The following is a 72089-nucleotide window of genomic DNA, read 5'->3' on the forward strand; positions in this document are numbered from 1 at the left end:
ACCATTTTCCAAGATTGGGTCTATTTTGTGAGTTCATCTATATTCTGCCCTCCAGCTGTTTACAACAGGTGTGCTTATCTTTTTTGAATTTGGGCCAGGTTAGGGATGTCTGCTGTTGTGGGCCTGTTATGCTCTCTGAGGCAACACAAATAACCTTGAGTCAGTTCCTTGGCTTGTAGCTACATCCACATGCAGTCACGAGCAATGTAACTACGTTAATGAACAACAGTGCAAGTCAAACCTGTATTTAGGCTAAACCGATTAAATGTAACCAATGTTTGTGAAGATAAAGTAACATGAGCTCAGCAGATTTCAAAATTAAACTCTCCTGTACAGGAAATACCCCTCTGATTAGAGGTTTACCTAATCAGAATAATCCTGTCATAGCATAGCAACATTTTGAACAGCTCTTTGCATGTATGAGTTTTGTCTTGCATCATTTTCGATACATTCGGACTTTATTGCAATGTTTTGCCCACATCATGTTGTTTTCAAACAACAATAAACATGCAGAACACAACATGTTTTGAGCCTTTTATCATCATCATCATCATCATCATCTTCCCCTCACTGCTCCATGTCACCTGGATTGCCATCCATAATCAGGATATCTTCAATGCTGTACTTTTTTGCCATTTAAAAAATACAAGCCAAACACAATTTACTGTGTATTTCTCCTCTGAACTGCTCAGTTTTTATTTAAAATCAATGACCAAAAGACAATTATTATGAAGTGGCATCCAATAGACATTTAGCATCTCGATACAGCAGGAAAACACAAGATAGGCTACAAAATCTCTCCATTTCTGCTCTAAATATACCAAATGATGCCTTTAATTAGTTTACTTAAATCATTAAAAGTGTTTGTAGCTTATACACCTGTGATGGACTGGCGACCTGTCCAGGGTGTACCCCGCCTTTTGCCCATGGTAAGCTTGGCTCCAGCCCCCCCCGACCCTGTACGCAGGATAACTGGTTGATGATGGATGGATGGATGGATGGATGGATGTAGCTTATACACCTGCAACACGTACACATACACGTTGCTGACGTACTGCAGTAAGCGTGTCGACTCATTTCCGTTTCCGGTGCTTGTGTGTTGGTACCGTGTTGTGCTGCTCTCGCTAAATACCAGTTACGTTTGTTAGATTACAGCGGCCTACTGTCCGCTAAGAACTTATTCTTACAGTAATTTTGCCTAAGCACTCACAGTTCTTTCCATCTTTTAGTGACTGCTGTTCAATCTCATAGTTGTTCTAAAGTTTTGGTAGCTGACGCTACAGTACTTTAGCTTAGCTGTTAGCGACTTTAGCTTAGCAGCTAGCGATGGCTTCTCCTTCTCCCTCTCTCTCTCCTACTTTCTCCTGCTCGGTGTGTCAGATGTTCAGTTACTCCTCTGCCTCCTTTAGCGGTAATGGTACGTGTAATAAGTGTAGTTTATTTGTAGACATGGAGGCGAGGCTCAGTGATTTAGAACCTTGGTAGATCAGTCTTTAGCTCCTGTAGCTAGCCAGTCCCTGGTAGTCGGTGCGGAACGGCCTGAGTTAGCCTCTGGTAGCCGTCCTCCGGCATCTCCTGTGCAGCCAGGAAGGGGGGGCTGGGTGACTGTCCGAAGGAGGAATAGTCGTAAGCATTCAAAGTCCACGGGGCACCATCAACCTGTTCACGTTCAACAGATTTTCCCCACTCAGCGACACACCCGCTGAGAAACCAACTCTGATCATTGGCAGCTCCATTTTGAGAAACGTGAAGTTAGCGAAGCCAGCGGCCATAGTTAAGTGCATCCCTGGGGCCAGAGCGGGCGACACTGAGTCTTATTTGAAACTGCTGGCTAAGGATAAACGTAAATACAGTAAGATTGTTATTCACGTCGGCGGTAATGACTCCCGGTTACGCCAATCGGAGGTCACTAAGATTAATGTTGAGTCGGTGTGTACATATGCAAAAACAATGTTGGACACCGTAGTTTTCTCTGGACCCCTGCCAAATCTGACCAGTGATGACATGTATAGCCGCATGTCGTCATTCCGCCGCTGGTTGTCGAGGTGGTGTCCAGCAAACAATGTGGGCTTTGTAGATCATTGGCAGACTTTCTGGGGAAGACCTGGTCTGATCCGGAGAGACGGCATCCATCCCACTTGGGAAGGAGCAGCTCTCATTTCTAGAAATCTGGCCAAGTTTATTAGTGGACCAAATCCATGACAACCCAGAGTTGAGACCAGGAGGCAGAGTCGCAGTTTAACACACTTCTCTGCCCTTCTTTTTCAGCAGTTACCCACCCAAAACCCTACGCAGAGTCGCAGTCTAACACACTTCTCTGCTCCTCCATTTCAGGAGTTACTTAGTGAAAATCCTATAGTGACGGTGTCTGCCCCCCCACCATCGAAATTATTTAAATCAAAGGTAAACAGAAGCAGAGCTGTGCATAAAAATTAAAACCACAAGAGCAATAGTGCAAACGAATAGGAAAATTAAATGTGAACTCTTAAACATCAGACCTCTCCACTCCATGAGATTCCCCACTGTGACACGTCCACCAATGCGTCCCTGAGCAAGACACTTAACCCCTAGTTGCTCCAGATGTGAATTGTAAGTCGCTTTGGATAAAAGCGTCAGCTAAATGTAAATATTAATATTGTGAATTTCCCACAAAATTTCTTTTTATCTGACCACTATTTGGTAACTTTCCACTTGCTATTGCTGAACTACACGCCATTAGGCAAAAACTTCTATACGACGTCTATCTGATAGTGCTGTAGCTAATTTTAAGGATGTGATTCAATCTTTATTCATAATCATGTCTCAATTTAACAGAGGACTCTGTGCTAATTTCAGTCCCTCCCAAATCGATCATCTTGTTGATAGTGCTGCAGGCTCGCTGCGAATGACACTCGACTCTGTAGCCCCTCTAAAAAACAAGATAATAAAACAAAGACGGTTAGCTCCATGGTATAATACTGAAACTCGCAAATTAAAGCAAATATCGCGGAAACTTGAAATCTCATTTAATTTGGCAAGATAGTCTTAAAACTTATAGGAAGGCCCTCCGTAATGCCAGAGCAGCGTACTACTCGTCATTAATAGAGGAAAATAGGAACAACCCCAGGTTTCTTTTCAGCACTGTAGCCAGGCTGACAGAGAGTCACAGCTCTATTGAGCCAAGTATTCCCATAGCTCTCAGTAGTTACGACTTCATGAGCTTCTTTAATGATAAAATTCTAACAATTAGAGACAAAATTCACCAAGACCTGCCCTCAACTGGCACCGACTTATCTCTAAACTCAGGAACCTTGGAAACGACTGTAAAACCTGATATACAGACGTGTTTGTACCCTTTTGTGAAAGAAAGAAAAACCCACAATGGTCACAAAGAAAATTATAGACAAGCATGTTAAAGGTAAAAGCTGTAAGACCATCTCCAAGCAGCTTGATGTTCCTGTGACTGCAGTTGCACATATTATTCAGAAGTTTAAAGGTCCACAGGACTGTAGCCAACCTCCCTGGACATGGCCCCAAGAGGAAAATTAATGACCAATCAAAGAGACAGATAACACGAATGGTAACCAAAGAGCCCAGAACAACTTCCACAGACATTAGAGGTCAACTCCAAGGTCAAGGTACATCTGTCATGGGCAGCTGAGTGCAGAAGCGGAGAACTGAGGTGTGGACCCAAATACAGACTGTAGGCAAGGTGTTTGCAGTAAAATAAAGATTTATTAAATCATGTTGTTTTATGTCCTTACATGGAGTCTGTGTTTTGCTGTGAGACGGTTGTTTTATGGTGTTAGTGGACTGCATGTCGTTAGCTGCCGTGTGGTCGCGCACAGGGCTGATTCCGACCCGGGGTCCCCACGTTAAAAGCAGAATAGTGGCTGATGCAAGCAACGGAGAAAACACTGAGTTTTGAGCCCATTGACAATAAGGCAATGAAAATTTGATTCATTTCTTTGACAAACTTACATATAGCCCCTTTAAAGTCAGGGCTGGGGAGAAGCTAACATCAGCTGCCAAGACCACTTCATCTGACCTGCTAGCAATAACACAAGACTGGGAGCAAAAAGTCAACTTGGGGAAGCAACTGAAGTTTTTCGAGGTCATTTTGAGGTCAGAGTGAACTTTGACCCCCCAAACTCTAATCAGTTCATCTTCGAGTCCAAGTGGACATCTGTGCTAAAGACAGAAGGACAGACAGACAAACTGAAAACACAGTCTTATATTTTATTAAACTGCTTTTTCTTTGAATACAGCAGATGATAAATTTAATTTCAAATGGCTATGAGCAGACAGTCACGTGGTGTCGTCATTTCCACGTCCGACAATGATCCACCTGGACCCGATCTCATTTTATCATAAAAGTGCCCTCATACTGTCTGTAGCCCTGTTGTAAAATATAGGGATTAAAATAAGTTAGTTCCTATCAAAAGCAGAATAAAATAATTCAGTATGGAAATTAACCCATCCTCGCTTGATCGTCGTTGCTCCATACCCGGTTCACTCACCCTCGTCCTCCGTTCAGTCGGCTGGGCTCACCCTCCGGTCCTCTCCTCTCGGGCTTCCTCCACGGCGCCCTCCCGGCTCCTCTCCGCTCCTCGCCTCACCACCTGCGCCTCGCCTGCTCCTCTGTCCTCTGTGCCCGCGTCCCCCGGCGTCCACCTCTCCTCCCTCACCTCTTCCCTAACCCCCTCCGTGAACCCTCAATAAAACCTCCTTCCCTCTGAGCGTTGCTTTGGGTTCTTTCTGTCCCGTCTCCCAACAATAAACACCCGCAGTCGAACCGGATTCTGCAGCTACAACTACACCGTTTAGTGTCGAGAGGACTCAGAGTTAACTGCTTTTATTAAATTATCGATTTACTTTAATTTTGGGGATTAAAACATTACATTATTACATTAACACTGTCTTGCTGACAGACCTGACAAAGCATCAATTCATTTGTGTAACAAGTCAGCATCATGTTGTATTTTACCAAAATTTTTATCCGTTTATTGCAACAAAATCACAGCAAAATGTTAATTTTTGGTTCATCCCGCTGTAGTAATCACGCCTCATTTATTTGCATTATCGCAGCGAGTAGTGCAGTGATCCAACATACACAGATTAAATTTGTGTTAGGTTTGAATTCACACTAAGGGGACATGGTATAATAAGTGTCAAGACCAAGAGGTCTGAACTGTAGAAACACCAGTTCAGTTTGCTGCCAGACCAAATACCAAAACTGCACTTTATCAACTGATCTTCATTTAAATCAGCTGCTCACATCAGTGGAGCCCTTTGGACTCAGGAAATTTCCAAACAACTGCAAAGCCATTTGCCAACGCAAAACATAAGAAAGATGTCTTATCAAAGCTTATAAAGTTTTCTTATCTTAAGCTCACACAATATACAGGAGGTTATTTAGGTGCAATGACTGTGAAGTTAAGTGAGTGGATGTTTGGACAACATTTGCACTGTGATAGTGTTTTTTCTTCTCTGGCACTTCAAATCACTGCCTGTTACAACAGGAGCCCTTCCAAAATTCCTCAGAACAGTAAAACAGGGGGAGGACGCTGTGGGGGAAGTCCGAGGAGGAGAGGAGGGATGAGCCCAGCCGACTGAACGGAGGACGAGGGTGAGTGAACCTGGGAGGGAAACAGACAGAGAGACAGGGTTAGGGATGACAGGGACAAAGCACAGGGAAAATGTGAGGAAACATGAAAGCCTGAACACAGAGGTGGCACCGGGTATGGAGCAACAACCATCAAGCAAGAGTGGTGTGGAGAACCGGGGTTGAAATACAGGCAGGGATGAGGTTGACTACTGAGGTGCAGGTGCGGGTCGTTGGCTGGGCTCAGGAGCAGAGGGAGAGAGAGCACACACAGGGGAGAAAACACAGGGAGGCAGGCAGGGAACAGAAAACCAAGGAAAAAGCTGAATAAGAGATAAAAAGGAGAAAAAAAACAGGACACTCACCGTCAGCCGGGCTGCCACCACAACAAACACAGTGTTATAATCTACCTGTTTGCTCATATTACCTCAGCAGGGCTGCTGTGTGTCATATTGTTTAAACCAGTCAAAGTCCGTGGTGAAGTTTAACTCAGATGATAAAACACCAGAACAATCAATTTTGCCCATTTCCACGTTTTACCAGAGTGGAGACTGAGGAGTCACTCCACAGCTGTGCCTCTGAAAATGTTCTGTCACCATGAAGTTGTGTTATGATATTTGTCTTTTCACCTTTTTGATCTTTGGAGAAAATCAAATCCCATCTGAGGCTCCCACAGGGGAAAGCCACAGTCCAAGAAACAAAGATGGAAATAAATATATAAAAGGAACTTAAAATATGGGAGAGGCTCCTCTGGAAGCTCTGTAGTGATTTGTCAAAACGCAGACAAAGGAAATGTCATGTAGTGGGCCAGGAGGTTGAGTCTTCACCAAGTGTGACTGAAATAAATGAATGTAGTAATGTAACGTTTGCTTTTGTGCTCCACCGTGTTGAAGCTGAAAACATCTGCAGTATTTTTCATTGTTAAGCTGTTAAATCCCTTAAAATATGTAAAATGAAACAAAGATTCAAAAAAATAAGCTGCCAACACTGTCCAGTAAACCTAATTTATCAGTCCAAGATCAAATATGACAGCCATAAATCAGGATGTACTGGAGAGAAAAATGGCTAATCAACTTGTCATTACAGCCCATTTTAGATATGTGCTCATGTGGATAAGATTCCTCAGAATGTGGTGGTAAACTCAGCACCTGGCTACGAGTGTGAGCTGCTGCGTAAACAGCGTTTTTTTCCCCCTCTTAGTCGTTTTCAGTCACTGCCCAAAGATTCCTTAGAACTGGCATGAAAAGCTGAGCTGAGCAGGGTGACTATGAACGTCCATCAACATGAACTGACTGAGATAAAACTGCTCATTAAACCTGTTTTGTTTTGTTTCCACCTTTTACCAGAAAGCTCTGGAAATGTCCTCTTACCATTGTTTACATTTTTGCACAAGAATCACAAATGGTCCTGAAACTAGGCTAAAATGAGAACAGCTCAGTGCCATAGATGCCTGAAGATGCAATCTTCACAGATATGGGTTTGTCATAGAGGCAATGAAAGCTGCCAGGGATTGATTGAAGTGCGCTTATTAATCTCATGTTGTCTGTTTTTATATTTGTTTGTAATGAATGAATGTAACTTGAGAACACCAGTCTTCTTCATAGGCCCAGAAATGAACACACATACACATGAAGGGAATATGAGGTCAGGTTTCCAGTTCAATTAATAATTTGTGTTTTTAGTGATTATTAGTTCCAGCACCTGATTATCTGCCTCCTCGTTCTCTGTTGTATTTGGTTTCACACGTCCTTGTGTATTGTCGCTAGCTTTACTTCCTGTTTTATTTTGTAGTGATCAGTTTTATGTGTTTTTTGTCTGGGTTTGTTTCCTGTCTGCTTGATTGCTTATGTGTCTCACCTGTGTTAATTGCCCTGCCTGCTTGTGTGTATATATTGCCCTCAGTTCTGTTTAGTCCTCGTGGTGTCGTTGTCTATTGTTGAGTGTTCTGCCTTGTACTCTATTTCCTCGGATTTATGGATCTCCCTGTGTTTGGATTTAACCCGTGTTGGACTGCATTGTTGGATTTTTCCCTTTGGTTTGGATTCTCACCACGAATCAAGATGTAAGCCTGTTTCTAGTATTCCTGTTTTGTTTCCTTAAATAAACCATTTCAACAGCATCCACCCAATCACTGTCTGCATTTTCAGTTCACACTCGTGTTTCCCGGCCTTAACACTCAGCCTGCGTGATAACATCAGCATGCTCACAATGAGTATGCTGATGTTTGCCCTATCTCCAACTGTGCATACACAAGGTAACTCCGCTTTAATCTTGAGAAGCTGCAGAGCTGCAGTCTCTTTTCATTCAACTTACACTGCAAATTTCCAGCTAAACTGAGGTGCTCTCTCTCACATGTCATTCACTGGTCTTGTGCAGTTTTACGTGCATTACTGCTGCCGACAGCTGCATGCACGCCGCAGTTCCTCGCAGGTCTATTTCAAGTAGCCGGCTATTTAAAACCGATAAAATATTCTTTGTTTCATCAACGCTGATATTATCCTAAAGTCCCGCGAGGTGCGGACAACACCAGTGAAGCTGGGGCTCCGTCTCTTCAGCAAGTGTTCCTCTTCTGCCACCACACACATACACGCTGCGCCTACACATTCACACTGACGATCCAGGGTTAGGGTTACAGTTTAGGATTTATTCATGCACTTTAAAAATATTTAAAGTTTTATTCTTTTTACATGTTTACAGCATTAAACACTGAAATGTGTCTTGTAACAGGCTGAATATTAACTTATTGGGAGAAAACCGGTAGTTCTATGTAAAATCAGACGTGGAGAAACGTGGAACTGGAGGACTCATTTTTATTTTTTCTTCAAAGTCATCACATATTTGACGCCATAAACATGCTCAAAAAATGTCATATTTTATGTATATATATTTTAATATTAGCTGATAGTCATGTGTCAGAGTGGCCAATGAAAAGAACACTGTTAAAAACATAACTCTATGAAGTTCATTAGCATAGATTTTAATTGAAGACATCTCATCATTTTATGCTTATGGATGCACCCTCGCAGTAAAACATGGTCCACATTCTACAGAGTGATGCCAAATCAGTTCTCTATGTGGCTTTTTAAAAAAATCTTTTCTCCGTCCACAACCCCTCAGCAGGAGGGAGTGTGTATGACCAGGTCTGCTCCTCTTCAGGTACTGCGGCTGCAAATAGCAAAACACAACATCACTGCTATCGATGATATTCTTTATTTTTTTCTTATTTTCAACCAATCCCATGAAAAGAGACTGAAACCAACAATGAATTAATTCTTCTAACACTCAGGCGTATTCTGTGTAGTCAAAGCATCATAAAGCTGACTGCTCGGTGCCAAAGAAAATCTAATTTATTAACTTACTGTATTAGCATCTTAATAACATCTAGTTTAATGATGCCTTTGGTAAAAGGGTAAAAACCAGTATAGCTGCAGTTGAAGTGATGATGAAACACTACTTCCTTTTTTACGTGGCGGGAAACAAGAAGGACATCTCTGCTACTTCTGCTCTGGGCCTCATGATTTAGGCCTACATACCTTTTTGTCATATGTGCGTGCTTTGTAGTCTGTTGTAGAGCGTTGCTTGTTTTCCTAAGAACATAAAACTGCTCTGATCACTGATTCTTTCCCAAAACACATTCCAGTGTTAAACATTTAGAGGAAACCTCAGCAGGCTGAATTTAATAAATCCGCTGCTTATCTTCTGAAGTTTATCCTTTTAGTTTAACCCTGTAAGTGTATCCTGTAGGATACATGAGTTTTAGAGACCTCTGCATCATTTTTTAAATTTCATTTATTAGACAGCCTTTATTAACCTCAGCACAGACCGTATCGCAGTTTAGTTGAACCCGTCTCTACTCACGGGATGTGGTTGGGCGTTTTTTCGTGTGTAACTTACAAGATTTGAGAAACGGCAGGTAAGAGTTCACGGTGTAAATGCACTTTGCAAGTAACCTTGACTTTGGTGTGTGTTGGCGGCAACATGCAGGCGATCAGCCATCAAACGTAAAAGAACACAAACTGTATTGAGGATACTGTGGTGAGGTTTTGATTTCTTACCCTTCCTTTGTTTTACAAAGTCTATCAGAGACAAGTCTGGACATTTCTGCATTTTGTGGTGTGTGCCGCGTTTTAGTTTCACTCTGCGGGTGCTGTTTTGTACATTATGTTCACAGTGGTCTCAGTAACCGCCGTTTGAAGTGTAGCCAACAGAAAAGGGTGACAAACTTTAAAGGTTCACTGTGTAATATTTAGAAGGCCAGTTTGTTTAGTTCAGTATGTTTCCAGTGGTGTATAAATGCCTTACATAATAACTATTAAAGGATTTTACTGAAGTATCTGATTTCTTCAGACTAAAAAGCAAAGCCTATAAAGTTAAATATGACAGGTCTAACGTTTCATACTGTGGTGTGAAGTTATTACAAACACATGTTTACATCTTCTGCTTCTAGATGTTAGACTTCTTCTCTGCCCTGAGAGGAGGAAGAGCAGATTATATAGTCAACCCTCTGCACCCCACAATATGCAACAGCCGACTGTGCAGTTTAGTTGAACCTGTCTCTACTCACAGGCTGTGGTTGGGCAGTTTTTCGTGTGTAACTTACAACATTTGAGAAATGGCAGGTCGTGCGACACGGGCCAACCGCCCTTCTCCCCTGGCCTGATGGTCTATATCATATGAACGTCAATGCAACCTTTAGCCCGCCCATCCATCTCTCTCACACACCACAGTGACACTGACAGCTGGAAAACCAGCTACAACAGAAAACGGAAAAGCAGAGTTTAACTGAAATGCAAGTAAACGTGAAAAAGTTCCAGATCGTTCTGTAGTAGGCCTCGTAGGGCCACAGACGCTAAGACCGGGAAGAGGAAGATGCCACAGCCCGGCTCATGGGTGAAAGATTAAACAGTGAGGACAGCAAAGCCACAGATAGTACAGCTGAACAGCACAGTGTTCCCATACATTGATTTATTTGGGGTGGCCCCAGGGGCGTAGGAGCAACTTTGAACCTGGGGGGACGCAAAAATGCTAGGGGGGTTAGGGGGCCTTTTTTAAATAAAGCACTTAAATGCTCATTTCTAATAACTTTTGAAAACAGAATGTACTTATTAGTGTGGCTGAAAGAGGGTCTTGGAAAGAGGGGGAGACTATGAAAACTCAAAGAGGGAGAGGGTCAGAGAGAGGGAGTATAATATAACTAGAACAAAACCGACTACATACCATAAAAACCATGAAACAGCTGCTAGTTCATGTAGCTGCCACAGTACAAATGTATTCAGTTATCCTGATGTTACACTTGTGAGCTGTCTGTGATATTTCCTGCGTGTCACTTGTCAATTTCTTCGATGCGAAGGGATTCGTGCGAGTTAAATTTTCAACTCAAGCGAGATAGTTGCATGACGCTGTGTTGAGATTGTCCGGACGTCACAAGATGGCTTCAGAGAGTTGTTTGGAGAGGACCATGCAGAGCGGGGGACTAATTCTCCGCTGGCCGACAGACAGCTGCTGAGCTACCGGGAGGTGTAGAGGAGAGAGCCGGGGCAGCGCTGCAGCGTTTGGACAAATAAACACCCGTAGTCGGTCTGGATTACGCTCTGACAGCTACGCTGTTCACCCGCGGGAGGAGCTCAGTTAACTGCTTTTATTAAATTAGCTTTTTACTTTAGATTTTGGGATAAAAATGTTGATTTATCTTCACTAGAGCTTCTCAGCAGCTAGCTTCTGAGCACATCCGGTGCCGCTGCTGTTGTTAGCGTTGGTTGGCACCCAGAGTTCTGGACTGCTACTTCATATTTATATAAAAACCGGACAAAACTGGACATTACTTGGAGAAAAGAAAGCGAGGAAGTTGAACTACCTGGTAGGGCTGACCCCGAAGATTCAATGCGCCAACGGGCGGAGCCTGATTCGACTGTCAATCTCACAGTCGAAGCTTCGCAGTGAAACAAGGATCATGCCATTTTGGCGATACGGGTGTGCTCAATGTCTGATTTTACATAGAACTACCGGTTTTCTCCCAATAAGTTAATATTCAGCCTGTTACAAGACACATTTCAATGTTTAATGCTGTAAACATGTAAAAAGAATAAAACTTTAAATATTTAAGTGCATAAGTGCATGAATAAATCCAAAACTGTAACCCTAACCCTGGATCGTCAGTGTGCATGTGTAGGCGCAGCGTGTATGTGTGTGGTGGCAGAAGAGGAACACTTGCTGAAGAGACGGAGCCCCAGCTTCACTGGTGTTGTCCGCACCTCGTGGGACTTTAGGATAATATCAGCGTTGATGAAACAAAGAATATTTTATCGGTTTTAAATAGCCGGCTACTTGAAATAGACCTGCGAGGAACTGCGGCGTGCATGCAGCTGTCGGCAGCAGTAATGCACGTAAAACTGCACAAGACCAGTGAATGACACGTGAGAGAGAGCACCTCAGTTTAGCTGGAAATTTGCAGTGTAAGTTGAATGAAAAGAGACTGCAGCTCTGCAGCTTCTCAAGATTAAAGCGGAGTTACCTTGTGTATGCACAGTTGGAGATAGGGTAAACATTAGCATACTCATTGTGAGCATGCTGATGTTATCAGGCAGGCTGAGTGTTAAGGCCGGGAAACACTAGTGTGAACAAATGGTTTATTTAAGGAAACAAAACAGGAATACTAGAAACAGGCTTACATCTTGATTCGTGGTGAGAGTCCAAACCAAAGGGAAAAATCCAACAATGCAGTCCAACACGGGTTAAATCCAAACACAGGGAGATCCATAAATCCGAGGAAATAGAGTACAAGGCAGAACACTCAACAATAGACAACGACACCACGAGGACTAAACAGAACTGAGGGCAATATATACACACAAGCAGGCAGGGCAATTAACACAGGTGAGACACATAAGCAATCAAGCAGACAGGAAACAAACCCAGACAAAAAACACATAAAACTGATCACTACAAAATAAAACAGGAAGTAAAGCTAGCGACAATACACAAGGACGTGTGAAACCAAATACAACAGAGAACAAGGAGGCAGATAATCAGGTGCTGGAACTAATAATCACTAAAAACACAAATTATTAATTGAACTGGAAACCTGACCTCATATTCCCTTCATGTGTATGTGTGTTCATTTCTGGGCCTATGAAGAAGACTGGTGTTCTCAAGTTACATTCATTCATTACAAACAAATATAAAAACAGACAACATGAGATTAATAAGCGCACTTTATTGAATCAATCCCTGGCAGCTTTCATTGCCTCTATGACAAACCCATATCTGTGAAGATTGCATCTTCAGGCATCTATGGCACTGAGCTGTTCTCATTTTAGCCTAGTTTCAGCACCGTTTATGATTCTTGTGTAAAAACAATGGTAAGAGGACATTTCCAGAGCTTTCTGGTAAAAGGTGGAAACAAAACAAAACAGGTTTAATGAGCAGTTTTATCTCTGTCAGTTCATGTTGATGGACGTTCATAGTCACCCTGCTCAGCTCAGCTTTTCATGCCAGTTCTAAGGAATCTTTGGGCAGTGACTGAAAACGACTAAGAGGGGGAAAAAAACGCTGTTTACACAGCAGCTCACACCCGTAGCCAGGTGCTGAGTTTACCACCACATTCTGAGGAATCTTATCCACATGAGCACATATCTAAAATGGGCTGTAATGACAAGTTGATTAGCCATTTTTCTCTCCAGTACATCCTGATTTATGGCTGTCATATTTGATCTTGGACTGATAAATTAGGTTTACTGGACAGTGTTGGCAGCTTATTTTTTTGAATCTTTGGTTTCATTTTACATATTTTAAGGGATTTAACAGCTTAACAATGAAAAATACTGCAGATGTTTTCCGGTGTATAAAAAATTCAGCTTCAACACGGTGGAGCACAAAAGCAAACGTTACATTACTACATTCATTTATTTCAGTCACACTTGGTGAAGACTCAACCTCCTGGCCCACTACATGACATTTCCTTTGTCTGCGTTTTGACAAATCACTACAGAGCTTCCAGAGGAGCCTCTCCCATATTTTAAGTTCCTTTTATATATTTATTTCCATCTTTGTTTCTTGGACTGTGGCTTTCCCCTGTGGGAGCCTCAGATGGGATTTGATTTTCTCCAAAGATCAAAAAGGTGAAAAGACAAATATCATAACACAACTTCATGGTGACAGAACATTTTCAGAGGCACAGCTGTGGAGTGACTCCTCAGTCTCCACTCTGGTAAAACGTGGAAATGGGCAAAATTGATTGTTCTGGTGTTTTATCATCTGAGTTAAACTTCACCATGGACTTTGACTGGTTTAAACAATATGACACACAGCAGCCCTGCTGAGGTAATATGAGCAAACAGGTAGATTATAACACTGTGTTTGTTGTGGTGGCAGCCCGGCTGACGGTGAGTGTCCTGTTTTTTTTCTCCTTTTTATCTCTTATTCAGCTTTTTCCTTGGTTTTCTGTTCCCTGCCTGCCTCCCTGTGTTTTCTCCCCTGTGTGTGCTCTCTCTCCCTCTGCTCCTGAGCCCAGCCAACGACCCGCACCTGCACCTCAGTAGTCAACCTCATCCCTGCCTGTATTTCAACCCCGGTTCTCCACACCACTCTTGCTTGATGGTCGTTGCTCCATACCCGGTGCCACCTCTGTGTTCAGGCTTTCATGTTTCCTCACATTTTCCCTGTGCTTTGTCCCTGTCATCCCTAACCCTGTCTCTCTGTCTGTTTCCCTCCCAGGTTCACTCACCCTCGTCCTCCGTTCAGTCGGCTGGGCTCATCCCTCCTCTCCTCCTCGGACTTCCCCCACAGCGTCCTCCCCCTGTTTTACTGTTCTGAGGAATTTTGGAAGGGCTCCTGTTGTAACAGGCAGTGATTTGAAGTGCCAGAGAAGAAAAAACACTATCACAGTGCAAATGTTGTCCAAACATCCACTCACTTAACTTCACAGTCATTGCACCTAAATAACCTCCTGTATATTGTGTGAGCTTAAGATAAGAAAACTTTATAAGCTTTGATAAGATTTGCGTTGGCAAATGGCTTTGCAGTTGTTTGGAAATTTCCTGACTCCAAAGGGCTCCACTGATGTGAGCAGCTGATTTAAATGAAGATCAGTTGATAAAGTGCAGTTTTGGTATTTGGTCTGGCAGCAAACTGAACTGGTGTTTCTACAGTTCAGACCTCTTGGTCTTGTTATGACACTTATTATACCATGTCCCCTTAGTGTGAATTCAAACCTAACACAAATTTAATCTGTGTATGTTGGATCACTGCACTACTCGCTGCGATAATGCAAATAAATGAGGCGTGATTACTACAGCGGGATGAACCAAAAATTAACATTTTGCTGTGATTTTGTTGCAATAAACGGATAAAAATTTTGGTAAAATACAACATGATGCTGACTTGTTACACAAATGAATTGATGCTTTGTCAGGTCTGTCAGCAAGACAGTGTTAGTGTAATAATGTAATGTTTTAATCCCCAAAATTAAAGTAAATCGTTAATTTAATAAAAGCAGTTAACTCTGGGTCCTCTCGACACTAAACGGTGTAGTTGTAGCTGCAGAATCCGGTTCGACTGCGGGTGTTTATTGTTGGGAGACGGGACAGAAAGAACCCAAACGCAACGCTCAGAGGGAAGGAGGTTTTATTGAGGGTTCACGGAGGGGGTTAGGGAAGAGGTGAGGGAGGAGAGGTGGACGCCGGGGGACGCGGGCACAGAGGACAGAGGAGCAGGCGAGGCGCAGGTGGTGAGGCGAGGAGCGGGGAGGAGCCGGGAGGGCGCCGTGGAGGAAGCCCGAGAGGAGAGGACCGGAGGGTGAGCCCAGCCGACTGAACGGAGGACGAGGGTGAGTGAACCGGGTATGGAGCAACGACGATCAAGCGAGGATGGGTTAATTTCCATACTGAATTATTTTATTCTGCTTTTGATAGGAACTAACTTATTTTAATCCCTATATTTTACACCAGGGCTACAGACAGTATGAGGGCACTTTTATGATAAAATGAGATCGGGTCCAGGTGGATCATTGTGGACGTGGAAATGACGACACCACGTGACTGTCTGCTCATAGCCATTTAAATTAAATTTATCATCTGCTGTATTCAAAGAAAAAGCAGTTTAATAAAATATAAGACTGTGTTTTCAGTTTGTCTGTCTGTCCTTCTGTCTTTAGCACAGATGTCCACTTGGACTCGAAGATGAACTGATTAGAGTTTGGGGGGTCAAAGTTCACTCTGACCTCAAAATGACCTCGAAAAACTTCAGTTGCTTCCCCAAGTTGACTTTTTGCTCCCAGTCTTGTGTTATTGCTAGCAGGTCAGATGAGGTGGTCTTGGCAGCTGATGTTAGCTTCTCCCCAGCCCTGACTTTAAAGGGGCTATATGTAAGTTTGTCAAAGAAATGAATCAAATTTTCATTGCCTTATTGTCAATGGGCTCAAAACTCACTTATAAATGAAGCACACGCCTGTTTTCTCCGTTGCTCGCATCAGCCACTATTCTGCTTTTAACGTGGGGACCCCGGGTCGGAATCAGCCCTGTGCGCGACCACACGGCAGCTAACGACATGCAGTCCACTAACACCATAAAACAACCGTCTCACAGCAAAACACAGACTCCATGTAAGGACATAAAACAACATGACTTAATAAATCTTTATTTTACTGCAAACACCTTGCCTACAGTCTGTATTTGGGTCCACACCTCAGTTCTCCGCTTCTGCACTCAGCTGCCCATGACAGATGTACCTTGACCTTGGAGTTGACCTCTAATGTCTGTGGAAGTTGTTCTGGGCTCTTTGGTTACCATTCGTGTTATCTGTCTCTTTGATTGGTCATTAATTTTCCTCTTGGGGCCATGTCCAGGGAGGTTGGCTACAGCCCTGTGGACCTTTAAACTTCTGAATAATATGTGCAACTGCAGTCACAGGAACATCAAGCTGCTTGGAGATGGTCTTACAGCTTTTACCTTTAACATGCTTGTCTATAATTTTCTTTGTGACCATTGTGGGTTTTTCTTTCTTTCACAAAAGGGTACAAACACGTCTGTATATCAGGTTTTACAGTCGTTTCCAAGGTTCCTGAGTTTAGAGATAAGTCGGTGCCAGTTGAGGGCAGGTCTTGGTGAATTTTGTCTCTAATTGTTAGAATTTTATCATTAAAGAAGCTCATGAAGTCGTAACTACTGAGAGCTATGGGAATACTTGGCTCAATAGAGCTGTGACTCTCTGTCAGCCTGGCTACAGTGCTGAAAAGAAACCTGGGGTTGTTCCTATTTTCCTCTATTAATGACGAGTAGTACGCTGCTCTGGCATTACGGAGGGCCTTCCTATAAGTTTTAAGACTATCTTGCCAAATTAAATGAGAATTTTCCAGATTTCAAGTTTCCGCGATATTTGCTTTAATTTGCGAGTTTCAGTATTATACCATGGAGCTAACCGTCTTTGTTTTATTATCTTGTTTTTTAGAGGGGCTACAGAGTCGAGTGTCATTCGCAGCGAGCCTGCAGCACTATCAACAAGATGATCGATTTGGGAGGGACTGAAATTAGCACAGAGTCCTCTGTTAAATTGAGACATGATTATGAATAAAGATTGAATCACATCCTTAAAATTAGCTACAGCACTATCAGATAGACGTCGTATAGAAGTTTTTGCCTAATGGCGTGTAGTTCAGCAATAGCAAGTGGAAAGTTACCAAATAGTGGTCAGATAAAAAGAAATTTTGTGGGAAATTCACAATATTAATATTTACATTTAGCTGACGCTTTTATCCAAAGCGACTTACAATTCACATCTGGAGCAACTAGGGGTTAAGTGTCTTGCTCAGGGACGCATTGGTGGACGTGTCACAGTGGGGAATCTCATGGAGTGGAGAGGTCTGATGTTTAAGAGTCCACATTTAATTTTCCTATTCGTTTGCACTATTGCTCTTGTGGTTTTAATTTTTATGCACAGCTCCTCTTCTGTTTACCTTTGATTTAAATAATTTCGATGGTGGGGGGGCAGACACCGTCACTATAGGATTTTCACTAAGTAACTCCTGAAATGGAGGAGCAGAGAAGTGTGTTAGACTGCGACTCTGCGTAGGGTTTTGGGTGGGTAACTGCTGAAAAAGAAGGGCAGAGAAGTGTGTTAAACTGCGACTCTGCCTCCTGGTCTCAACTCTGGGTTGTCATGGATTTGGTCCACTAATAAACTTGACCAGATTTCTAGAAATGAGAGCTGCTCCTTCCCAAGTGGGATGGATGCCGTCTCTCCGGATCAGACCAGGTCTTCCCCAGAAAGTCTGCCAATGATCTACAAAGCCCACATTGTTTGCTGGACACCACCTCGACAACCAGCGGCGGAATGACGACATGCGGCTATACATGTCATCACTGGTCAGATTTGGCAGGGGTCCAGAGAAAACTACGGTGTCCGACATTGTTTTTGCATATGTACACACCGACTCAACATTAATCTTAGTGACCTCCGATTGGCGTAACCGGGAGTCATTACCGCCGACGTGAATAACAATCTTACTGTATTTACGTTTATCCTTAGCCAGCAGTTTCAAATAAGACTCAGTGTCGCCCGCTCTGGCCCCAGGGATGCACTTAACTATGGCCGCTGGCTTCGCTAACTTCACTTTTCTCAAAATGGAGCTGCCAATGATCAGAGTTGGTTTCTCAGCGGGTGTGTCGCTGAGTGGGGAAAATCTGTTGAACGTGAACAGGTTGATGGTGCCCCGTGGACTTTGAATGCTTACGACTATTCCTCCTTCGGACAGTCACCCAGCCCCCCCTTCCTGGCTGCACAGGAGATGCCGGAGGACGGCTACCAGAGGCTAACTCAGGCCGTTCCACACCGACTACCAGGGACTGGCTAGCTACAGGAGCTAAAGACTGATCTACCAAGGTCCTAAATCACTGAGCCTCGCCTCCATGTCTACAAATAAACTACACTTATTACACATACCATTACCGCTAAAGGAGGCAGAGGAGTAACTGAACATCTGACACACCGAGCAGGAGAAAGTAGGAGAGAGAGAGGGAGAAGGAGAAGCCATCGCTAGCTGCTAAGCTAAAGTCGCTAACGGCTAAGCTAAAGTACTGTAGCGTCAGCTACCAAAACTTTAGAACAACTATGAGATTGAACAGCAGTCACTAAAAGATGGAAAGAACTGTGAGTGCTTAGGCAAAATTACTGTAAAGAATAAGTGTTTAGCGGACAGTTGGCCGCTGTAATCTAACAAACGTAACTGGTATTTAGCGAGAGCAGCACAACACGGTACCAACACACAAGCACCGGAAACGGAAATGAGTCGACACGCTTACCGCAGTACGTCAGCAACGTGTATGTGTACGTGTTGCAGGTGTATAAGCTACATCCATCCATCCATCCATCCATCCATCATCAACCAGTTATCCTGCTTACAGGGTCGGGGGGGGCTGGAGCCAAGCTTACCATGGGCAAAAGGCGGGGTACACCCTGGACAGGTCGCCAGTCCATCACAGGTGTATAAGCTACAAACACTTTTAATGATTTAAGTAAACTAATTAAAGGCATCATTTGGTATATTTAGAGCAGAAATGGAGAGATTTTGTAGCCTATCTTGTGTTTTCCTGCTGTATCGAGATGCTAAATGTCTATTGGATGCCACTTCATAATAATTGTCTTTTGGTCATTGATTTTAAATAAAAACTGAGCAGTAATACGAGGAGAAATACACAGTAAATTGTGTTTGGCTTGTATTTTTTAAATGGCAAAAAAGTACAGCATTGACGATATCCTGATTATGGATGGCAATCCAGGTGACATGGAGCAGTGAGGGGAAGATGATGATGATGATGATAAAAGGCTCAAAACATGTTGTGTTCTGCATGTTTATTGTTGTTTGAAAACAACATGATGTGGGCAAAACATTGCAATAAAGTCCGAATGTATCGAAAATGATGCAAGACAAAACTCATACATGCAAAGAGCTGTTCAAAATGTTGCTATGCTATGACAGGATTATTCTGATTAGGTAAACCTCTAATCAGAGGGGTATTTCCTGTACAGGAGAGTTTAATTTTGAAATCTGCTGAGCTCATGTTACTTTATCTTCACAAACATTGGTTACATTTAATCGGTTTAGCCTAAATACAGGTTTGACTTGCACTGTTGTTCATTAACGTAGTTACATTGCTCGTGACTGCATGTGGATGTAGCTACAAGCCAAGGAACTGACTCAAGGTTATTTGTGTTGCCTCAGAGAGCATAACAGGCCCACAACAGCAGACATCCCTAACCTGGCCCAAATTCAAAAAAGATAAGCACACCTGTTGTAAACAGCTGGAGGGCAGAATATAGATGAACTCACAAAATAGACCCAATCTTGGAAAGTGGTGTAGTGAAGTTTTAACGTGTGGCTCAAAGAACAGACAAAATGAAAACAAATGAGAACAAAAATAGATTCCTATTCTTCAATGTCTTAAAGAAGTTCTAAGCTTTTCACTCAAAGGACATTTTTATTACATTAATTCATTTAGCTGACGCTTTTGTCCAAAGCAACTTACAATTGCTCTATATGTCAGAGGTCGCACGCCTCTGGAGCAACGAGGGGTTAAGTGTCTTGCTCAGGGACACAATGGTGGATAGGTCACAGTGGGAACTGAACCCAGATCTCCCACGCCAAAGGCAAGCATCTTATCTATGCGCCATCACCACCCTTCAGGCTACACAAAACACATCACAGCCCCTATAATACCAGACTCTGCGACTTAAACAGCTTGTAACAGTACTTTGAACGATCTGCGCTTGCTGGGATTGGTCGATCTCTCTTACGCAAGAGGCCCTTTTGTGGTTGGATGGTTTCTGGTGTTCATTCAGTCAGAGCGTGTGTGATACATGCATGGCAGTCTTCCTGCCTCTTCACAGAACACACCATATATGGCTTCTTTTTGACATTCAACAACAGCTCACAGCTCACCCATATACCCACAATGCACTCTCTATTTAGTCCAAGCTTTACACTGAGCTCAGCAATATATCATCATAAACTGATCAAACCAAGCAGCTGAGCACAGCGGATATATATGGGCCAGTAGGGGCCTGCTGCGCCTACTGGTAGGCTCAGAAGGCTGTTATCATCCATCCACATGGTTAATCACCGACAAATACAAGAGAAGACTCCAGATCCAATACCAGAGGAATCCAGCTCGCCGGTAATCGGAGGTCTACTGAATGACGCAGCAACGTTGCAATATTTCGCGCTTGATATTTTCAGGTAAGAACATTTAAATGATAAAACCGAGCATTTTAACGGAAATTAATTAGTCAATAAGGGAAAACAATACATAAAATGTGTTTTAATGTTGCGTGACATGAGTGTTGACATGAGATAAGCGTATTGCGATTATTTTGTAAACGTTATATAGGCTAACGTTAGGCCCTATTACGTTACGTTATTAGCCTATCATTACGTTACTTACTTGCTTTATTTGAGCATTAACGTTGCTAATAAGCATGTTTTTACGTATGAAGCTAATGGGGAAATTTAGTTTCTAGTTAAACGCAAAGTTAGCCTGTAAAAATTACTTTTTCCACACTGTAAGGCTTATTGCATAATATTGTATGCTCGTTAACGCTTCAGTGAAGCCATAGGCCTAACCTTACTTTTATTGACATATCTATGGCACCAAATACATATCCCTTGTCTGCATCCCATGTTCACTGATGTGTTTCTGTCTTTTAGGCTGTGATAAGAAGTACAGGTTGCACTTTGCTTTATGTAATAATTGCCAAATATTTTGATTTCAGATATGGGAAAAACAGTTAAGACCACACGTTCCAGGAGCGTTAAGATTAAGGTGGTGAGGAGGTGTATCGTTGGCCCTGCAAAGGTTTCTTACCTTAGTCAAGGTCTTCCCCAGCCCAACTCCAAACAGACCGACCCGACTATTACATCTCAACAGGCTGAACCCGATGATGTGGCACCGAGCTGTAGTTCTTGTTCTGAGAGTGCATACAGTAAGGCAAAGAAGAGAGAGCTACATGCCTGGGATGCAGTCAAGGATGACATGCTTAAGGTGTCATTTGAATGTTCAGCACCAATCGCTACCCAGTGTGTTGTCTGTCTAGAACATGCTGATTACAGGTGCATTGAGTGCAGCAGCACTGCAGTGTTTTGTGAGGGTTGTCTGAAGAGGACTCACAGAAATTCACTGCATCTTTCTGATAAGTGGAATGTAAGAACAATACCATGCAGTCATACACACAGGCAACAAACTCACAGTAATTTCAACAGATTTATTAGATACTTCAAATTGTTCTAGCATTATGTATTATCAACTGTTAGTGTCACGAGTTTGTAGTTTTAAAAAGATTGTTAGAGCTATCAATCTTTCTTACAGAATGTCTACTATGAGCCATCCTCCCTGGGGTTATTCCTATATTTACCTGAAGGCCATAGCACCCATGCTGTGTACACAAAGGACATGAAGGTCATTGTCAGCACAGGTTTGTCATTTTACATGATCTTTTACATGACAGAATCTTAATGTATTTAATTTTCTTGACAGGTTAAGGAATTCGGTCCTATACATGTGTAGTAATGATTTCCTATAAGGAATTAATCAAATGTCTGATACAATTTTGTAAAAAAAAAAGTTGTTTGCTGATTTATGGTGTTGTAGGTGACACACTCAAGTGATTTAGTCTATGCTGATATGTTAGTCTCTATAGTAGTACTTGTTTATGTTTTTTCTAATATATATATTTCCCTCTTTTTATTTGGCAGGACGGCTCTGCACCGTCACAGTCAATATGTGTGCATGTGAACCAGAAACCTGTACTTTGCTCAGGTATGGTCTCTGGCCGGCAATAGCCGACAAGCCCCACACAGCCTTCTCCATACCTCTGCTAGAGCTTTTTGTTTGTCTGTCACTGGAGTGTCAGGTTTCTGTTGAGGGTTTTTGCAACACCCTGCGCTGGAAAAACAACCTCACACTTGCAGAGGTCAGTTTAAAGTCTTGCCTGTGAAGTGAAAATTTCAGTTATGGCGCTTTTCCACTACACAGTACCAGCTCGCCTCGGCTCGACTCGACTCAGCTCGGCTTTGTTTGGTTTTCCACTGTGTCAAAGTTGTACCTGTACCTGCTTTCGGGTACTTTTTTTCGTACCACCTCCGGCGAGGTTCTAAGCGAGCTGAGGTGATACTAAAATGTGACGTGAAAACATGGCAGACTGCTGATTGGTCAGAGAGAATCGTCACCATTCACTGCGTCATTATTGCACGCGCCAGACGGGAGTTTCCTGAATAAAAAACAGCAAAAATAAAAACATCCAAAAACAGCACACACTCGATTTCCTCCATTGTCCTGTGTGTTTGGGTAGCGGGTGCCTCGCGTAGAAGATTAAGTCATGGCATTTTCCTGCAGCGTCGCTATGACGACCAGGTACTATTGTGGAGGTACTATCTGCAATGGAAAACGGAGCGAAAAGCGAGCCGAGGTGAGTCGAGTCGAGCCGAGCCGAGGCGAGCTGGTACTGTGTAGTGGAAAAGCGCCATTACTGTACTTTCATGGAAGACCGATTCCATATGGTTGTGAAAATTACACATTCTTCCTTGATTGTACTGCATTATTAATTATCACAACTTAAAGTATGTAACCATATAGTACTGTACATTTGCATGCAAAAGTATTCTTAAAAGTTTTCTATCAAAATAACAACTTCTGAGTGAACCACCATCACCAGATGTAAGTATAGGAAACAGTAATGTTTTCACTGACTGCTGCTTATACCCTAGGTTAACACACTCTACAGAGCCCTGGTGGGAGAATCCATATCCCATTTTAGGCATCACCACAAAGAAGTTTGGTAGATATTTGCCCACAATTAGATGATGGGACCATATGCCCAGCATGCCCAAAGGTTGGTTCTAGCTCCAGCGTGGTTCTTGTTCGATTAACCTGATTGCATTTTCCATGACCTAATGGCATTGAATTGATATCTGAAAACTTACTTAATTTTTGGGTACTTTCCTGTTATCCGGATCCCACGTGTTTCTTTAATGCCGCGTTCCAGGCAACCTGTAACCCGTGTTTTTCCAACTCGTAACTGGTAGTACATCGATCTAGTACGAGTTCACGGGTTTGACTGCCGTTCCAGTACACTTTCACGGGTATAAGGTTGGAAAAACACGGGTTACAGGTTGCCTGGAACGCGGCATTAGTCCCGTATAGTCCGTATAGTCATCCCTGATTGGTCTTAACCCTAGTGACGGGTAGGTTTAGGGGCGGGGTTAGGGGTAGGCCATCGTGGGGTCCGGATAACAGGAAAGTACCAATTTTTGTATAAAGTATAAAAATATAATAAAATTGTATTCGTATAAATGTATAAACCTGATGCAGATACAGGATTACTGTAAGTGTTTGTTTTCCAGGCGGATGGGGATATGATTGTTACATTGGATGCCAACTTTGGCCTTGTGAGGAAGCACAGCTCAGGTACAAGTGCGGTTGAGCCATTACACGGAACCCGCATGTTTGTTAATGAAAAGGATGTAGAGGAATACCTGCTATCACATCTTGACAGCTCAAAGCCTCACGAGGTTAGTCTTAGTTGTAGAATTTCATGGACTGTGTCCATGAAATATTAATGAAATATTTAATTAATCATTATTCCTCCCATAAATCTATGTTTTCCTTAAATCTTTAGGACTGCAGTAACTTCAAGGCTGGCAACGTGCTGAGGTCACAAAAACAAGCAAATAAACTTGATGTTACAGGAGTGTTTGGAGCCTCTTGTCGTCATGAAATGCCCCTAATGTTTGTCAACATGAGCCAAGGAGAACGGTAAGTAAATGCCACAGTAGTGACATCTCTGACTATTGACCCTGTGTTCCAGAATGATAATTCCCCTGTTTGATTCTACCTATTCATATAATAAGCCATATTTTAATTCAAATTTTTCCAGTCACCAAATATGAACCTTATGGAATGTATATTCCAAAACATTACAAAATTTGAACTTTACCACCATTCTATAATCTTCACTATGCTGGAGAATGTATAATTAATTTTTACTTTTCCTCAGTATAAAGTGTCCTTATTCAAATTTGTGTTGAAATAGATTAGCCTATCCCCTGTATGTCATCGATGAGCTACTTCGAAGATGTGAGGACAAGAACATACACCTGCGAGTAGTCTATGACATTGCCTGTGTTGTTGCCTCACATTTGCATGTAAGTACTTTTTTGTGTAAAACTGAATTGTTGTTTTGAGAAAAGACCTTGACACATTTACTTAAAATTATGCCATACTGTGTTCAATCAGAAATCAGGAGAGGGCATACCACACAACATCTCCTTGGCCATACTGGCATTTCATGTTTATGGACACAAATTGCCCTGCCAGGTAATTAATTGGCTTTATAGAGACATCAGGACCTGTGTCACACATCATTCACTCCCTGTTTGCCCTCAATTTTCCTGTCTATCAACTGCACAGCTGAAATTAAGTAGATGTGCCTAAAAGTAATCTTTATTCTGGCATTTTTCCCAACTGGTGTTTGTCTAAACTTGTTTCAGAGATGCACTGTTGGACAATACAGTGGAAACCGCTTATCTCACATCTGTCTGGGCCAAATCACTATAAGCGGATGATTGTTATAACCAAATTTGTTTTTATGTTTTATGCAGATTACTATCTAATTTGTATAATTATTACATGCATATAAAGTAATAACATGAACAGCTTCACTATTTTTTCTGACTTAAAGGAAAAGTGGATACATACATACCTCTCTCATCTCAGTGCGTGCGCTCAATTGCTCTGGTGCGCGGCGATACTTTGAGTGTCCAGTTCATTCATTAGGATCCAAACAGAGATGAAGTTAAAAGCGACAAAAAACACCACGCCACGTTTTATTTTGTCTCACCATACTTGGTCGTGTAACTACTCGTGTAACTATATTTAAATAGGGAAAACGTGGAGGTGTTTGGTCGTTTCTAACTTCATCTCTGTTTGGATCCTAATGAATGAACTGGACTCAAAGTATCGCCGCGCGCCAGAGCGATTGAGCGTACGCACTGAGACGAGAGAGGTATGTATCAACTCGTCTTAGTTAAGGAAATTACATTGTTTAATATGAAAAAACGGTGGAGTGTTCCTTTAAAGATAAAATAAAATAAGCTACACCTACGCCCTCTCCTGATCCAAGCCCTGTCTGAATGGTCAAGGTGAAAGCATTACACTACACTCACGTAACATGCAGTAGGCCTAGCTGCTGCTGTGAGAGAGCCAGGACAATCATTATGTACCATAAAAGTCCCAAAAAAACAGCAGAGCAGGAACAGGAGGGCAAAATAACTCCATAGACCACAGCAGTGTGAGTAGAGGAAAACATCACATGGCGCGCAACTGTGCACAGCAAGCGTATGTACACACACACAATATGAAACACACTAAGCGGACTACTTGATTACTATAAACAAATTATTTACACAGCATTTCTACAGCAATGATTCTTTCCCAAGCTTTTGAATCCATATAAGTGGTTGATCACTGTAACCGTGATCACTATAAGCAGTTTACACTGAAGTACGATCATGCTCAGTGTCAGCGTCTATTCTACCACTTTGCTTTAATCACAGATCAAGTACAGCACTAGGCGGCTCGATGGGTTTGGGCTCACAGACGGGGAAGGAATGGAAAGGCTGTGGTCTTTTCTCCGAAGATTTGCCAGAGTCACAAAGGAGATGAGTCCATCTCACCGCCTCGATCTGTTGACTGATGCCCTTTTGCATTATGGACGGAGGAAATCAACTGACCTAGGTTTGTCCACTGCAGCATAACCTGTCAAAATTCTGTGCTGGTGGTTCACTGTTTATACATTTTATATTTTCTGGAGTGAAGCTGATCACTCACAAATTGGTCAGCATAAGTAAATTAAACTGTGTTTGCAGAGATGCAGCTCCTGCAAAGACTAGACAGAGCAGAGAAAATATCAATTCTCGCTCAAGAAGACATCTCATCTGTCATCAGAGACGCACCAGGTAAACAATGCACATAAGAAGCAGGAAACAATAGTTGTAAACCGGAGAATTTTAGATTCTGTTTACAAGCGCATTTTGCATGGAGTATGTAGTATTGATGTCTTGTTTTCTGTTATTTTTGTTGTCTAGTGTTGGTTTCTGAGGGAGACATGGAGAAATGGAAGAAAAGAGAGATGGAGCTAGCCCATCAGAAACAGAGACCAATAAGTAAGCAACTGAAGTGATTGGGTGAATGTCTTGAACACTGTATGAAGGTCATGCAAATTATTAGCAAAGCGTATTGCAAATATGTTATACTTACCTTTCCGTGTACAGTAATGAAATACAATCCTGCAAGCTATGTGAAGTTACATGAAATGAAACAATGTATTAGAGCAGTAGTAATGTCTTTATCTGTTCTCCAGACACTGTCTGTAAATGGAAAAGGGACTACATCATCCAGCTGATTCAGTTCTACAAGTTCAAGTAAGAGTTTAATGTGTTTATGTAAAACTATATGGTAATTACAGCTGTCTTTCAGTGCCCTGCTGATGTGCTTCAGCATGGAAGTAGGTGTGATTACAGTAACAGCATAGCTTTGAAGGAAACCGTTACAATGGTTATAAATTAAGAGTTGCTATAATACTGCAGTAATTGAATATGTTGTGATTAGTAATCAATTATCACCAAGGCCTCCCTAATAACGTATGCACTCTTTGGTCTGGGGTGAACCACAGAAATGCTTTCTGCTTGGTACCTAATGAATTTTTGTGCTGTGTTTTTTTATTTTTATGTATAGATCTGGGACTTGTGAGTCGTACATGGAGTGTGAAACAGAGTAAGCAATAATCTGTCACTGTTCTCTGAGCAAGTGTGTAAATAACTATTAATAATATTTATTTTCTGACCATTGTAGAATTGAGGACTCTCTGCTGAACATAGAGAAAAAACACCGGATTGGGAGAAGATGGCAAGAATCTGACTCAGACTTCCAATCTACCCTTAAAGATGTTGACTGTGAGCTCAGAGGACAACTAATCTTCAAAGCTAGAACCGAATCAAGGGAGAGAACAATCCTCCTCCATCTGAAAAGAAAATATCCAGGTAAAGTGCTGTGGAGACGTAGATGGGCTACATTAAGATATTAAGTTCAACTTTGAAAAGGACCACAATACACACTAATAAATGAATTTATCTGCATGCGTGTTTCCTATCTTTGCTACAGATGTGAATGATTCACATTACGATATGTTAATTTTAAGGTTAACACTTTTAACAATACTCCTTCGATTATGAGAAACACGGAAGTGCATTGTGTTGTGGGCGGGGTTTACGGGTTATCCTGTTTCGGCTAAAATAGCTTAAATAAATCAACATATTTACATTTTCTTAGCGTAGATCATCTAGATACAGTGTAATCAATAGTTTGGCTGTACTAAATGTTTGATTTATTCAGTAGATATATCTTTTTACAACCCTAATTTGCAAACCAGAAAAACTACAACTGCAGTGCTTATTCGTATCAAGCTGCATTGTGTATCTATAGGGAATTGTAGTTTTTAAAATATTAGTGTTTTTCTTAGAATTGGAGGTTGTAAATAGTTAGTTGAGAGTACAATGAGGAGTCTAGGGGGATTGTAAACACATCTATGTATTCCGATTTTAAATTAAATTAATTTTTATATTTTTAAATAGGTTAAAATTATTTTTAACCATACTTGACATTGTTCCAAATTGTTGACTATATTCACATGATAACTAAGGACAAGATCTCTCTATAACAGTTGGTCCCATGTCGATAGCCCCTTTTATTGCTTAATTATAAGCCTTCAAACATGCACCAAGGTGACGTTTCAAAGGTCAGTATTTCAAAACAGGGGCCATGTAGAATCTTAATACATACATAATATTACTCTCTAGGTCAAGACCTTTCTAACGATGTATTGGTTTAGCTCTACAACAAAGTTTTAATTTTCTCATTTCACGTACACAAGCCATCCCTGGTGTAGTTTTAGAGAGCACTTTGAAGGCTCAATAGGAGTAGCCTATATGAAGCTTTTTGTTTGTTTGTTTGTTTGTGACTCTGTAAACAGATTTACAACCCTACAACATGAGGAATATCTGGTATACACACACACTGCATTTATGTTTGGGACACACATGGCTTAAATACATAGGCTATCTATTTATGTTAATGCTGTTATGATGGTTAAATACCATTAATGACTAAGACCATCGTCTACATGATGGGTAGTCATCTCCTCTTAGGCTACTTGTAGACTATTATTAGGCCTATTGGTTGTCAAATACAAGAGTAGTCTACATTATACATAGGTCCTTCCACCCAATAGGTGACATTTGCTTGCTGTATCTCTTCAAAATTAAGCATCTTTTTTTAAACACAGAATCTAATACTACACATATTTAACTATTCAAAATGTGTATTCATTGCTCAGGCAACTTAAGTTTATAACCAAGTTTCCAAGTAGAAGATGGATGCATGTTTTCTCAGTCCATGTTACCAAAACTCATGTGCCATTTAAAAAGCATTTTTTAAAGCATGTCAATTCATTTTTTTGTATTCACCTAAAGAAAGTGTTTTTTTTTTTAAAGAAATGTTTGGTTATGTGTTCAAATAATTGATATTTATACCCTTCACATTTTATCTTAAATGTTAATCATTAAAAGAAAAGCATAACACAGTGAGTGTGAAAATACTTCTGAGGGAACTACGTCATGCGAACTAAGTGGCTTCAGTGATAACAGCATCCATAGCAACCATTATATTTAACTTGCTTAAACCCGGCCCTACTGAACCAATGACGAAACAGATTCATATATAAACAAACAAACACGTAGACTCAATTCAGTACAATAGAACTTTATTGATCCCCACATGGCCCAGTTTAAAAGGGACCACATTGATGGTGCCAACAAACGACAACAATAAATAAAAATGGGGGTGAATGAAAACAAAAAGATCAGTTTTCTTCTTACAAGTGAGGTGTAACCATTACAATAAATTTGGAGCAAGGTTCATCAAGTATATTTTAATGAAAAAGGAGAAAGGGACTTAATACATTTTAAAACGTGCATGTATGTATGTATTTATTATGTGAGTGTGTGTGTATTTGTAGGGATGGGTTGGGGGCCGTCAACACAGTAAAAACAACTCAAAGTAACAGGAGACATTTTGGAATGCAGTAAATAGCATAGGTTCAGGGTGTTTGCATGGTGTTTTGACACTGGCAGTGAAGGCACATGTTCTTTTTAAAACCACATGCAGTGTGTGACCATGATTGGCACACTGTGCACTGTGACCATGAACGCCACTTCTTTCTTGCATTCTTATTTTTGTCATCAAAATGGACGCGGCAGACACGGCACACATTGTCTCCATCTACCAAAGGAAAAACACAAATATTTTGGAAGTCAAGCCAGTTAGTTGAAATACTCATCACCATATTCAAAGCAACATATAAAAGGCAGCTTATTCATTTGTAACTGTTGCCAAATGCAAATGTTTGTATTGCACATCAATTCATCTCAGATATTGCTGATGCTCAATCATTAGATAAAAGCAGGTCAAGAAAGAAGAGTTCCTGGTTTCCATTTCAGAAAGCAGCTTTAGTATAACCTTTAAATAAGGAAAACTCTGGGTTTTCCCTTTCAGAAATGGATGTAAATCAAACCTGAGACAGAGGGGTAACTCATTTTTAATCACCACTTTGCTCTTCAGCTGCTTCCAGAGCACAACTTCACATTGATGCAGGTTTGATTACTAATTGTAAGGCCATAACTTGTACAGTCGTATGCCGGCCTGCTGTAGCCACCCGTAGGCTTGTACACGGGTACATTATCATTTAAAAAGCAATTGCTGGTGTTCTTACCTCCTTTCTCTGTGTTTGTATTGTAAAGAAATGTACTGGACAACATCCTTTGCACTCTCAAGATGTTTTTATACGAAAACGCTGTATATATTCTGCACGTTCTGCCTGGAATCTACCCCTTGTAAGACTTAAAAGTGAATCTAGTTAAATGCTGTTATATCCTAAATGAAAGGATTGGAGGCTAATTTGTCACAGTTTGTTAGTCTAATGTTTTTATACCCCTTTTAAATTTTCTTTGTCTATGCTTCTGTTTCCATATCTGTTCTTATTTTAGTATTGTAATCTGTTGAAACTGCCTGTTTTTATCCAGGCTGCTGCTAGTCTTGGCCAGGTCTATTATGAGGAAGAGCTCATTTGTTATATTTTGTTATTTTGTAACTTAAAGGATAATTCCAGTATTTAACACCTTGAGTCTATTTTGTCGTTTGTTTTAGATGAACTAGAGTGGTGGACTTAGAAATGTTGACGATGGGTCCTGTCTCGACTTTTTGACTATTTTAGAATAATCTAATGCTCTGACAGCATTAGACTGGCTTTCTATGGGCATGCACAAACATGTGCTTAAAACAACCCTTAACGTTCGTTTTCAAAACTGTGCAACTCACCGAGTGGTTAGTGGTGTTCGTTGATGTTCCAAAACAAGTAGCGCAGCGAAATACAGTTTCTGTCGTGTTTTATTTGCCAATTTGTAAAATCGCATGATTTCTGTTGAAGGACTCAGTGCTCGTTGATATTACTGCGCTAATATATCAAATATCGAGCGGAAGTTTATACGCGGTTGTGAGGTATCTGAAAAAATTCCACTATAGCAAATAACACGGATTGAAAGCATACATTGCGCCGATATATTTGTTTTTAATCATCAATGAACACCACTAACCACTCGGTGAGTTGCACAGTTTTGAAAACGAACGTTAAGGGTTGTTTTAAGCACATGTTTGTGCATGCCCATAGAAAGCCAGTCTAATGCTGTCAGAGCATTAGATTATTCTAAAATAGTCAAAAAGTCGAGACAGGACCCATCGTCAACATTTCTAAGTCCACCACTCTAGTTCATCCAAAACAAACAACAAAATAAACTCAAGGGGCCCTATCTTGCACCCAGCGCAATTGACTTTGTACACCGACGCATGTATCATTCCTATTTTGCAGCCGCGCAAAGCGGACTTTTCCCTCCACAGACACACGTCGGTTAACTAAGAAATACACTTGCGCTCCCCGGGGCGGTTCAGCGTAAAGAGGAGGCGTGTTCCGGCGCAAACTTTCCCTCATGCTATTTTGCTGTTCTATAAAACAATTGCGCCACTGACCAGAAAAAACCTAGTCTAAAGTCAATGGCGCGTTGTGCGTTGTTCATTATGCTATTTTAAGGGCGCATGCTTGGCCATAATCAATGTAGCGTGTGCACAACGCGCATACACTTTCTCTCATCTAAGCAGCAGTTTTCATTTTTGCAAATCAAACATTATTACAATAGATAGATAGATAGATAGATAGATAATTTATTATAAAAGCATACATCTAGCTTACACATTTACCCAAATAATCATACGCCTGTTTAACCGAAGTTAATTTGGGTGGGTTTCTCCATCCCCAATGTCACTTCTCAGCTGTGAACCGCTCCTGGCGCGCCAGGCAAATCCGCCGTTATAATAGGAATCCGCTTTAGAACAAGCGCGCCTGCTCTTAAAGGGAATGTGAGATGACGCTCTGATTGGTTTATTCACTTTACGCCCAAACCACACCTATGAATAATGAAGCTACGTCAGACCAACCCCTTTTAGATTTGCGCCAGGCGCAAATGGCATTTATCCCGCCGGGAAAATAGCAACAGCGCCTGGATCCGCCCACAAAGTTACTTGCGCTTTGCGCTTTGACACTTGCGTTTTAGATCGTTAAAATAGGGCCCAAGGTGTTAAATACCGGAATTATCCTTTAAGGCAATATATATGGTATAACAGTCATTTCCTGTTATATAAAAATAACCACAATGTGGAAAGATACCTTTATCTGCAGTCATCACGATGGCTACAGTAGTGGCTGTTTCTGAGGACTCTTCCATCTGCTGTGCACCTAAAGTACATAACACAAAACAAAATAATAACTTTCTAAATACAAATTTTTAATCTTAATTACAAATTCATAATTCAATTTGTCAGCATTTATACTGTCAATAGTTAACTAGTAAATCATTGATTAAAAAAAAAAGACAGTTCCATTATTTGCATCTAAATCTCAACAGCCAAATCAAAATGTAAAATTATCAGAATACCAATCTTATATATGCTTTTTAATGTCACCTGGATAAATATTGTATCCATAAATTGTAATTTTCAAACAAGTAAGCTTTTCTCTTTGTGTCAAATGTCAATGGATGACTTCTCAGAACAGTAACATTGTAAATGTATTATGTAACATTTGGTAAAATGTATTATGATTACAAGAAATACCATTTTCACACATGGCCTCTAAAATTTCCTCCACCGACTTCATCTGGATGCCATCCGCTGTGTCTGTTGATTTGAAAAGATTAAACCATTACACAAAGGTGAAAATTTCACCTTTTGATTAATTGTATTATTTCAATAATGTATACAGTAGTCAAATGTGCTGTGTAATCACCACAGTTAACTATGCTTCTTAAGTTTAATGTAATATATTTATTTAAAGATAAAATAAAAACAACTCAGCATACCTTCTGCATCCATGTGCTCTGACATCCCCTCTCCCAAGTCAGTGGGGTTGGATTGTTCTGCATCTGATTGATATTTTTAGAGAAAAAAGAAAGACAGAAAAAAACCTTATGTAGCATGAGCTTAACAAATAATTGGCCTTCCTGCAATAGTCCTGGAGGAAAATAATGAATCACACAGCAGTGAATATATCAATGAAGGAATGTAATTCGGAGAATTATATACATATAATTGAATTAGTGAATAGTTTGATGAGCATGAAAAAGATGAAAACCATTGCCAAGGGCCACAGTCACTAGTCATATTTAACTAAACATCTATAGGATATTCAGGATAATGATAAAGCTGAGAAATAGTGTCACATCCCTTACAAACTGTCAAAGACACATACAGAATCTATAACCTGAATCTGTTTCAATTCAATTTTATTTATATAGCGCCAATTCATAACAAAAGTTCTCTCACAGCACTTTACAAACAGAGTACGGTAGGTCTAGACCATACTCTTTATAATATTGTTAACAAATACCCAACAATTCCCACCATGAACAAGCACTACTGTATGTGACGGAGGCAAGGAAAAACTTCTTTATAAAGGGGTCATATGATGGTTCTAAAAATAACATTATTTTGTGTATTTGGTTTAATGCAATGCATTTATGCGGTTTTAGGTTAAATAAAGCTCATCATTCAGAAAAGCGCTGTGTGCTCTGATTAGCCAGAAATCCAGTGCATTGTGATTGGCCCAAATACCTTAAGCACCTGATGGAAATATCACACTTCTTACCATATCTGGAACGTCAGCTCCCAAAGCAAAGCAATATTGAGAGATTATAATGTCAGTCCTACCTTATCAATTAGAGCCGGAATATGATCCGGATGATGCAGATGACTAAGCTAATCAATCAACGTTGCCAGCGCGACTGGACCAGAATGTATCAGATTGGTAAGCATCAGTATTGCATTTGTTATAGTTGAAACGACAAAGACATAGTCTGAGCTCTCCCAGGTGCTAGAAACAGTCATCTGAAAAATGCGCAGCACACAGTCGAATATTTGGGTTGTACTGTTCTGGAACAGTGTTGTAAATAAAGCTTAGCCACTGTTTTCTAACTGTGTCCTCTTTTGGAAAGCCAAACAAAGTAGTTGGGCTTTCGCAACGAAAAACACAGCGTCTTTACGACATGCCGGCGCGGATAAAAGTTATGCCTTCTTTGCGTATACATTTGGGCGGTGTTATGGAACTCTGCCCCCACACACTGACGTAGAGATGAGGGGGTGTGTTTGAACGAAGTGTTTTAGGAAGGTGTGGCTGAGCCTTCACTTTTATAAAGAATATCTCTTTAGGGTTTGAGACTTTGATCTTTGTAACACTGCAGATCTTATACATGCACAAACAGCTACATAACACTAGCCTGGCTAACGCCAGACCCAATTCTCGTTGAGACTTGGGTCTGGGAACCATATGCACATTTTTTCGTATTTGAGGCGTGGTTTACGAATGCCCGGCGCCGTTTATTGGGTGCTAAGAATGTCTATCAAATGCGCCTGTACGTAGCTCATAGCCAATCGTTTCAATTATACCAGATGACGTATGTAGAGCGACAGAAATTAGACAAGGAAGAAGACGATGGGTAAGATATTTTTGTGTAAACAATAACGTTCAGCGACTATTGCCGAATAAAAACAACATATAAACTATTGCCGAATATAAACAAACTGCTTGTGTGTGTTGCATAGATGTCGTCATCGTCTTGCTGCTCCCCCACCGTTCTGTGATTGGTTCCCTAAATGAGGCGAAAATCTGGACCATGGTATCCATACTGCCTTTCAGCGCGAATAAAATGAATACGAATAAAATCGCGCTGCAGAAGGCAGTATGGGGAAACCCAGACTAACATAACACACTAAAGAGAAAGAAAAACAAGAAATCGCATCAAATGACCCCTTTAAAAGGCAGATACGTCAGAACCATGGCTCAGGGTGGGCGGCCATCTGCCTTGACCGGTTGCGGTGAAGGGACAGAGAGAGATGCAATGCCCCAAAACTATACAAAGACTTACATGTAGGCCAGTATTATTCTTTAGTTAACTTATTTTCCCCACTTTGCATAGAGCCAAATGGTCTGCTAAAACACAAGTGGAGAAAGACACTGGTAATGGTAATGTCACTTACTTATTTCAAATGAAATCTCCTCTGCAGCTTTCAAAATTTCGACCAATTGGTTCCTTCCATAAAAGGAAGGCTTCCTGAGGGTAAGACTTGTGGGCAGTCCAGCTACATTAATGGTCATGCCCTGATTTACCAGGGACTGGTAGGGAAGCCTCCCAGTACCTCCGGCCTCCTCTGAAATACACGGGCACAAACATGCATGCACACGTTACACAATGTTACACAGTTGGACAATTGTGACTCTCCTCTCTAGTTGATAGCCAGTGTACAGGCTGCAAACAGACATTTTGGTAAGGTGTCAATCTAATGGTTGATGGGCACATTAAATAATTTATTCATTTGATAATAATGCCATGGATTCATGAAGGGATTAAAAGTATTTGAACTTATGCTTACTATATTTTTGGTTGAATAGATCTTGCACTTTTCCTACCAGAACACTGACATGTTCTCTGGTACTGGGTGTTGCGGGTGAGGAGCTGGCTACAGATGTAACAACAGACAACAATAATTTCATAAAACTGTATTATGTATATTTGCACTATTACAGGCCTGAGTCCATTTCTGTGGATTTTTATATAACCAATACCTTTGAAATGCAGTGCGAAGTTGTTCACTGTCTCCGTTGTATCAAGGAAATCAGTGGCTCCTTTGCTGCTCAGTTCAAACACCTCTAATGAGGACTTTTGGCGGTCAAATGATAGAATGGCTGTTTCCGCACCCAAATCCTCAAGCTTGGACACCTTTACAATATTTAGAAGACGACAACCACAAAAATAGTAAATAATTGATTAAACACAAAACCTACTTTTAAAAATTCAACACACACTGAAGAAAAAACTCATAACAGGGCTTGGAAATATATGAAAACAGTGTTGTCACACGTGGCAAATAAGTGGTCAAGGACCACCCAGGGTACATTAACTATAAATTAGTTGTTTACATAGAGTCCAAATTCAATAATTTTGACTCATAGCCATTTGTGACTACTAATGCTTCAATTGACCACCTTGATGTGAATAGACTAGCCCAACCAGTAGGAATTTAGTTTGAGAGGTGTTCTTCAAAGTGAGAATATCTGATGTTGATAGCCATGTAAACAACAATCAGCTGGAATATTTATTTGGGATGAATTCATTTGAAATGGTGAAAAAAATCTACAAATCAACAATCCAGTTGTCTGTCACAATGTTCTGCTCGCATCACAATTGCTGTCGATCATCCTTCCATCCAATACTAAAATAATACCACAAATGCCTAGCAAATGAAGCCATTTTCCAAACCTCTAACTTCAGCTTCTTAAGGTGCATTTTAATTCGGGCATCCCTCATCTCTGGGCTAAGGTCCTGTGTCTGCCCATGTGCCCTCAGTGCTGCTGCCTCTTGAAAGTATTTATTCTTTTCATCTTCCCCCAATGTGGCCCACCTGCCCTTAATGTCATTCATTGTGCCTGAGGAAAAAATAGATGCACAGAAAACTTAACACTTTAGATTCAGCATCTCTTTTTTAAAGTAAATTCATACAACGACAATCTGTCCAACACACTGGTTTACTTGGGTTGTGAAACCCATTTCTCTGTAACAACTCTGTAAAAACAAGATAACATGTAAAGTAGATGACCTGATGATTCTTTTCAATACACACAGCAGTCTTACGTTGATGAATGCAACTTGCGTGAGTGAAGTACTTGCCAAATACTATCTTGAAAATCTGTTTCATGACCCTTGTAAACCCCTGATGTCAACAGGGCCACTATGTACAAAAACAAACCATTTAGTATAACAATTAAAAGAAGCCGTTCAATTTTGTCTCTCACCTTTGTTTTTGAATATGTCCCTACAAAAAAGATTGTAAGGCGACAGCTCTCTGACGTGAACTTTTGCCTTTGATTGACGGGGTTCAGACAAAGGTTTTGAAATTTGTGATCTTTTGTAATTACCGATCCAGTTCTGAAAAATAAAAACAAAAAATAACGATAGAGTATTACACCAATTAAACAGTATTTTAACAAAATACTTCATTTTTACAAGCAGTGCAGCAGAATGATATATTTATTTGACATGTTGTTTGTTAGTGTGGCACCAAAGTAAAACTTACTTCTATGACACTGGTGTCCAAACCAGTAGCAGATGCAGCACTTGGAATTAATTTTGACCCAACTCGTGTCATTCCATTCGTAAAAAAGGATTTCAGGGTTTCCTTTTGATTCCCATTAATGGGAGTTCCCCTTCGAGGGAACTCGAACTGCATCGGTTACGACACTATGGGAACGCCTCTAGGCGAAGCAGGTCTGAACGTGAATGAAATCACTCCAATCCTATTGGCCTGTTGCTAGAACGGTAAGGTGTGACGGAATAACCGGAGGAGTATAAAGCACACCTGTACACACTCATCATTAGCTTTTTTTTATTCAGCAGGCGCTCTGTATGTTGTTTGAAGAAAGCTCCAGTCCTACAAGCAGTATGTCTTACCTGAAGAAGAAGTCTACCAGCATGTCTGGCAACCAGATGTACAGAAGGGGTGTTTTTTCTTGCCCTCAGTACATCACGGATGGAGATTCTCATGAGATGTGTCTCTCATGTTTGGGGATGGAGCACGCACGGGCAGCTCTCGAGGGGGCTGCCTGCGCCCGTTGCGAAGCCCTTTCCGTGCGGGTACTGAGGTACAGCATTGCTCTCTTTTCCGAGGATGGCCGGATGTGTTTTCCCCGTGGTGCGGGCCCTGCGGCCGCTGAGGCGGCCCGGCGGCTTCACTCATGGGTTCACAGCGTGATCTGTCGGAGGATTTCGGGACGGCTGAGGCTTTTTCCCGACCTTCATCCGCTGGCTCCGACGCTTCCTTTTCTCGTTCGGGAGCCCGTTCTCGGCTTCTCCCACTCGCGGTTTTGGATCCGGAGACGCTGCAGCAATCCGACTCCGAGGAGGCGGACGTGCTCAGCGCAGTGGACGATGACTTCCGGGTGTCGGGGCGGCGTCATCTGGCCGCGCCCGACTATGACGTGCTGCTGGAGGTGGTGACTAGAGCCGTGGCTAAGCTCAACATCAACTGGCCACGGGAGGAGCAGACACCACAGGCTAGTGGTAGCTTGATGAAAGGTTTCTTAAGCATCACACGCCACCTCCACGCCGGTCTCTGCCATTCTTTCCTGATTTACATGATGAACTGAGTAAATCATGGGGCAGACCCTTCTCTACATGGCTTTCCACACCCCGATCACTGAACTACAGTAATGTGATGGGGGTTAGGGACCGTGGTTATGGGAGGATGCCTCGGGTGGAGGATGAGCTTGCGAGCTATCTCTCCCCTCGACTTGCGTCCTCCCTGGAGAAGCCGGCGTTACCATCCAAACCATGTCGCACCACATCCACGCTTGTGGGGAAGGCGTACATGGCAGCGGGCCAGGCAGGTGCGAGCTTGCACACCACGGTGCTTCAAGCCTACCAAGCCAACCTGCTACAGGAGATGGTTCAGAGGGGGGGTCCCTCCGAGGAAGATCTGGCGGAGCTTCGCAGAACCACGAAGCGTTAGACGCAGTGCGAAGCGTTCCGCCAGTACCTCCCTCGCCGGTCTGGACCCAAGGCAGCTGAGGCTGCCAGGCGTAGGTCCCTTCCCTCTACGAGCTCCTACGGAGAGGAGGGAAGCAGAGTGTCGCTTCTCGGGGGCCCCCCGAGGAGCTGGGGCAGCGAGACGGCGCTCTCACCCTCAGCCGTCTGAGAGACGCGATCTGAGGACCGTCATCCAGTCCCGACGGAGCTCAGGGAAGACCGGGGTAGGGGAGTCTTTCTCCCCTCCCGCACCCCCCCCACCCCCCCGGAGGCCGACCGAGGTCCCCTCCGCCGTGGCAACAGGTGATGTTATCCCGCCGTTTACATGTTCAGGACGCACCTGCCACCATCGAGTCCGCACCGTACTGCCTGCCCCGAGGGTCTGCAGACGGACGGCATCCCGACTCACTCACCGTGGATCTTCGGCGGCTCCCCCCCTGCCGTTCTGGGGCTTCAGGGGTCCACCAGAAGATCCCGAGGGGCTGGTTCCGTTGGCAGACTTTGCAGACGCTTGGCGGAGCCTGACGAACATTTCTCCGCGGGTCCTGCGCACTGCCATAGATGGGTATCGACTACAGTTCAAAGCCCACCCTCCAAATTCAACAGAAGAGAGGGGGTGGTTTGGACTGTGGTCCGCCCGGAGCAAGGTCCGGTGTTGGGACAGGAAGTTTGTACTCTGCTGAGGAAAGGGGCCGTGGAACGTGTCTCCCCCCCAGACAGAGACTTCATAGTCCCCAAGAAGGACGGAGGGCTGCGTGCCCTATTTTGGATCTGCGGGTTCTAACCGGTCTCTGAGAAGATTCAGGTTAAAGATGCTCATCATCCCCGCCACCGTGACGCACATCCAATCTGAGGATTGGTTCGTCACGATAGATCTAAAGGACGCCTATTTCCAGGTCTCCATCCGTCCTTCTCACAGGAAGTTCCTGAGGTTTGCCTTCGGGGGTGTGGCTTACCAGTATCGGGTTCTTCCATTCGGCCTGGCACTTCCCCTAGCACATTCACCAAGTGTATGGATGCAGCACTGGCCCCGCTGAGGCTCCGGGGCATCCGGATTTCAACTTCATCGACGACTGGCTCATCCTAGCCCAGTCTCGAGAGTTGGCGGTTCGGCATCGAGATGTCGTTCTGGCTCGTCTGCGGCGTTTAGGGCTGAGGCTCAACGCAAAGAAGAGCGTGCTGGCGCCCACCCAACGGGCTACGTTCCTAGGGGTTGCATGGGATTCGACAACAATGCGGGCACAATTGTCTCCGGCACGTGTCGACACCATATTGGCTGCCGTGAAAGGGGTGAAGTTAGGCCACGCCATCACTATGATACACTATCAACGAGTGTTGGGTATCCTGGCGGCTGCGTCCAGCGTAATACCATCTGGACTGCTGCACATGAGACCCCTGCAGTGGTGGCTAAGGAACAAGGGTTTTTCCCCGAGGGGAATCCTCTCCGTCTGGTTTGGGTTACGCGCAAGTGTCTTCGTTCCCTATCAGTTTGGAAGGAAACGTGGTTCCTGTCCCAGGGGCCCGTGCTGGGAGGGTCTTGTCGCCGGCTGGTTATTTCGACAGACGCCTCCCTCACGGGCTGGGGCGCGGTCATGGACGGCCGCTTTGCAAGGGGATCCTGGCAGGTGCATCGATCCGAGTGGCATATCAACTGTCTCGAGATGTTGGCAGTGTTCCAGGCTCTAAGGAGTTTCCTGCCCGATCTCCAAGGCCACCACGTCCTGGTTCGTTCTGAGGAGAACAACACAGCGGTGGTGGCCTATCTGAATCACCAGGGCGGTCTGCGCTCGCGCCCTCTGTACAGACTGGCGCGTCAGATCCTCCTGTGGTCCCAGCAGAGGTTACTATCGCTCAGGGCAATGTATTTCCTGGGGACACAGAATCAGGGAGCAGACCTGCTGTTGAGGCAGGGGCTGAGGCCTGGGGAATGGAGACTTCACCCCGAAGTGGTGGAGCTCTTGTGCGAAGAGTTCGGCCCCATAGACGTGGATTTGTTTGCGTCTCAAGAGACTACGCACTGCCCGCTATGGTTCTCTCGTTCCTCCAGCCCCGTTGGGTCTGGACGCCATGGTACATTCGTGGCCGAGGCTACGTCTGTACGCTTTTCCCCCAGTCGCTCTGCTCCCGGGGTTCTGGAGCGGGTCCGCCAGGACTATGTCGGCCTACTGCTCGTAGCCCCGTTCTGGCCAACCCGGGTGTGGTTCTCGGACATCATGTCGCTCCTGGACGGCCCGCCGTGGCGGGTCCCTCTGAGGAGAGACCTGCTGTCCCAGGCGCAGGGCCGGGTTCTTCACCCTTGCCCCGCCATACGGCGACTGTGGGTCTGGCCCCTGAGGGGGCACAGTACCTAGAGGTGGGTCTAACAGCCGGAGCAGTCGAGACCCTCCTGAGCTCCAGGGCCCCGTCCACACGGAGGATGTACGGCCTGAAGTGGAGTGTTTTCTCCACTTGGTGTAGGGAGCGGTCGGTGGACCCTGTTACCTGCCCGGTGGTTCAGGTACTTGAGTTCCTCCAGGACCGGTTCTCTGCTGGTCTTTCTCCTTCCACCCTCAAGGTGTACGTGGCAGCTATTTCATCTTTCCACACCCCTCTGAGGGAGGGGTTCTTGGGGAAACTTCCCTTGGTTGTACTTTTCCTCCGTGGTGCCCGGAGGATGAGACCTGCGACTCGGTCCAAGGTTCCCACTTGGGATCTGGCAGTGGTTCTTGGGGCGTTGGCTGAGGCCCCCTTCAAACCCCTGGAGTCAGCTGAGGCTAAGCACTTGACCCTCAAGATGGCCTTTCTCCTTGCTATCACCTCTCTGAGGAGGGTGGGGGAGCTCCAAGCGCTTTCGGTTTCCCCGCAAAGCCTGGAGTTTGCCCCGGGGAATATTAGGGCTATCCTGCACCCTCATTCAGGATACATCCCTAAAGTGCCTTCTTGTGCGGCAGGGTCCACAGTGCTGCAGGCATTTCATCCTCCACCTCATGTGACGGCGGAGGACGGGAGACTTCATCTGCTCTGCCCTGTCAGAGCACTGAGTATTTACACTCTGAGGTCCTCCCGTTGGAGGAAGGCTGACCAGCTGCTAGTGTGTTTTGGGTCTCCCAGGGCCGGGCTCCCTGCATCCAAACATACTATTAGCAACTGGATTGTTCAGACTATTTCCCTGGCCTATCAGGTGCGCGGTTTGCCTTCACCTGTGGCTGTGAGGGCTCATTCTACCAGAGGCAAGGCGGCCTCTCGAGCCCTCCTTTCCGGGGCCTCTTGCAGGATGTTGTTTAGCGGCTGGCTGTGCCACTCCGCACACATTCATTCGGTTTTACAGTCTTGACCTTCCTTCGGCACCTGGCACTCGTGCGCTCTCCTCTTAGTAGTGCCACTTTATTGCACACAGGGGCAGGCGGGGTTTTCGGCACGGTTTAGTGGGTATCTCGTTCCCATAGTGTCGTAACCGACGCAGTTCGAGTTCCCTCGAAGGGGAACGTCTCGGGTTACGTATGTAACCCTGGTTCCCCGAGAAGGGGAACGAGAGACTGCGTCGGCCGCTGCACCTCTCTCCCCGCCTGAAGCGCCTGCTTCATAGTTTAAGCTAATGATGAGTGTGTACAGGTGTGCTTTATACTCCTCCGGTTATTCCGTCACACCTTACCGTTCTAGCAACAGGCCAATAGGATTGGAGTGATTTCATTCACGTTCAGACCTGCTTCGCCTAGAGGCGTTCCCATAGTGTCGTAACCGACGCAGTCTCTCGTTCCCCTTCTCGGGGAACCAGGGTTACATACGTAACCCGAGACGTTCTCTCTTGTTGAATAACAACAAAGAAAGAAAAATCTAGTCAGTTATAAATCAGTAATAAAAAAAGACAGTGTTGCAGATCATACCATCGTTCTCAGACACACTTGCCTAATGCTTCTAGATTAGCAACTGCAAGGCTTACCTCTCTGGGCCATCTTCAACCTAAAACATAAACAGAAAAACTTGCACAAGACAGATTTGTGAACGGGCCCTTCTCTCTAAAAAGGCCAAAACCAAATTTTAGATTGTTCAACAAAGAGATGAGAGCATGGAAGTAATAAAACAAACTTAGCCTACCACAGAAGTCCTTCAATCCACTGGAAATTGATGCTGTGGGAGACAAAAAAGTTAGGTAAAGATATATTAATGTTACACACACAGGCAGGCAGACAGATAGATAAATAGACTTTTATTTTCAAGTTCAATGTCAAGGACAGCAATAAATGTGACACACACAGACACCACAGTCTATATTTACTTCTAATAGATTCCTAATGTTCGTCTTTTGCATGAATGTCATTGTAAGCTACCTCGTGTGGGATCAAATCCATCCAAGCTTTTTTCAAACCCACAAAACTTTATTTTACATTCTAGTCAAGATCCCAAGGTACCCAAACAGCCATAAAATACGTCATGGGTTTAATATTTCACTCATAAGTCAATAGGAGTATGGTTAGGCCTATGATGGGCGTTAACGAGCATACAATATTATGCAATAAGCCTTACAGTGTGGAAAAAGTAATTTTTACAGGCTAACTTTGCGTTTAACTAGAAACTAAATTTCCCCATTAGCTTCATACGTAAAAACATGCTTATTAGCAACTTTAATGCTCAAATAAAGCAAGTAAGTAACGTAATGATAGGCTAATAACGTAACGTAATAGGGCCTAACGTTAGCCTATATAACGTTTACAAAATAATCGCAATACGCTTATCTCATGTCAACACTCATGTCACGCAACATTAAAACACATTTTATGTATTGTTTTCCCTTATTGACTAATTAATTTCCGTTAAAATGCTCGGTTTTATCATTAAAATGTTCTTACCTGAAAATATCAAGCGCGAAATATTGCAACGTTGCTGCGTCATTCAGTAGACCTCCGATTACCGGCGAGCTGGATTCCTCTGGTATTGGATCTGGAGTCTTCTCTTGTATTTGTCGGTGATTAACCATGTGGATGGATGATAACAGCCTTCTGAGCCTACCAGTAGGCGCAGCAGGCCCCTACTGGCCCATATATATGAGCTGATAACCACTGATAACGCCCATTCAATCGAGTGATAACATTCGAAGCACTGAGCTACTAACGCCCCCTTCCAGTTCATGGGGGAGGGGGCCTGGTTTCACACGGGACATGATCAGTGGTCTCCAGGGTTAAAGTCCTGTGTCACCATAGGTTTTCCATCTTTCAGGCCTTACACCAAATGACATAATCAAATGAAATTACTGTTGCAGTCAAATTTACAATGTGAATAAAATCGTGAGAGTTTTCCCTCAGTTGGTGCAGAGCGACACCCCGGCAGTTCAGCACCATGGAAAAGGCCAGCAGTCAGTGAACTAACAACTGCAGGGAAAGTGTGTCTTTTCAGAGCAATTTCTGTTTCTTTTAGGGATAACACTGTCAAATGGGCTCACTGTCCAATCGGACATTTTTCAGACTATTGGGGATTTAAAAAAAATAAAACTAATAGAGCACATTCTGAATCTGCCCGTTCCCCAAATCACCTTTGAGCAGTCGCATTTTCATTCTTTCCAGCAGGGTTCTACTTGCTGTGCCTTCTTCTGAAGAAGCACGTAAATCACGGTAAACATTCCAAAATCATACCTAGTGCCTGGGGCTTTAGTTGGAGCTCTTTACTGGAATCTCATGCTTTGTGTTTGTTGATTGTAGCACGCTGAAATTTGTCCTCCGACTTTGGACGCAAAATTACACCTGCGCATCACAAGACACCACAGACAATAAAGTGAAGTTAACTGTGTGTGAACCAGCTCCCTGTTGTGGAGCAGTTATACTCAAGGACAGGAGTTTAAAAAACTGGACTGAGACCCACAGCTAATTAGCTACGCTAGCCTCCTCCATTTTTTACTCTCCTGCTCTCCGTCCACTGAAAAGTCAGCTCAGTCAAGACAGTTCGCTATTGGTTAACAGTGCAAATTTGCCAAAATGCAATTTTTTCAGTTAAATGGCAGAGTTTGAATGCTGGTGTAAGATTGGATTGTTTCAACTGTTTGACTGCAAAAATACTCAATACTTTGCCTTCTTCTGAAGAAACCTGTTAATACAGTAAACTTTCCACAATGGATAGCACTGTGGTCTCACAGCAAGAAGGTCCTGGGTTCAAACCCAGGATCAGGATTGTCAGGGCCTTTCTGTGTGGAGTTTGCATGTTCTCCCCATGTCTCTGTGGGTTTCCTCTGGGTGCTCTGGTTTCCCCAACCATCAAAAACATGTAAGGTTCTTCAGTGCCATTGACCAGTGACACTGATCCCAGTGCGCTGCACAGTGGCTGCCCATTGCTCCCTTGAGAGATGGGTTAAGAGAATGAATTTCACTAGGCTACATGTAGGGCCTATGTGTGTGTGACAATAAAGTAACTTACCTTTGATGTTTTTCATGTGTCAGGTAAGTCAATTTCTTCATTTAGCACATTTAAATACTCAAATACATATTCAAATAAACAGTATACACTAATAAAATTAATAAGGAGTACAAGGTTAAAGTAACTCAAAGTAGTAAAATGTGAAACTAAAAGGAAATAAATAAGACCAACAATAGATTAAAGCGCTGTGAGAGGACATATGCAAAAATGAATTAACTCTGTGTTACAGTTTAAAACATATTTACAGTCTTCATACAGGAGAGTCAAATAAAACAATTTATTAGGGCTTTTTAGGAATTTCTGCTGCAAATACAAATTCAATAAATGTTTATAGCTGGCTTTATATTGATGTTATCAAACTTAATGGTAAATATACTGAACACTTGACTTGTCACATTAGAGTTGAGGAAGGCTGCTCTGATTCTCAGTGAACACTTATTTAATAAAATGCTTCCCTCTGGTGGTCAGAAGAGAAAATGCACAGTTCATCTCTAATGGATCAGTGAAGGAAGACTAAATATTTCACTTTGGCAAAGCAGCAGGGGCGGGCTGGCCACTGTGGAGGGATTATTGGGTCAGAATTAAAACTAAAGTCTAAAACTAAAAGTCTAAATCAAAAACTAAAAGTCTAAATTTAAAATGCATTTGGTATTTAGAATTGGGAATTTGGCCACATAGGATTGGACATTTAGTATTTAGGACTGGGCATTTAGTATTTAGGACTGGGCATTTAGTATTTAGTATTGGGCATTTAGGACTGGGCATTTAGTATTTAGTATTGGGCATTTAGGACTGGGCATTTAGTATTTAGGACTGGGCATTTAGGACTGGGCATTTAGTATTTAGGACTGGGCATTTAGTATTTAGGATTTGGCATTTAGGACTGGTAGTATTTAGGACTGGGCATTTAGGACTGGGCATTTAGTATTTAGTATTGGCCATTTAGTATTTAGGATTGGGCATTTAGGACTGGTAGTATTTAGGACTGGGCATTTAGGACTGGGCATTTAGTATTTAGTATTGGCCATTTAGTATTTAGGATTGGGCATTTAGGACTGGTAGTATTTAGGACTGGGCATTTAGGACTGGTAGTATTTAGGACTGGGCATTTAGGACTGGTAGTATTTAAGACTGGGCATTTAGTATTTAGTATTGGGCATTTAGGACTGGTAGTATTTAGGACTGGACATTTAGGACTGGTAGTATTTAGGACTGGGCATTTAGTATTTAGTATTGGGCATTTAGGACTGGTAGTATTTAGGACTGGGCATTTAGGACTGGGCATTTAGTATTTAGTATTGGGCATTTAGGACTGGGCATTTAGTATTTAGGACTGGGCATTTAGGACTGGGCATTTAGTATTTAGGACTGGGCATTTAGTATTTAGGATTGGGCATTTAGGACTGGTAGTATTTAGGACTGGACATTTAGGACTGGGCATTTAGTATTTAGGACTGGGCATTTAGGACTGGGCATTTAGTATTTAGGACTGGGCATTTAGTATTTAGGATTGGGCATTTAGGACTGGTAGTATTTAGGACTGGACATTTAGGACTGGTAGTATTTAGGACTGGGCATTTAGTATTTAGTATTGGGCATTTAGGACTGGTAGTATTTAGGACTGGGCATTTAGGACTGGGCATTTAGTATTTAGTATTGGGCATTTAGGACTGGGCATTTAGTATTTAGGATTGGGCATTTAGGACTGGGCATTTAGTATTTAGGACTGGGCATTTAGGACTGGGCATTTAGTATTTAGGACTGGGCATTTAGGACTGGGCATTTAGTATTTAGGACTGGGCATTTAGGACTGGGCATTTAGTATTTAGGACTGGGCATTTAGTATTTAGGACTGGGCATTTAGGACTGGGCATTTAGTATTTAGGACTGGGCATTTAGGACTGGGCATTTAGTATTTAGGACTGGGCATTTAGGACTGGGCATTTAGTATTTAGGACTATGCATTTAGGACTGGGCATTTAGTATTTAGGACTGGGCATTTAGTATTTAGGACTGGGCATTTAGGACTGGGCATTTAGTATTTAGGACTGGGCATTTAGTATTTAGGACTGGGCATTTAGGACTGGGCATTTAGTATTTAGGACTGGGCATTTAGGACTGGGCATTTAGTATTTAGGACTGGGCATTTAGGACTGGGCATTTAGTATTTAGCTAGTCTCCTAGCTGTTACTTGTCATTGTTTTTAGAGTAACTAGTGACTTTACAGACTGAGATACATGAAAAATGTTAAACTCATAAAACACAACACATTGTTAAAGATTAAACCAGTGTCCCCTCAACATGTGTCCTTGTCTCTGAGTTGCTCCACTCAGACGTTTTCCCTCTCAACTTATGACATTGTTTAATTTCAATAACTGTTAAAATTATCTAATATTTCACTAAAAATTAAAGCAGATTTGTGTATCAGAACTTTGTTTTTTCTTCTATCCTCTCCCATTATCATTTCACAACCACTCAGATTTATATATTGACCTTCAGAGGGCCCGACCCCTAGGTTTCAAGTAAACAGTACATGAAGTATAGTTAAAACTAGTGCCACAATGAGCAGCTACAACAGTAAAATGCACAAACATTCACAACACAATATCCCTTTCACAATTCAACAAGCTTGCTGGGAACAAAAAGAAGCAACTGAATGTTTTTTCTTCCAGGAGACTGTAGCTTTCTGGGCTCCTGTAATGTATCAAACTTATAACAAAGCCAGTGACAGTTAAGGGCAGTGCTTACGTGGTCAAATTATTGATTACATGTATGATCAGAGACAGTCAAAGACATGCAGGCATTTCAGGTGCTGCAGGGATTTCATGAACTGATGGAGAAGCTATTCTGTACAGACCAGCTGTGAATCACTCACATTAATTCATAGATCAATGCAGACTGATTTACTGACTTTCCTGCTTTAAATACATGTCTTTGATTTTGATGGAACCAAAAACAAAGACATGTTTAATTTTTCCTATTGAAGAAAGACATTAAGAAGACAAGACAGCTGGTAAAAGTAAATTTGTCAAAATAAAAAGCCAAGGAGAGAAATCTGTTCTATAACATTATGCAAGCACTTATGTTGAAAGAAAAAAGTAAAATAAACAAACCTGGACCGATGGAAGTAGCCTCAATCATTTATCAACAATGATTTAGTCTCATTTTAGAACAAACCTTTTACTGTTGTTGAGGTATAAATAACAAGTCAAAGTTTATTTCCAGTGTTGTCAAACATGGTGTGGTGAAGACTGTATATTTTCTTGGATAAAAGGAACAAATGAAGAAATTCCATTGTTGTTTTTTGTGATATTTATTTAAAGTAAGAGAAACCCTTAGAGATTCTGACAGAGAAAGCTAGAATAGAATAATAGTGTAGTCTATGAGAAAAGCTTTGAGCCACAGGAAAGGAATATGCTTACAACAACAAAACAATCAGTGACAGATGTTCATTCTTTTTAAAACACTGGTACACATACCACATAAGATGAATATAAGTACATAAGGTAGATGACATATACAGGATTATATAAGTGCATATAGGTAAAATACATTTTCTATTTCACATGATTGTTTAACTGTCTGGGGGCTTAACTCATAACATTAATATATACATTTTATAAAACCATGCCTACTTTGCATGTGCAACAGTTAAAGCTACACCACTAGCTACCCCACCTGCTCCACCCCATTATATCGACGGGTCACTTTATGTTGTTTAAATCCTGCTCTGCTGTAAAGTCCCACTATGCCCCTTGTTACTCCCTCATGTGGTATGAGAAATCATCACAACCTAAACACCAACGATACTGTAGTGATTACGAGGCATTACGAGACAGATTTTGGTGTTTATTGTTAGTCTAAGAATAAAGAGCAGATTACACAACAAAACAGTATACAACACAAGTTGAGCAGCTAAAGAGCCAAATATTTACCTCAGGACCTGGTGCTACATGGCCAAAGAATCAGTTATTTCAGGTTTGAGGAAAATCCTTCTGAATCTGGGAATTTTGCCAACCAGGAATCAAAACCAAAAATCAGGCTACATGTAAATTATCTCAATCTTCTGACTGTCCAGCTGCTGAAATCCACAGTGGAGTTTAAATGCATCACTAAATTAAACTGGGTTGTTGTGTAAAGAGTAGTTATCACTGAACATAGTGAATGTGTTGTGTAGATAACTGAAACAGCTGACAAAGCTAGCATTAGCATGATCATTTCTGATCTGTTTAAAGTGGAAAGTTAAAGATTATGTACTGTATGGCATACAGTCTACATATCATTTATATAATTATCTAAATTAGTAAATAATAAAGTTATCTTAGCATAATCAGATATTCCATCTCATTCTAAACTGTATGAATACTACTAACTCTGAAAAAACAATTTCTCCATGTATGCAGACAGAAAGAAAAACAAATACAAAATATATATCTGTTGGCCTCAAATCTTTTGGATGTTGTGCTAGCTTGTGATGGTAAAGTGAGTACCTGTTTACCGAATTGATTGCTTTTGAGTGGACACATTTTCTAGCAATGGATTTAAACATTACTTAAGTCGAGTGTCACTGTAATAATGTTACTTCTTCCCAGTAACCAGTAGTGTAAAGGATTACTTTTCTAAACCAGTAATATTATTACAGTTACTAATCCAAGTTGCTGTGTTACAGCGTTACTGAATCCACCATCCTTGAAGTGAATTTTCCACAGCTGTATGTAGCTACTGCCTTTATTGTGTCACAGTCTAAGATGCAAAGAACATTGTCATCCGTTGTAAACTTTGTGCGACCAGCAAAACGCTTAGAATTCGCAAAGAATTCTACATTTAATTTATTGAAGCATCTGCTGTAGCAGCACAGCAACTGAAACTTACTGAAACTTCGACCGTTACTATCACTGACGCTTGGACTCATAGGGAGAGAGTGGCGTTAAGTTTGCTTAAGTTTTAGGCCCTATGTTGTGTAAAAATACTGAATACTGCTCTTATAAATAGGCCTTCATGTGCAGAAAAACAGTAGTTCAATAGTCAAGAGTTGACGGTAGTGAAAGTAATACAGTAATTAACTAGTAACATAAGTAGTTACTTTTATCACCCAGTAATAAGTAAAGTAATATTTAGTGCTGGGCAACGATTAAAATTTTCAATCGCGATTAATCACATGATTTTCTTACGATTAACAAATTAATTTTCACTTTAAACAAATAATGTGCTTTTTACCAGCAGTATTCCCTTTACACAGTAGCAAAAAAGTATTTCTTGTAAATCTCAACTTAAACATTAATGTGATCAAATCAAATATAAAACCAAGCTATTTAACACTGCCAGGGCATTACCTTTCTTCTAGGTTGTTAAAACAAGTTACCATCAGAGTCCAGTTTTCTTGGGATTTTTTTTGAACAGGCATCAGCACAAACATTTTTCTTATATCAGGGAGCAGCAGAAACAGTCTGTGTTCCCTGTTAGAGTGAGGTGAAGTGGTCGCCTCATGCACACACCCACCCGCCGCCAATGTTAAATTGTCTGAGTTTCCAGAATCTATTACTATTACTAACTAGGACATCAACAGGAGGGAATTCACATTGCAGAGCATCCCTGCAAAACGAGATGAAGGCCTATCAGGTAAGCTGTGCAATGGTTACTATCCACAGAGCGATTGCCGTTTACTCATGGAGCGTTTGTCTCCCTGTCTGTTCACCTGAGGAGCGCATAGCGACCCCGCGGGGCCAAGCGAATACGTTGTGATTTTAAGAACGTTCCCCAGACCGACATCTTCCCCAATACTAACCAGCATGCAGTGTATAGCTATCCACTTCGATATGGCGTTTTTTGATCGCTTGTCTTGCTTTTGTTTATCTACTTCTCCCACACACTGCATCCAGCTTAGTCTGCCGAAGCCTCCCTCCGCTGCTTGTTTGGGTGGGTGATTTCCAGGCTGATCAACATCCCGTCCCTCCTGTGACCCATGGTTTGACTTTGTGTATTCATAGCCAGTGACCAACGGACTTTCAAAATAATAATAATAATAAAAACTGCGTTAACGTGGGTCGTTAATTGGTGTTAGTTAATGCGTTCACGTGATAATAACACGCTAACTTGCCCAGCACTAGTAATATTATTACTTTTTGAAGGAGTAATAACTAACTTTGAAATTAACAGCTACTGTGAACTTAAGAAGGACTTTGTAGCTCAGTTCTGGTCTCTGTTAAGAAAAAGTTTTAAGTGTGAGTGTCAAAATAATACAGCAATTATTTTTTTCTTTTGTTCGTTACTATTACTTTCATTCATCAGTTCCATTCCAATGTTATTTATATATATATATATAAACATATGATATACCATTCAGATATACAGTTTTGCGTTTGTTTGTCTGAAACCTATGTTCAGAATAATGAAAATTCACTGCATTACGCATTTTTTAGCCTTAATGTGTTCTGCAGTAACTATCCCTACACCTCCAAGTACACCTCCGACTGCAGCTCCCGCTGCAGCTCCTATTGGGATTCCAACCGTGCTACCAACAAAGTGAGATATTGCTCCTCCAAGACCTGCTCCAGCCAGAGCAGAGCCATTCACAGAGAGAGCAATTCTCTTCCGAAGTCCAGAACGTTTTCCTTCTTTCTCAGCCTCTTTGAAGCTTTCATCAGTGTAGCACTTTCCTCCATTTTCTTTAACCATGTTGTTGATCTTCTCCAGTAGCTCGGTGGCTTCAGACAGTGTCTTATCTTTGTTGTCGATAACGTGTGGTCCCCCTTTACATGTGTCAACAAAGTGTTTGAGATCTCCGCTGTCTTCGACAAACATTTTTATGGTTTTTCCCTTTTTCTTCAGTTGATCTCCATGGGTGAACAAAGCCACAGTGTAAGTTGCTGCCTTTTCACCAAAGGTCTTCTTGATAATTCAACTGTGTCCTGGTCTTCTTTTGTAAATCTATCCAAATTCAGCACGAAGAGGAACACATGAGGACCAGGATCAGTTAATGAGACACATTTTTTAATCTCCTCCATCACCTCCTCGTCTGTTTTATCTGGGTTACACAGACCTGGAGTGTCAACAACCACCACAGTTTGTCCTCCGATCTTTGCTTCACTTTTCTGTGTCAGGGAGAACTTCTTCTGAGCTCATCAGGAGGGTTTTCATGACTGAGGTCTTCCCAACTCCAACCTTCCCAATGAGTGCAATCCTCAGCTCTGTTGGAAAATATCACACAAACATCAGTGGGGGAAGATTTTTTAATGAAATTAATTTTCATTTTAATGCAGTGAAGGTAGCAATACCACAGTGTACAAATACTCTGTTACAAGTCAAGCATTATTTTATCCCTAATTTTAGTATGTAGTCATTTTAACCCAAACCATGATCTTTCCCTAAACTTAGGTGTATTTGTGCATACACCTACCCAAACCTTAACCACAGTCACATCATGATTTTGAACAGTTTAGGAAGAGACAGACAAATTGTGTCATCGTGCTGATAGTGAAGAGTTGTACAAGAGGACATGGACAGACGATATATTTTGTAATTCCCCTAAAGACTTTCCACCCAAACAACGTATTAGTAGCACTATGATGTTCAGTGTAGTGAGGCCGGCGCAGACCTATATACTGGGGAAATGAAAAACCACCACACAAACGCATTGCTCAACACACATCTGAAGGTTAAGGGTCTTTCTGGGACAACAATGTACACATTTTTGACGGGGAGCACCGATGGTTTGAAAGAGAGTCAAGGAGACCATTTACACCCAAGTAAAGATACCATCTCTTAACAAGGGAGGAGGTCTGCATCATTTATCCCCCACCTACAATGCTTTCCTTTCATCTCTTCCCAGGGGACTGAACAAATGCTAGCATTGTGCCTCAGCCGTCATTCAGACCTGGCCTCGCGTGACCAGGAGCACTAACAAACCAAGCGGTATCCATCACCTTGATAAAGAACCCACAGGGGACACTCCTTTCCAGTCAGTCAGAACTGAAGAAGCCTCTTGGATGAGAGGCGAAACATTCAAGTATGTAAGTAAGTCCACTCACCCATGATATTAACAGTTTCTAGATTTGAAAATTTTTATTTTAATGGTTAATTTTGTGATGTAGTGTTGTTACATAAAAGTTATAGCTAGCAGTAATAAAATTAAAGTTATTAGATCATCAATTAAAAGTTGAATTTCATCCAAAAATGCTTAAGCCATCCACATTCTGTCTTGATGCTCCACCAACAAGCTTTTTTTGGCAACAGATTTGCAGCAGATATTCAATACATAGTCTGTCATCCCAAAGCCTTGACAACTGTAGTCATTAAATCTATTGATAATCTATCAAGAGTAGTCTTGATGCATCTCAGATTAACATCTACAGACCAATATCAAGCCTTCACTATTAAACTAAAATAATTGAGACAAGCTCTGAATAATTCTCAGAATTATATTAATTTATAAACTGATTCAGGCAAGATTTCAGTTCTAGTCTTATTAGATGTATATGCCTTTTACACATTGACCATACAGTACTAATGGACAGACTCCAAAACTGGGTCCGGCTCTCACAATGCCAAAAAGTCCTAATTTCAGGACAGGGTTATGCATCTGAAAGGACCAACATGATGTGTGGATGTGGAGGTGGCATGGTTTGCATTCAGCTGCAGTGGGGAGAGGTAGGGTGAGGTGGCTCAGGTGAGCAGAGCCAGGGAGAGCAAATTGTCACAGCTACTGTTCATTCATTAATTATGCTCTCCTTCTAAATGCAGTAGTGTGCTGGACCTTAGATGGCTGCTGCCTGCCATGAAACGAAGAACAGCCAGTATGTGAGCAAGTTTGTGTTGGACGCTGGTGTTACAGGCAGAGGACTGCCTGGAGGGACCAGTGTGAACGAGCCGGGAAGCGCACGGCCGACCTGGGCAAAGAACTTTATGTTGAAGTGTATATGTGTACGGCAGTGTGTGAAATAAAGTCACTGGTTAGACAAGCTCCTGAGTTGGCATCTGTACTGGGGTTACCCGTAGCAAGAGGCTTCTGCTACAGTGGAGTTCCCCAAAGCTCAATCCTTAGACCTCTTCTATTGACCATTTAAAAGCAAGTATCATAATTATGCAGATGACACCCACATTTACCACATTTGCTCTGTAACCAAGTTACAACAGTCCTATAGATTCTCTCTGCAAGGAAATCGATCAAATAATATATTGGACATGTTCAAACCTTCTCCAGCTAAAGATCGACAAAACTGACTGTCCTGGTGCAAAAGAAGGAAGACAGACAGTTATCGCTCATCTCAACAAAACCAAAACCCAAGTCAGAAATGTTGGTGTCATTTTGGACTAAGTTAAACAGTTAAATCAAGTTTTTATTGTACCATATTAAAAACATAATATCATGGGATTTATGACCAGGCAGGACTTTTCCATGCTTTTTGTTCCAGCAGGTTAGAGTTCTCTGGTGGTCTTATTTTTTTTTTTCAGGTCTCCCCAAAAACTCTGACAACTTCAGCACATTCAGAAAGCTACTAGAGACAGACCAAGACCAATAAAACTGAACACAACACTTTTTAGTACTCTTCACTGGTTTCCAGCATGTCTGAGAACAGAGCTAATAATCTCTAAAATGCTTCAGACTGGAATACATCTGTCTTTTACCAAATTATATTTAATGCATGTCTTTGTTGTTAACTTTTTAATTTATTTGTTATGTGTTTAATACATTATGTAAATCACTTATGAAATATGCTATACAAATAAACCTGGAAAAAAGGTTTTTGCTATGGCTTGATTTGAATAAAAAGCAAACACACAGGTCAAGTTTTAGCCAGCCAACATAAAGTTGTCATAATGACAAACTATATATTTGGGAAGTACACAAATGCTGTTAAGTCATCAAATACTACATAATACATTTTTGGAAAACATATTGGGATAATAAACAAATTAATTCTGATAAAGCAAGTGTTGTATAATAGAGTAAAAGCGGTCTAATTGGCAAATGAGAGCTGACAGACATCATGGATATAACTGATGAACTTCTTTATATTAGAGAAAAAGATTATTGTGCCATATATAAACCCAAACACTACACAGAGCATTAGTACTGTCAAAGAAATATACTTACGAGAAAGTAGAAATTCTTCACTGGCCATCTTTGTCTTGTGAAGGCAGCAGATCTGTGATGTCTTGTCACTGTGGATGTCTTGAATTTCCATCTCATCATTATATATTATAGCCTGCTCCTAGGCCCCTCCCCTTAAATACACATCACCTGTTCCTACCCAAAATCTGACCAGTCACAGTTCAGAAATAAAAATGTAGCTGCAGGCAAGAAATCAGGGGGCTGAGTACTGCGTAGAGTACATTTGTACAGGTATTGAGAACTGTTTACCAGAGAAATTTGTCAGCTACATTCACACATGGACTTGAAGTTTTGAGTATAATTTTTCTGTTCAACAGTAATGACGGAAAAATCCAACAGACGTGACCATTTTAAAATAAATGCAATTCCATTATGGACACACTGATATGGAAATTTTTAATGAGTTTTTGAGGATTTTTAATCCAACCAGGTTTACAATGCACATTTCACATTCTTCCTATATCCACCATAATCAACTTAAATGAGAACTGCTTTTATAACCTTGTTGGAGGGATATTTAAAAATGTATATCATCTTGTTTATCCAACTTCTCCATCATGAGCTATGCGGAATGACCAAAAAAAATGAGACTGTGGATACAAGCCAAAATTCTTGCAGACTTTCCTACAGATATGTTACATTTGCCAAAGTTGTCCACCCTGCTGGGGTGTTTATTCTGAATCCCCTCTGAGATACCACTGAGGGTATCTTTCTGAAGGTCTGTCTGTACCATCCTTGGGTATTTCGTTAGACAAGGTACTTCCTGCCCCAGGTGCCATCTTTCCGAGCTGCCATCTGTCTCTACAGTTGTCACCAACCTGTTCTTGGTTGTCACCTAATTTGTTCCTGGGCTTGTATCAGACCCAGTCCCATCAGCACCCTAAGGGTAAGGCAAGGTCTTCACCTGTGCATCTGAACTGCTCTGGCCTGCTTTCACACGTGGGAATTTGTGTTAATTTTTTATACAATCCAAAGAAAGTTAAAGTCAAGGGCAATTGGACTTGGTTGAAGATACTAGAAGATGTTTCATCCCTCATCCAAGAGACTTCTTCAGTTCTCACTGACTAGTGGGGAAACTCAGCTATTTAACCTCTGTGGGGTTGTTTGCCGGGATCATCGATACCGCTGGTTCGTTAGCGCTCCTGGCTGCTGTAACAGCAGTCGTTATGGAACGACCCGAGGCCAAGTCTGAACAACCATCGTTGGCATCTTCACCTGAGGCCAAGAGGTTACATTTGTTCAGTTTCCTGGGAAGTGATAAAAGGACAGCGTTGTAAGTGGGGGATAAGTGGTGGCCTTTTCTGTTCAGCGACGGCTCCTCAACCCGGGTGTAAGTGGCTTCCTTGACACCTCTTTCAAACCTTACATCCTTTCTGTCTAAGGGTGCTTTCACACCTGTAGTTCGGTTCATTTGGTCCAGACCAAGTGAAAAAAATGATATTGTTGCATTTTAGTTCTGGTCCGGTTCATGTTCCCACTGCAGTTTTACAAAGAAGTAACCCTGACATTACACAGGCATGCAGGTAACTTGTTGATTGGACAGCTTTGGCAATTGTCATCCTGCATCATCAGGACCCACGTGGGGAAATCAAACTCTGGTGACTGACAGAAGTTTGTGCAGCAACTTTATCGCAAAGAGCACATGCACATTTCATCCACATACCTTTACCAGTGGCCCGGTGCTGTTCCTCTGAAGGAGTTGAGGGCTTTGCTCTCCACTTCTGTAGATGTTAGCCACAATAGGGGATACCAGTAAGCCCTTGGCACAGCCATGCTTCGGTCTGTAGAATCCTCCGTTGTACTGGAAATAGATGGTGTTTAGACAGAGGTCCAGTAATCTACAGATCTAGTCAGGGCTGAGGCTAGTTCTGTCATCCAGGGTGTTGTCTTGTAGTCGCTGTTTCCTTACGGTTTCTACTGCCTCCTTGGTGGGGGTGCAGGTGAACAGGAAGTCACATCATAAGACACCATGGTTTCATCTGGGTCCAGTTTTAGTCCTCGGACTTTGTTTACAAAGTCAAAGGAGTTTTGGATGTGGTGAGACGTGTTACCAACCATGGGGGCTAGGATGGTAGATATGTGTTTGGCAATGTTGAAAGTGACTGAGTTAATGCTGCTGATAATAGGCCTGAGTGGGGCTCCGTCTTTGTGTATTTTGGGTAGTCCGTATATGCAAGGAATGGCTTCTCCAGGATGCAGATTCTTTGGCCAGAAAGTCTTGCTCTGGTTCGATGAGTTCTCTGACAGGTTTTTTCACCCATCTGTTATCTGTTTCATGCGTTGTGGGGTTGTTGTCGTTTCTCCTCCAAGAAAATTCTCCTGTTTTGTTTGAGTTGCTGGCTCTTGACTGTAGGTTTTGCCAGGTCTGTCTTTCCTTGCTCTTGTTGTGTTGAGATAGCTGTGCTTTCTTGATGAAATCCATGACCTTTTCCAGTATTGTACTGGGCAGATGTGTTTCCAGTTTGTGGTGTACTTTGTCCACTTCTTTGTTCACAGCTTCAATGGTGAAATGGATCTGTCTCACTCTCTCTTTCAGTAGCTGGCATTGCGCTTTCTCCAAGATTATTCCTGTTCTGTGTCCTTTCCTAAGTGTAGGCTGTTGGGAATAAGTTTGTGTTTTCGGCATCTCAGGTTAAACTGTAGCTGGTTTCTGTAGTCTGCATTTTTCCTGGCTATCCTTTCATATTCCCGTACCAATCTGAGGCTGTTCATCCCAAAATGATTAGCAAGATGGCTCTGAAGGGCCCTGGACTTTAACCTTTAAAAACATTTTTATACATTAACTTTTTTGCCTATTTGGGGACCCTATTGGAACTAAATGAATTTGTTTTTTCATTTTGGCGCCTAAATATTCTCAAAAACTGAAAGAAATTGTGCACATTAGCAGCGGCAAAAATTCATGAGTCATGGGCATGGCAAAATTGCTCCATAGCACCCACTACAAAATGGAAAAAAATTAGCTCCCACGCCATGTTTTGTCCTGGATGCATGAAATTTTTGTTGGACAGTTGTGAAGCTTGTGAGTTTTTGCTTAATGATGTGTCTGTGGAAGGCTGGGAAGTTCCATGCTTCTCCGTGAAACAAGAAATTGTTGTAACTTCACTTTACATGCCAAAATTTACTCCCATTCATAGCGCCACATACTGGCAAAAGGAAGTAACCCGACACGAAACAACACTGCGACACGTTTGACCTAGATGCACAAAAGTTTTGTGGCACATCTATACCCTACAGCCTAAAGGAAGTCAGCCATTTTGATTTAAAAGTGCAATTTCTTTTGCCTTTTACAGGATCCACACTTTAACAAACTCCTCCCAGAGAATTAATCCAATCAATTTAAAATGCACAATCTAAAGACATTGGTGATGAAAAGTTGCTGAAGGACGTGTCTGTGATGTTGAGTCAAAACATGACGATTAACCATGAAAACAGGAAGTTGTTCTAATTTCAGTGTACCTGCACACATCTGTACCCAACATCACAGACATTTTAGTCTTGTCTGAGCCAAAGAAAACCATGAACATTTTAGTTTCCTCGTTTTAATTGACAATTGACATTACAGGCATTAAAAGACTGGTTGACAAAACATGTAGTGAACTTTTGTCTTGTTTTAGTTGGGCCTGGCTGACACCAGCTGCTGCTCGGCCCTTGTCTCTGACCCCGGTCCTTAGGTTATGTTTGTTGTTGTTTTAAATACTCCTCTATCCTCTCATGTCAGATACTTCACTTCATGCCCGTGTTTTCTACATGTATGACTGTTTATTTGTTGACAGATTTGTTTGGCTAATTGGACTGCTTTTATCCGATGTTGACCCTTACCTGCCTTATTATCCTGTGAGCCTTTGGTATTTTTGTATTTTGTGCATTAAATCAGTAAATTGCTACCCCTGGCTTTGGCATCTGCATTTAGGTCTTATTCCTCATTTTTTGTTACCCTGCTTGTACAACTGTGACACTTATTTTTTTAGCCTCAAGGCTTCTATCCTGTTACAACACACTCACTTTTTCTCTCTGCAGCTATATAAGTGAAATGGGTCCAACGGTCAACTGTTGTGTTTTGTTTTATTTGCCAAAACACATGAACACATATATAACCTAAAAAATGGGGCTCAGGTTTCAGGCCACAGCCAACACAGACTCCATGGCAATATTATACTTCTTGTTTACATCCTTTTAAAGCCCCCAAATTGTAGTTAGTTTGTAGTTCTTAAGGCATGATAATCCCACGAATCAAGGTAAGACAAAGAATAATAATTTGAGTTACACACGTCACAATGTCAGCTATATATTCTGCTTTGCCCTGCCATCGATTTTTTTTCAGCCTTGTATTTTAGCAGAAAGGCTACAGACCATCCACATTGACCTTTTCCTCATAAGCTGGCTGATGGACTTTCTAACGGGGAGGACCCAATGTGTGAAGGTAAATCGTATTTTATCAGACGTCCTCATTTCTTCAACGTTGTGTTGCCTTGCCTCTTTTATTCATCTTGCACACAAATGTGTCAAAGCCAGCAAGCGGGGAAGCCACATCCTAATATTTGAGGGCAATAATCCTGCAATGTTCGAATTTACTGACAGGTGCAAGGCATCCTTCTTGGACATAAATGTCTCCAAAACAAAAGGAGATGATTATTGATTTTGGGAAAAATCCCATGGGTATCTCCCCAGTATTTATCAATGATAAGGTTGTTGAAGTTGTACATCAGTACAAATATCTGGGCACAGTGATTAACAAACATGCATCGTGTGTGCGTGCAAGCATTTCAGCGCATGCACTTTCTCAGCAAACTTCATGGTTTTATATGGACAATACTTTTATGAAAATGTTTTATTCTTGTTTTATTGAATAATTTCTTTTGTTTACTTTTATTTTTACTTTTACTAAAATGCATTGTGAATATCTGCAGTAAGATTGCAGAGACAACACCCAATGACCTGCACCATCTATATAAGGTCAGGCCCAGAAAATTCAGTGCAAAATTTTGTGCAGGGAATTCTTACTGCTTCCATCTGGTCGCAGGTACAATCTGCAGAACCAATAGATTTAAGCACTCTTTTGTTGCTGCTGCCATTGGTTTCTTAAACAACTCACTGTGATTTTACATGGTATGCATTACTTTAACAGTTGGACCCTTTGTTTATTAATTATTGTTTAGCAACCTGCCTGCTACTATAACTGCTTTTGTGAGTGTTTGTGTGTATCATGGTTTTTACTGTTGTGATTCATACATAATAAAGAGTTACTTCCTGCCTTTCCTCTCATTTCAGATCCCACCACTCCCTCCTGCCTGCCTGCCATAACCACTCTTCCCAATCCCCAACACCTGACCTTCCTCACCAACCTGCACACCTGTTTCCACTTTCCTGCTCACCTACACTCACTCTCCACCAGATTGTCTGTTGCATCCTCCTTATCTTCCAGCTATTTGTTCTGCCTGCCTGATTTGTTTAGTTTTTAGACTAAGAGTGAACATGAACTTATCTTATCCTGCTTGTCTCTGAGTTGTGCATCTGTGTTCAAACCTGTCATCTTATTAAGCCATTATAACAAACCCATTAATATGAACTTATTACATCTTCCACTATCAATAAAGCTCAGAAAGCATCTGCCTAGTTCTCATTTCTTTTGAACACAGACACTCTGAACATTCGTCTCTACTTCGTCAGGTGATCACATTAGTTAGGTCACAATTAGGTTGTTAGGGTCACTGTGGTGCTGATGATTAATCATGAACATTACAGTTCAAAAAATGTAACGTTTGGTTGTCTACAAGTGTAGTTGTTTAACTAGGTACAATGTAATGAAATATAATTTAATGTCAATTTGTAAATGTGTTTCACAATAACAGGCATGATACAAATTGAAAAGATTGAGAAGATTTCCCTTTATTCATATGATGCAAAAAAACATGAAGGATGCAAAGGGAATACAAAAATGCCCTGAACTTTTAATTCAGCTTATGAAAACCTGATCAGTAACACACCACACATGTTGAATGAAAGTAAAATACATGAACAAGTGGTCACAAATACTACAAATATAAAATAATCAGCCTTTTCATTTCAGTTTAATCCAAGAATATAAGAATCTCAGGAATTCTAAGTTGATGGATGCCTTTCAATCACAAACACACATGCATGTGCAAAATAAGCATTGAAAGAGTTTAACGTGACTGCAGTTTACAACTGAAGCTTCTTTACACAGTTATACAGAAACAGCATTTATTTAAATTCATGCTGTATAATTTGGTCTCAGACACATTCAAGTTCAGAAGCAAACGTTCAGTCCACTACAGCAACAATTATAAATGTTTGAAAAATGTAAATGTGTTCAAAATGTATGTCAGATTTATGTTTTGCTTGCAGTTAATGCATGTAGCCCTCTCAAAGACACCTCTAGGTGTTTCTGTTGCTTAAATTTCGAAACCATCCATTTTAGCCCTCACTAGTGACTCCACAGCAACAAAACATTTTTACAGTATATTCAAAGAAAAGCCATGAGTAACACTTTTTTCTTTCTTAATTGTCAGATTTGAAACTGAATGCAACATATTCACAGCAAATGGCCCAAAGCAGATGCATTTAAATAGAACATGTATTTAACCAAAGAGTTCTCCAAAATGATCCTACAGTTAATCAACACCTCTCTGAACTGTACCTACATCAGTTCTAGTTTCTCATACTTAGATAATTTTGTATTTGCATATTTGTGGAAATTAACTGTAAATAAATTTGGCAGCACCTTTTTTCTTAGCAGGTCTTCCTCTCAGGATACATAGTGTCCCAATAAACATCTCCAATAAGGAGGAGCTGCCTGTATGTTGCGTAAGAGGTGAAACCCAGATCAAAAAAGCTTATTGCTTTGAGAGCACGCACCTTCTCTCATCTGGAAAACAATCAGTCTTCAGTAATGCTCCGTGTATCAACTGTCCACAAATCATGCATATACACTGAACAAAATTATAAACGCAACTCTTTTGTTTTTGCCCCCATTCATCATGAGCTGAACTCAGCTGCTTTAATTAAATTAGCTTTTTACTTTAGTTTTTGGGATTACAGTGTTGATTTATCTTCACTCGAGCTTCTCAACAGCTAGATTCCGTGCACATCCGGTTCCAGTGTTGTTAGCGTCATTTGGCACTACTTCATATTTATATAGAAAAACGGACAAAACTGGACATTGCTGGGAGAAAAGAAAATGAGGAGGTTGAACTACCTGGTGAGTTCAGAAAACGTGTATGTAGTTTTATTCCAGCTATAGTTGTATTTTACTGTGACAAAGTTAGCATAGCATAGCCCTGATCGATCTGAACTCCATTCAGAAAACAAACATTTTAGAAGTTGTTGTTCTGCTGACAGACCTGACTAAGCAAGAATTCATATGTTTAACAAATCTGCATCATATTATAGTTATTTCGGCGTCAGTTTAACCCATTTATTGCTATTTAATCACAGCAAAAAGTTTACTTTGGGTTCATAGAGCTGTAGTAATGGCGAGTTGTGTTTATGCGTGTTATCGCGTTGTGTGTGAACACTCAGCAGTTGTCCAGCATCAAAACCCCCGTGGGGAAAGCAATTAAATTCGTGTTTGGTCTGAATGCCACATTAGGCTGGCCTTGAAATGTGCAGTTTTACTGTATTGGGGGGGTCCGGAAACCATTCAGTATCTGGTGTGACCACCATTTGCCTCACACAGTGCATAGAGTTGATCAAGCCAGTTCTCATCTCAGGGCGTCCAATACCGACACTTTCAGAAAAAGTGACAAAGTGTAGTTATTTGACGCTAAAGGTATCCTTTAGTGTCTGTACGAGTACCTTGGGCTCGTCTCGTACACACTGGAAGTGCTAGGTAGTGTGACAGAACTGCACATTTTTTAGTGGCCTTTTATTGTGACCAGCCTAAGGTCTTTCATTGGGGCCAGTCTAAAGCACTCCTGTGCAATACCCATGCTGTCTGATAAGCATCTTGATATGCCACACCTGTGAGGTGGAGGGATTATCTGAGCAAAGGAGAAGTGCTCACTAACACAGATTTTGACAGATTTGTGAACAATTTTTGAGCGAAATAGGCCTTTTGTGTGCATAGAGAAAGTCTTAGATCTTCGGCTTCATCTTATGATGAATGGGAGCAAAAACAAGAGTGTTGTGTTTATATTTTTGTTCAGTGTAGTATCTACACATTGTATGCATCTTCAAAACAGTATATTGAAAAATGACAGTTACATTAAACGTACACCTTTTCACCACTATGATTTTCCCTTTGTCATATGTTTTTTAGTACTCATTTGATGAGCTCTATTTACTTAGCTTCTGGTGGCATGCATGCATATGCCATGTCTTGCACTTTTTTGAGGAAAAATTTCACACCTGGAAAGGAATCTAAAATGTGGTCCTCCAATATAGCCTGACCCTTGTTGATCAGGGCCTCCAAGTACCCTCTAGATAACTCTTTGAGATCACCTTCCATGTTTACCTCGCAGGATTTATTTACTTCTATTAAGGCAGTCACAGCCTTTTTGAAAATTTCACCTTTGTAGTGGCCTCTTTCATTTTCCTGGACCATGTTCTTGATCTTCAGCAGTAGGTTCGAAACTTGACACTCATCGTCGACTTCGTTGTTAAAGACATGAAATGCATCATCACGCAGAACGATGACCTTTCTGACATCTTTTTTTCTTTTTGTGAAAGCTTGACATTGATGTTGAACCTTACAATTATCATCCTCACATTGATCTCCATGGGTGAACAAGACGATAGTATGACGTTCTGCATCTTTGAAGATGTTCTTGAAGGTTTCCAGTGTTTCTTTATCTTGTCTTGTGAAGGAATTTAGCTTTAGCACTAACAGGAACACATGAGGACCGGGCATAGTCATCATGATGCATTGTAAGATCTTTTTCATCACCTTCTTATGATCTTTGTCTGTGTGAAACAGACCTGGAGTATCAACAATAGCCAGTGTTTGTCCATCAAACTGTCTTTTCTTCATCTTGCACTCTCCTGTTTGAGATGCAGAAGACAGTTTAGACATAAAACCATCACTCCCAAGGATGGTGTTTCCTGACGCACTCACACCAACTCCGGTCTTTCCCAGGAGCACGATCCTCAGCTCTGATTCTTCTGACTCTGTTGAAAAATTTAATGGACACACATTATTGATTCATAGTTATATCAGCCATAACCACACACAAGCACTCACCCAAACACCGAACCATGCAATGCCAATCAGTTATAGGAAAATAAAATAGCTGCCAGCGGCAATGATCAGTCTCCCAGCAGAAAATGTTGCATTTTTAGAGCAGAAGACCAGATGTAGATGACATAAAGAAATTGTTTGCATGTAGGACTTTCCAGCATACCTTCTCAAAACACGAGGCAATGACCTTACATGTGCCAGACAGGGATATTTTTGTCTGTTTAAACTTAAAAATGCTTATGATAATGTTGGTGATAAAATTCTGAAAAAAATCATTCTGCTGGTTTGATCTAACACTAAGCATAGTGTGTGTGTGTGTGTGTGTGTGTATGTATATATATATACACACACACACACACACACACACACACACACACACACACACACAACCAGTAAAACAACCCAATTTTGACTGAAAACCACAACTACTGTTGCCGCATACACCATGGGGCTGAGAGTATTGATCTTTGTGTTCGTGTTAAGAATATTTTCCCATTCTAAACTAAAATCTAATATAAATAAATAAATGTGGAAGTCTAAATGTATAAATGTAAAAAAACGTATAAATATAAAAATGTATGAATAAAACAACATTGGAAGTAGCACCAGGAAGTCTAAGTGTCATGTTGCCTCGGTATACTCGGGTCTGGATCCCTAATTAGGTTGAACTTTTGAGTTTTTCGAATTGTCAAGTTTCAGGCAGTATGCGCCTTTCAGGCCACAAGAGTGAAAGGAACACTATCCCTGCTATGCAGGTAGCCATGGTCAAGTGGAGTCATGTCGAGACAAATTGAGTCAGGTCAAGTCTAGTGTAGTTGTTTGTAGAACTGAACAGTCTCAGCAGCAAGTGCATACAGTCCATGGTCACCTGCAGTGCTTCAAGTAAAATTTTATCACACAGTACTGACTGACTGAGTTTGTAACACTGATTAAGGTTGTAATGCTTCCACTTTGATCGCTGCCTGTTAGTTTGTAACATAAAAGCCAAGTCGGTTAGCTGAGCCAAGTGTGAGCATATGCCTATTTCCTGGAGACAACACAGACTAATGCAGGCATGATACAAATCAAATCTGAAAAAGAATCAGTACAAAGGTACTCAGTAACTGTTAGAATCACAATTGGCTGAAAGGATCCTAGACCACAAATTTGTCATTTTCTTAAGTGTAAGAAACATTACACCCTCAAAGGGGTACTAATGTAGATATAGACTTTAATTCTAGTTTTTGTACATAACCATATAATAATATGAAAATAGCTTGTTTGTTTCATATATTTCTTTATGCTGATGATACTGCTCTCTTTATGTCTCATGCTTGGACCTGTAGTTCTTTCTCTTAATCCTTACCACAGGTGGATTTTTTTGCTGATAACAGGATGTCTCTTAACCTTTGTAGAACTACACACATTCTATTTGGAATTAAATATAAACTATGAAAGGCACTGGGATATTTGTTAAGGTAGGGGAATCAATCAAGTCATTATTTCATATAAAGTAGTACCAACAATCTGGAATGTAAACTAGGCAGGCATCTCTCAGGTGAGAAGATAAAAAGATACAATTTGAAGGATTGCATTTTTGGTCTCAATGTTAAGTCCATTGTCCAGACCATCTAAATTGACTTTTTATGAAGTGTATGTTTGACTCTTGTAGTACTATGTTAATACCCATGAAGTGGAGGGTGGTGATGACGCATAGATTAGATGCTTGCCTTTGGTGTGGGAGACCTCGGTTCAATTCCTACTGTGAGACATCCACCATTGTGTCCCTGAGCAAGACACTTAACCCTTGCTCCAGAGCCGTGCGACCTCTGAGATGTATTGCAATTGTAAATCACTTTGGATAAAAGTATCAGCTAAATGAATAAATGTAAAAGATGCCAAGTAGTTCATAGCTTTTTGTGTCCTTGATTATATTTGCTTTAATTAACTGTTTTGCAAAATTGTGTCTAAATCGTCCGTTAATTTAGTACAACAATAATCTAATAACCAATTAACATTAATCACCAACACAATTTAGCTGCACTAAATACTAACTGACAGTGTTCATTTTGGTATTTTATAATGATTTAGACCTAAAAATATCTAAATAGCTTAACTGAAGTGAGAATTACACATTTATTTATGTTTAATTTGTAACACACATGAAAAAGGTGGAGTTGTTCAATATCAAGACAAACCTCAAACATATGGAGGATTTATATAACAAATAACACAATGCAAATATACATATTTTGTGAATATGAGAAAGTTATACAATAAAAGAACCTAAGTTATAAGTTTAGTAAGTTATGAAGTCAAGTGAGGTTCAATACAACAAATAAGGTCTGTGAAGACTTTAAAATCATACAAAAAATAAACATAAAAGTTGTAGAAGTCTGAGTAGGTGGTCAGTAAAATAAAGGTGATTCTTGAATGTGATGAGTGACAGGAGGAATCTTTTAAAGAACATTGATGTTAATAATACATGAAAACTGCAGTAATAAGTAGAGAATAAGTTTTTGCTCTGCTGGTTTATCAAACACTACCCTGAGTAAAAGTACTGTGTCTAAAATATGCTTACCAGCCTGAAGATGTTTGCAGGCCATTGTCTTGTAAAAGCAGTTGACCTGTGATGTCTTGCTGCTGTTGATGTCTTGTTGTTGAATAGTTTGTCATTTCAGCTTTATATATTATAAAGTCTGTGTAGTTCCCTCCCCCTTCACCACATGTCAGCCAGTTTGACAGAAGGCTCAGAGAGCCAACCCATCACAGATCAGAAACCAAAATGTAGCTGCAAGCAGCAAATCAGGGGCTAAAAGAGCATCAAACTACAGCATTTTCTTTTTTGGTTTGCATTTGACCACTAATTTACTACATGACATATTTTAGCTGTATTTATTTGTATGTTAAGGTTGTGTAGGTGTGCTATGGAATTCGATTACCTCTCAGCTGATTGTTCCCTCAGTAAACACTTTCCTAATGAGTTTATGGTCTCAGTCGCTAGTTTCAAGACTTCGTCAACACAGCATGATGGTTATTTATTATGTTTTGGTCCCATTTAGAGGAAAATAGAAAGCAGGGGATGCTTTAGGGTGGGGCAAACTTGGGATTGAAAAGTTGCCACCAAGCCAACCTGTCAATCAGGCTAGAGGTGACTCATATCCACTGCTCTGTGTACACTTGTAAAAAGAGTTAGCTGGTCATTTTTCCAGTAAGAACATTTTGTTTTAAGCCTGTTTTTCGATTAGCATCCCAGCTAATATCAAAGTTAACATGAACTACGGATGCACCTTACAAACCATGCTAGTTAGCTCCTCCCTCTTGTCCAAATGTGGCCGCGTCTGGTTCTAAAACTTTCACCTGTTTAGCGCTTATTTGCCACCGCAAATCTTAATCTCCTTGCAAACTTAGCTGCTGACTGAGACAAACCAGCCTCTCTTCTGTCTACCAGCAGCAGAAGAGGGAGGAGAAGGAGGAGGACAGGGGGAAGGGCTGATACTGACTGATGCCTGAGTTCTTCAATCTTTCTAAACTAGTCGGTATTTTTATGTCAGAAAAATGATTTAATTTGACATTTTAGATTTGTTTCCATTGCAATATTGAGTTTATACAATGATTTTGCTGTAAATGTTACTGCTGCTGTGCTGGAAACATTGGGTTATGATCATTTTAATCAGGTTAATTTATTTAAATAATTTCTTTTAAAGGCAATTACTTAGTAATGAAAAAGAATCAAGAGTATTAATAAAGAACCAAATTGATGAGTGTAAATAAGAGTGTATCAATAAAATCCTGGAAATGCCCATCCTAACAAGTGAGAAAATGTAAGCAGGTAGAGACTTAAGTGTAACTTATACTTCTGCGTCGAATCGATGGCGTAGGTGACGGTGTAGGCTACGGGGCTACGCAGAGTCACCTGACGTGCATCTCCTCAAAAATTTCGCAATGCCTCCGAGCCGACCAGAAGTGCCCTGTGCTTTGTAGTAACTTTTACTATCGGCCAAAACGGCGGCTGTAACACGGTGGATCAATATATTTGACCGTTGCAACCCAAGCGAAATGACTCATTTCACTTTCAGAATGTGATCCACTCGGTTGATAACATTTGAAAAGGCTATACCATCTCCAACACAGCGGACGCTGTAGCGCTACCACCAACTAGCGTTCGGAGGTGTAATTGCAGAATGACAGACGCATTGACACACAAGTGTAAATGCCTGGCTATGTGCGTAGCCTACGGCGTAGCTATGCACGTAGACTCTACGCAGGAGTATAAATCAAGCTTTAGTTTGATGATTTATCACTCCCAGTTGATTTCATCTCCAGGTGGGGGAGGGGTGCAACCAGGCACAAGTAGGGAAGTCTCTGCAGTTTACTTTTTATTTTTTCAATTTTATAATTTCCAAAAGCTAAAAAAAGTTTTTAAATAGGCTACTGAAAATGTCTGGCTCATCTTCATTTTGTGGTTTTAAAATCTGGCCCGATTGACCCTTCGCTAAGCTCCGCCCCCCTTAGTTACTGTTAAGTCCCGACAAACTGTCGGCACTGCCACTGTCTATTACTGCACTCCCTGGAGAAATATTGTCAAATTTGTTGGAAAAAGTGATCTAAGAAACTGTCAAGCAGACAGTTTTGCAGTTGCATTATAGATTTGTTTTATACAGGCTGTCAGACTGACTCAGACTGACTCAAACTGACTCAAACGGACACAAACTGTCTCAAACTGATGTGAAAAAAATGAAAGATAGTAGCTAAAGCCTACCGATCACACAGTACAAGTGAACCAACAGGATCCCCCGACGATTGAGACAAAAGACAACAATATGAGAGACAACAACACTGTTCCTGTAAAACTGGATAGGCCTCTATTCATTATTCATTAAAAAGCAGAACAGTAGGGACATTATTACGTTACATTAAGTAGGAAGTTAGCTAGCGTTAGCAAACTTACATTACATTAGGAACAATCCACAGCCGTCATTTTTCTGGATTTGTTTTAGGTTTTGGAAAGAGAATAAATCGTTTCTTTTCAGCCTCTCTGGTAGCTGCTGTAACTATTACAAGATGCCCCAGGAACAGCGTTTGACCATATCTTGGAAAAATACAGCCAAAAAAAGCTAGAAAACACCACCTTTTGCATTAGAGTCAATGGAGTGCAGCCACGAAAGTTTCGGACCTCAGTTAGAGCGAGTCCTATACTGCGTTGTGATTGCCCAGCTGTGTATTTGGGGCGTGGGTCGGCGAAGGGTCAATTGAGTTTGTAATTGAATAGCTCTGATCTATACATTCATGCCCCTTCTGGGATTCCAGTTCACAAAAGTCAGAGCTGTGGAAGAGACAGCAACAGCGCCCTCTGTGGCTCGTTTGGCCCTGTAGTCAAACTGGTGGCAATCCAGCTGTGGTCTGACGGCTGGCTGGATGATGGAATCAGTTCTTCCAGGCATTTAATTCGTGTTGTACTGAGTGGTCGGCACTAGTTGGGCTCTGAAGGACAGGGTTTCTCGGGCATTGGTATGATGGTGGATGTGTATGCTGTCCTTTAGGGTTACCAGATGAGGGCATTGACGGTGGGAGAGTGCTCCATGCCACAGGGCCATCTGGTCCTGGTGCCTTGCTGGGTTTGCACCTGCTCAGCAGTTGTTGAACACCCTCCAGTGTGAAGGGGAAAAGTGTAGGCTCATGTAAAAGAGTTCTGTCAGCACCTCCTCATAGGCAGCAGAGTGGGAAAGGATCTCAAACCAGCTGTAGAAAGTGTTCAGAATGTATGTGGAGGTGGTGGGGTCTGCTATTGTGCAATAATTTCGTCTTGATTCACAACCATTTAAGGCTTTTCCTTCATGAAAGGCTTGTTTTATGTTCATGTTTCTCCTTCTGCTCCATTATTACAGATGTTTTATTCAGCCTGTTCTAATGTAGCAACAACCCTTAATGCCACTTTAGTCAGCACAGGCACTTTACGTCCAGTTTCTGTGTCACTGATTGCTATCTGTCTTGTGTCTTACCAGTGTTCCTCGTGCCTTCCCAGTCTTTTGGACTTTCTCTGTCATTTTGGTTTTATAGATATTGCCTGATGCCTTCAAGAGTGTGTGGAAATTGTGTCTTAGCTCATCAAAAAGCTTCGGAAACCTGCTCTAACCACACCGTTCCAATGTTGAGGTGCTAGATCTACAAACTGTCAAGCCATAGCCGCTTTACACAGTGACCGGTCAAGTGTGTGGAGTTGTGGAAGTAAGCAGGATCAAAACTTCTTTCTCAAGCTCTGTTTTTTTTAATCTCTACATAACTTCTTCTGCAACGCTACAAATGTCATATTTGAATTTGACCGTCTGAATGTGTGCTCCCTTATCCCCATTTATATGATGTATGGTTGGACAAGGTGACCAAACCAGAATTCTTGGAGGGAGTTTGAAGTAGTGTATTTGTTAACTATGATGCTGTCAGATACCTGACCATCTTTAAGCTGTTATAAGTCCATTCATCCATCTATGACCTGCCACCTATTCAGAGCTAAGTCACCCACTCAGCAGGCTAAGCAAGGTAGACCAGACGTCCCTCTCCCCAGCAATGTTTTCCATCCCCTCCTGGCAGTTCCCAAGCCAGATGAGATTTCTAATCTCTCCAGCGTGTTCTGAGTTTGACATGCCTGGAAAACCTCCAAAGGAACGGAGGCATCCTGATTATATCACTGAACAAGCAAATTACATTTGCAGAGATGAAGGAAGCTATTGATGACATCCCATCAACAAGGGAAGCTGCTGGCCCTGATGGTTTCCTCCCAGAACTATACAAGATATTCAAAGACACTTTCACTTGATTTTTAAGAGAAATGTGCAAGAATTCCCTCCTGAATCAATGACTGCCTAAACCAACACAGATAGCTGCCATAACCTAAACACCAAAGCAAAGTGAAAACAGTAAGCTGTTGTTGTTTACAATGTAACATTAACACAATCAAGATAAAAAGTGTGCGTCGATAAGGGGTTTACTGCATCATTTCAGATTATATTGCATTAGAGACGCTTCCAGCACACTTGTAGGCCGTAACAATGACAAGGCTAACACAAACGCTACTTTGGGAACTAGTCATGACTTCCCATTGGCTGTATGGGCAGTTTTATTTATATAACACTACTTAATAACAAAAGTAATCTCATATAGAGAAAGTCTAGACCAAACTCTTTATAATATAATTTACAGAGACCCAACAATTCCCAGCAGATAGATTTGCAGTGTGTTCAAGCACAATAAACTTCAACACTGGTATTAACCCAGAAGAACCTTTCTCAAAGATAAATTAGTTTGCAATGTCTAGAAAGAAAAAAAACTGGCCAAGCATTTAGCTAAGAGATTAAACTCTATCCTGCCCACCATCATTGGGCCTGTTCAAACAGGATTAGTGCAAGGTCAGCATTCCTACATTAATGTAAAGTGCTTACTGGGGGTCATTAAATATTCTTAAAACAACTTCTAGATCCTATGGTCGTCTCTTTAGATGCTGAAAAAAGCCATTGACTAAATAAATAGGATTTACTTGGATAGTTGTCACTTATACTTTCCTGGT

General features: G+C 41.5%; 2 protein-coding genes and 1 long non-coding RNA gene across 5 annotated transcripts; 1 reads left to right on the forward strand and 2 right to left on the reverse strand.

The window, feature by feature from the left end:
• The first annotated feature begins 20301 nt into the window (after positions 1–20301).
• LOC119895610 lies at positions 20302–54199 on the forward strand. 3 transcript variants are annotated; one of them, XM_038708860.1, is made up of 16 exons: positions 20302–20810; positions 21344–21771; positions 21937–22042; positions 22323–22540; positions 23334–23458; positions 23970–24137; positions 24245–24381; positions 24659–24770; positions 26181–26361; positions 26493–26582; positions 26712–26789; positions 26987–27047; positions 27361–27399; positions 27478–27665; positions 53071–53255; positions 53982–54199. In XM_038708860.1, the coding sequence occupies exons 6-15, from the start codon at positions 23982–23984 to the stop codon at positions 53076–53078; spliced, it is 1050 nt and encodes a 349-aa protein (XP_038564788.1). In that variant the 5' UTR covers positions 20302–20810; positions 21344–21771; positions 21937–22042; positions 22323–22540; positions 23334–23458; positions 23970–23981; the 3' UTR covers positions 53079–53255; positions 53982–54199. The 3 variants fall into 3 exon arrangements, with proteins under 3 accessions (XP_038564788.1, XP_038564780.1, XP_038564769.1); XM_038708852.1 differs by having other exon boundaries at positions 53071–53251; XM_038708841.1 differs by lacking the exons at positions 53071–53255; positions 53982–54199 and having other exon boundaries at positions 20303–20810; positions 27478–27761.
• LOC119917021 lies at positions 29780–40171 on the reverse strand. Its single transcript, XM_038737071.1, has 11 exons — positions 40167–40171; positions 37414–37543; positions 37133–37265; positions 36600–36766; positions 35906–36059; positions 35713–35799; positions 35320–35490; positions 33147–33209; positions 32902–32964; positions 32456–32524; positions 29780–29961 (listed from the first exon to the last, which is right to left on the reverse strand). Exons 1-11 carry the CDS (start codon positions 40169–40171, stop codon positions 29780–29782), a joined length of 1224 nt encoding a protein of 407 aa, XP_038592999.1.
• LOC119895642 lies at positions 42644–43933 on the reverse strand. Its single transcript, XR_005443090.1, has 3 exons — positions 43688–43933; positions 42936–42968; positions 42644–42800 (listed from the first exon to the last, which is right to left on the reverse strand). It is a non-coding gene; the product is annotated as an uncharacterized LOC119895642 (long non-coding RNA).
• Positions 54200–72089: the final 17890 nt, after the last annotated feature.

This window comes from Micropterus salmoides, unplaced genomic scaffold (genome assembly GCF_014851395.1).
Source record: "Micropterus salmoides isolate LMB-PRFRI ecotype aquatic unplaced genomic scaffold, ASM1485139v1 Ms_hic_scaffold_10, whole genome shotgun sequence".
NCBI lineage: Eukaryota > Metazoa > Chordata > Actinopteri > Centrarchiformes > Centrarchidae > Micropterus > Micropterus salmoides.

Bases quoted from the DNA above. Each gene is read 5' to 3' on its own strand.
- LOC119917021 (XM_038737071.1), bottom strand. The intron at 35,800-35,905 runs GTATTGGTTATA...TTACATCTGTAG, and splicing joins CTTCGCACTGCATTTCAAAG to CCAGCTCCTCACCCGCAACA. The intron at 29,962-32,455 runs GTATCTTTCCAC...TTCCTTTGGTAG, and splicing joins CGTGATGACTGCAGATAAAG to ATGGAGACAATGTGTGCCGT.
- LOC119895610 (XM_038708841.1), top strand. From the start codon at position 23,982: ATGATTGTTACATTGGATGCCAACTTTGGCCTTGTGAGGAAGCACAGC. The intron at 24,771-26,180 runs GTAAGTACTTTT...CTTTAATCACAG, and splicing joins TTGTTGCCTCACATTTGCAT to ATCAAGTACAGCACTAGGCG. The intron at 27,400-27,477 runs GTAAGCAATAAT...TGACCATTGTAG, and splicing joins TACATGGAGTGTGAAACAGA to AATTGAGGACTCTCTGCTGA.